This window comes from Oryctolagus cuniculus, chromosome 1 (genome assembly GCF_964237555.1).
Source record: "Oryctolagus cuniculus chromosome 1, mOryCun1.1, whole genome shotgun sequence".
Taxonomy (NCBI): Eukaryota; Metazoa; Chordata; class Mammalia; order Lagomorpha; family Leporidae; genus Oryctolagus; species Oryctolagus cuniculus.
Window position 1 is genome coordinate 49,540,303 of NC_091432.1, and position 72,089 is coordinate 49,612,391.

Here is a 72,089-nt window from a genome sequence, read left to right on the forward strand (position 1 = left end):
CTTACTTTCACATGAACTTAAAATAAAGTTATATCATAGAAAGCAACTTTTAGTGTTGTACAAGGTGCAACCTCTTTATTCTGTATTGACAGTGCAAGATATTTTTGGTCATTTAAACATGGAACACAATACAAATTTTCCAAATGATATTTTCTGACTAGAAATTGTGTTGAATAAATTGGTGAATGTTTTACCTAAAAATAATATCAATACATAAAGTTGTTTATTTATTAGTGTGGGGTTTATTTTTGTGAAAAAATATTCTAGAATAAAAAAGATAAAATTTTTCCAGAGCTGTTTAAAACTAATGAGTTGCTCTGTGATGTGTGTCCTAATTTACTGATTATCTACCCTGTACATGGCTCTGTGAGGATAACTAAAAAGTTTATAATTTAATGAGCTTCTTTGGTAGTCAGAGTTTTCTGATAATTTCTAATTTTAAAAGGGTATAGCCAAAAGGCAAAAGCTATTTATTAATGGCATCTCTTGCTGCCTAATAATATGAAATATTCCCTCAACTCAACATTTGAAAGCATAATATATATTACCTGGAAATGAGAGAATCCCATTTAAAAAAGTAGGTATATTTTTAAACTATACATTTTATTTTCTTTAAAAATACACTTTTATTTGACACCTAAACTCCTGAATTGGCAAACCATCTTGCTGGAGACTCATAAAGCCACTCCTGCAAAGTGGAAGGCGTATGGATGGACCAAGGAACCACTGCCTATATAGGTTGAATTTCTATTTTGTGCTGAGTTTATGCATCTAAGGCACATGCATTTCTTGACAAAAATCTTAATTTCCTGCTGAAAGACTTGGCATAGACAAATATAAGATCAGTGTTTTCCAAGGTTTCCTTAGGTTGTGGTACCTTAAGTATCCATATATGACTTCTTTTGCCATGATGCTTTCAAGGGAAATATGTTTTGTGTATTACTCTTTTCTCCTTTCCAAACTATAAAGTTGCTATATGGTGGTTTTAATAAACTACTATGCAATTGTTATTAATGGTTGCTATTGGAGATATCTTGGTCCCAGAGCAATAGCATGCATAAATTGAAAATCAACCCCAAAGACTTTCTTACGTGAATATTACAAACTGAAACTTAATTCTATTTCTCTCTGATCATTTTCTCTTTGTATTGATATTAAATTCAGTTCCCAGTTTAGTTGCCCATCCAATGATAGGGTTTGTAGGCATCCCTAAACCTGAAAAAGTGGCTTGAAATGAACTCAGGGGCATTCTTTTCTTTGCTGAAAGTAATTCTATATGGCTTACTTCAATTTATTTACTTTTTTCTCCAGAATTACTATAAAGGTTTTCTATTTCACTCATTATAGCACAGTGTTTTTCACATTTGAATAGACTGCATCAGCATGAATTCTTTATAAGGACCTTAAAAACAAACTTTGCCAAGTCCCAGAATACAGAAGTGAATTCACATCCCAATACTCAGCTGCCTCATGAATAAAGGAGAGCTTGTGCCTGACACTTTGAAGCTGTAGCTGTTAAACCATAAAGAATATTTACCTCAATAAATCATTATAAGAAACTAAGGTACAATTATACCCACAGAGAAAAAGAACCCAAAACACTGTTTTATGTGTTTCACTGCCTATTCCCTTTCCCACCTTGTTTTGAATTTTATGCATGTTTGTCATCTTTGGCTGCTCCTATGTATCTTTAAACTAATGGGTTCTACTTTTTTTTTTTTATAACATTCCTCATTAAATTTGTTATTTTTCTTTGACACACAGACATGATCTGCATAGTGTACTAAAGTTTTACACTTAAAATCAAGTATATCTCATTTCTTAGGGCTGAAACAAAAAATATAAACAGTGACTAATTTATTTTAAATGTAACACTGACTTCTTTGCTTAATATGTGAGGGTTTAAACTGAAATTCCATATTAAGAGTTTTTATTCAGCATTTATTTTGGAGTACTACTGGGAGAGAGTAAGGAACTGGGTTATAAATAGGAAGCAGGTGACTGCCTTTAAGCACTGACCTTTATTGAACTGTTTTGTTTATCTAAAGTGATAATAGTAATATGGAAAGAAACATTAGTTCACCAATGTGTATTTTATCCTTTTAAAAGTAAAAATCCAAAAGCAAGAGCAAACTGTAATATAGAGAAAGAATGACAGTGAACTTGACAAAGAATCAATGTGCAGATAGAAGAATTTTTCCTAGATTAAATTATTATGGCTATCTAGATAGGGTAGAAAAATATTTTAATGGTATTTTGTTGGATGAATATATGAAGTATTTTTTAAATAGCTAAATAATTTATCAATGATAATTTTGAAGTTTTACTGCATTGAATTAAAACAATTTTATTTCATGATGTTTTAAAAATCAAAATAAACACTATAAACCTTTTTTTAAAGAAACCTTTTTTTAATGAATGCATATTTCATAAGTACAACTTTAGGAATATAGTGGTTCTTCTCCCCATGCCTGCCCTCCCACGCCAACTCCCTTCCCACCTCCTCTTCCCTCTCCCATCCCATTCCTCATTAAGATTCATTTTTTTTAACTTTTATTTAATGAATATAAATTTCCAAAGTACAGAATATGGATTACAATGGCTTCCCCCCCCATAATGTCCCTCCCACCCGCAACCCTCCCCTTATCCACTCCCTCTCCCCTTCCATTCACATCAAGATTCATTTTCGATTCTCTTTATATACAGAAGATCAGTTTAGCATACATTAAGTAAAGATTTCAACAATTTGCTCCCACACAGAAACATAAAGTGAAAAATACTGTTTGAGTACTAGTTATAGCATTAAATCTCAATGTACAGCATACTAAGGACAAAGATCCTACATGAGGAGTAAGTGCACAGTGACTCCTGTTGTTGACTTAACAAATTGACACTCTTGTTTATGGCATCAGTAATCACCCTAGGCTCTTGTCATGAGCTGACAAGGCTATGGAAGCCCCCTGAGTTCACTGACTCTGATCATATTTAGACAAGGCATGGTCAAAGTGGAAGTTCTCTCCTTCCTTCAGAGAAAGGTACCTCTGTGGGGAACAACCCGGACTAGACTGTTACTGGAATTGGGACTTGTTCTGTGCATCTGCTCTCCCACAATATGGCGCTGGGAGAGAAGAAAACAGCTTCTACACAGCTGCCTCCAGTTCAGCCAATAAGCTGTAGGACTTGCTCCTGATTGGAGGAGAGCAGCGTACTCGGCATGTGGGCAGCCGAGTTGGGATTGGTAGAGGAGGACTATAAAGGAGGAGAGAGACGGCATGCACCAGGAACATCTAATGGGAACATCTAAGGGGAACACCTGTGCAGCCCCCGAGAGAGCCGGCCGGCGGTGTGCCGCTCCCCTGCGGAAGTGGGGAATGTGGCAGGGGGAACCGCCCTTCCACGGAGGTGGAGGGGACGGTAGCCAACCCGGGAAGAACCAGCAGCAAACCCGGGGAGGGCCGAGCAGACGAAAGAACAGCGCAGGGTTCAGTGTTGCTCCTCCACGAAGAGGGGGAGCGACATACCTCCTTCTTTGATGACCCGTTCTTTCCACTGGGATCTCACTCGTGGAGATCTTTCATTTAGGTTTTTTTTTTTTTTTTTCCCCCAGAGTGTCTTGGCTTTCCATGCCTGAAATACTCTCATGGGCATTTCAGCCGGATCCGCATGCCTTAAGGGCTGATTCTGAGGCCAGAGTGCTGTTAGGACATTTGCCATTCTATGGGTCTGCTGTGTATCTCACTTCCTATGTTGGATCATTCTCTCCCTTTTTTATTCTATCAGCTAGTATTTGCAGACACTATTCTTGTTTATGTGATCCCTTTGGTTCTTAGTCCTATCATTATGATCAATTGTGAACAGAAATTGGTCACTGGGACTAGTGAGATGGCATTGGTACATGCCACCTCACAAGATCAAAACAAACAACCCACTTAAGAGATGGGCCAAGGACCTCAATAGATATTTTTCAAAAGAGGAAATCCAAATGGCCAACAGACACATGAAAAAATGTTCAAGATCACTAGCAATCAGGGAAATGCAAATCAAAACCTCAATGAGGTTCCACCTCACCCCGGTTAGAATGGCTCACATTCAGAAATCTACCAACAATAGATGCTGGAGAGGATGTGGGGAAAAAGGGACACTAACCCACTGTTGGTGGGAATGCAAACTGGTTAAGCCACTATGGAAGTCAGTCTGGAGATTCCTCAGAAACCTGAATATAACCCTACCATTTGACCCAGCCATCCCACTCCTTGGAATTTACCCAAAGGAAATTAAATTGGCAAACAAAAAAAGCAGTCTGCACATTAATGTTTATTGCAGCTCAATTCACAATAGCTAAGACCTGGAACCAACCCAAATGCCCATCAACAGTAGACTGGATAAAGAAATTATGGGACATGTACTCTATTGAATACTATACAGCAGTCAAAAACAACGAAACCCAGTCATTTGCAACAAGATGGAGGAATTTGGAAAACATCATGCTGAGTGAATTAAGCCAGTCCCAAAGGGACAAATATCGTATGTTCTCCCTGATTGGCGACAACTGACTGAGCACCAAAGGGGAAACTTGTTGAAGTGAAATGGACCCTGTGAGAAACAGTGACTTGATCAGCTCTTGTCCTGACGGTTGATGTACAATGTAATACTTTATCCATTTTAGTATTTTTTTTTTTGTTCTAGTACCATTGGTTGAATTCTGTAATTAACACACAATTATTCTTAGGTGTTTAAATTTTAACTGAAAAGTGATCCCTTTTTGGAATTTGGAAAACATTATGTTGAGTGAAATAAGCCAATCCCAAAGGGACAAATACCACTTGTTCTCCTTGATAGGTGACAACTAACTGAGCACCAAAAAGGAAACCTGTTAAAGTGAAATGAACACTATGAGAAACGGTGACTTGATCAGCCCTCACCCTGACTGTTGATGAGCAGCTTAATATGTTATCCCTCTTAGTATTTTTTTTGTTTGTTCTACTTAATACTTTTGGTTGAATACTGTAATCAATACACAATTCTTCTTAAGTGCTGAAACTTAACTGAAAAGTGATCGCTGTTAAATATAAGAGTGGGAATAAGAGAGGGAAGAGATGTACAATTCGGGACATGCTCAAGCTGACTTGCCTCAAACGGTGGAGTTAGAAACATACCAGGGGATTCAAATTCAAGATTCATTTTTAATTAATTTTATATACAGAAGACCAACTCTATACTAAGTAAAGATTTCAACAGTTTGTACCCACATACACACACAGATATAAAGAACTGTTTGAGAACAAGAAGGTTTACAGTTAATTCTTTTTTTTTTTTTTTTGACAGGCAGAGTGGACAGTGAGAGAGAGAGAGAGACAGAGAGAAAGGTCTTCCTTTGCCGTTGGTTCACCCTCCAATGGCTGCCGCGGCCGGTGTACCGCGCTGATCCGATGGCAGGAGCCAGGTACTTCTCCTGGTCTTGGAGACCATTCCTTGGGCCATCCTCCACTGCACTGCCTGGCCACAGCAGAGAGCTTGCCTGGAATAGGGGCAACCGGGACAGAATCCGGCGCCCCGACCGGGACTAGAACCCTGTGTGCCGGCGCTGCAAGGTGGAGGATTAGCCTAGTGAGCTGCGACGCTGGCCACAGTTAATTCTTATAGTGCAACTCATTAAGGACAAAGGTCCTGCATGGGGAGTAAGTACACAGTGACTCCTGTTGTTAATTTAACAATTAACACTCATGTATGATGTCAGTGATCACCCGATATAAGCCTTATCTTTAGAAATCAGGGTCTGAATTTAGATTGATTGAATTTATATGATCATTTTGGATCAAAGAATTGTACTTTAAAACAATGTGATATTATCTAAATGTTACCTCCCTTATCAATCCATGTGAAATTGTGGATATTAGTTGAATTTGAGTCAGACTTTTAATGAATTCTTTATTATCTAAATATTAGTGCTTATAAGACTTCTTTTGTATCATGTTTTGTAGGTAGTATAAGGATATATATACATGATAGATTTTCTGGGATTCTGAGACCCTCCATTTCCCCAATTCTTTAATATTATGGTCTTTTTATTTCTTTCTAATCACTAATCATAGTCTAAAATGATTGCATTTATTGTGTACTTTGCTTATTACATGCCTTCTGTATTAGTCTGTTTTTGTGACTTTAATTAAAATACCTGAGAGGAATCACTTAGGAAGGTTTATTTTGGTTTACAGTTTGCAGGTTCACAGTCCAAGGTAGGTGACTCCATTAGTCTAGCTTCTGGTAGGGGCTGCCCATACCAGATTTTGTGCAGAGGAACAATCATATGGCAAACCAGGAAGGAAAGAGTCACAGGGAGTGCAGTCTTCTATCTTCTGTGGTCTCTGCTGATAACCCCATCGTGGCATTCCAGTTTGGTGACCTAATCCATTCCTATCACTTCTCAAAGGCCCCACCTTCAGACATTGTAATTGGATCAAGCCTCCACTCTAATCCATCAACCACTAGTATTATTCCATTAACCATTTTTTTAAAAAAGGATTTTATTTATCCATTTGAGAGGTAGAGTTAGAGAGGCAGAGGGAGCAACAGAGAAAAAAGGCCTTCCATCTGGTAGTTCACTCTCCAAATGGCCATAACAAGCCAGGGCTGGGCCAGACTGAAGCCAGGAGCCTCCTATGGGTATCCCACGCAGGTGCAGGGGCCCAGTTTCCTGGGCCATCCCCCATTGTTCTCCTAGGCCATAAGCAGAGAACTGGATTGGAAGAGGAGCATCTAGGATATGAATCAGTGCCCACATGGGATGATGGCACCACAGCTGGAGGCTTAGCCTACCATGGCACAGTGCTGGCCCTTCCATTAACCATTAACGTAAGACTTTGGAGTTTAAGAGTCTGCATGATTTGGGGAGCCAAATCCTGTTCAAACAATAGCACCTTCCCAAAAACAGCTCTTTGTGGCAAGGACCTTGTTTATTTTGTTTAATATTATATTATCACTGCCCAAACTGGTGTACTTGATGCACAGACTGTGCCTGATAAATATTTATAGAATGAAAGAATGAAGGGAACCAATCTGTTGTTTGTCTCAGGAGTTATTCACTATAAGAACAAGGTGGTTAAGATAAGTGAATCTTTGGGGTAATGAGCAAGTTTAAACAAGAATCAACATAAGACAATGGAGAATCCAAATAGAGAAAATAACAGAAAACTAGTAATCGAAGAATAGAAAAAAACATTCAAAATTTGTTAATCTATCATGTAAGATGATTCATAATAATAATAAAGGAATAATGAGATCAATGAGCTAGAAAGCAGAATGAGAAAAAATGACTATCATGAAAAAACTTACCTGTTTATTCATATTCAATATGTTTTTACCAAGCACTTGCTATAAGGGGCTTCATTAGGCATTGCAGGTGTTCTCAATGTGCTTCTGCCTTCAAAGAGCCTAAGTCTAGCAGAAAGATGAGATGTTTACATCAATAACAAGGAAGAAAAAATAAGTCATAAGAAAAGTACAAGCAAAATTCCATGAAAGTTCAAATTAGTCAGAAGACGACATATTATATGATTCCATTTATATGAAGTGTTCAGAATAGGTAAATCCATAGAGGGAAAGTTAATTAGTGCTGACTTCGACTGCTTCAGGGGTTTCTCTTCAGGGTGATAAAACTGTTCTATAACTGTAGTGATGGCTACACAACTATGTAAACTCTATTGAATTTCACACCTGAATGAGTGAATTGTAAATTCCATCTCTATTAAACTGCAATATATTCTGAGAGTTCTGGAAAGATGTGGGTAGTAGAATTGAGGAAAGGGGAATTAGAAGAGATTTTGTGGATAGGGAAGATGGAATGAAGAATTCATGGGTTGCCAGGTGTCAGGTAAGGCAATTTGGAAGTGTCTAAGATGGATTTTTTAAAATAGGAAACGTCTGGGAATGAGGGAGAGAAGTTAGGAATGGCAACAAGAGGACATCAGGTGTTTTAAGGAAGAGTGAAAAAATATGTAGTTAACATGCCTTTTGTGTGGGTGAGTGAAAGAAAGTGGGAATGAGAAAGAGTAAATAGAAGAAAACATCTGGATGTGTCGTAGCATGGGTGTCTGAGGGAAAAAAAGAAAAGTGGAAGAGAGTTAACTAGATGAGAATAATAGGATATGAAGGGGTAAATGGGAGAAAGTAATGTTAATCACCTATTCTTTTGAATTTAGTTGTACAGGCCCTCCCTCATGGTTTCTTTTTCGGTCCTTTTTCTTCCTTCAGCACTTCACCCCCTCAGGCACCCAGTGCTTTCCTTTGACATTAGTCATTCTAGATCCGATCAACTCATTTGCTTTAAGAGGTTAGGGATGTCAGGCCATTTTTGCCTTCAGGGGCTTTCATTTTTACAGAGAACTAAAGAAGAAAACATTTAACGCAAAAGTATCAATGTTTTAAACATCTGGTTGGAAAGTTCACTTTCTTCTCTTATTGGTAGAAGGGAATGTTTTCATCTTACCATATAAACCCGAGTGGTGGGGAATATTCCATTTGTGGGTTGTATAAGGACATATAAGGGCCTGGCCCTGCCAAGGCAACCACAGGTAGAGCTTGAAATTAAATAAATCTGGGGCCAGCGCCGTGGCGCAGCAGGTAAAGCTGCTGCCTGCAGTGTCCGCATGCCATATGGGCAATGGTTCAAGACCTGGCTGCTTCACTTCCAATCCAGCTCTCTGCTGTGGCCTCGGAAAGCAATAGAGGATGGCCCTCCTTGGGCCCCTGCAGCCACATAGGAGACCCAGAAGAAGCTCCTGGTCCCTGGCTCCGGGCTTTGGATCTGCCCAGCTCCACCCATTACAGCCATTTGGGGAGTGAACCAGTGGATAGAAGACCTCTCTCTCTCTCTCTCTCTCTGTACCTCTCAAATAAATAAATAAATCTTTAAAAAATCAATAAATCTATAGAAGGCTAATTTTTCAGTTGATAGTTTTGTATGACCCGTAATTGCTATTATGAGTATCTAAGTGGCTCTTGGAAGAAAAAAGTTCCCTCCACACACTGAAGGCAAATGCTACTTTATGAGTATGCACAGGGGCATGGAAGACTAGATGAACTCTATTTTCTTTTAGTTTGCTTCATGTCAAATAGTTTATAGCTGTTAAATAACGTTTTAAAAAGTTGCTAAGAGTATTTGCATACTGTTGCTGGAAAAACTAAAAGAAATTTTACTCTTTTTTCTTATTTAAAATTTTTTTGAGATAACAGTTTATATTTACATAATAAAGTCTTTTTTTTTTTTTTTACAAGGTGGACAGGATTATTTAATGACATAGGAAAATAATATGCTTTGAAACAAGATGGTCACAATAGGGAAAGGATGAATTCATTTTGACAAAAAAATTAAAAAGCTATGAACACACATACATAAATCTGGAAGGTCACAGACCAAAATCTCAAGAGTGCTTATGCTCACTCTTGTTTAGTTAATAAATCTTCCTTTTGCTTTTGTGTATTTTTTGAAACATGATTATTTACAAAGCAAGAAAAACCAGGTCCTGTTGAAATAGTTATTAAGCATCAGGAGTTAAGAAACCAGGAGCCTTGCAGCCAAGGTGTAACATCCCGGACAGGTCCAGCCAGGGAGACAGTAGTCAAGTGCAGAGGTGGAACACTGGGCTGTCCTTTCATCCTGGAATGCTACTTATCAATCTGTTTCCTCTGCAGCTCCTGGTCTCAGTGGACTTAACGTGACTTTAAATATTAGCTGGCCAAAAAGCAAAACTATGCTAGCTACTCTGGTTTTGAACCACAAAATATACTTATTTTGTATGTACATACTACACAAAACTGAAAGCAAGTGTTCCTGCCACAAAAAACCTCACTACAACACTGATTGCTATTTTATGACTTTGTTCATTTCCAGTTTTCACTGCCAACCTATTTTTTGTTTCAGACCTGGAAGAGGTGCTCTTTCTCACTAACAGTAATGCAGGCCAAGCCCTGTATACAGGCAGGTTGGCTTTCAGTCTCCAGATAGCTGTCTGGTCTTCCAAGTACTGGGCCAAATTGGAAAGCCTAACCAAAATCCAGTCCACTGCATGAGTGACACTGGAATGAGAATAACCACTGTTTCTCAGAAAGGTCTTTTTTGCTGAGTCACCACAATGTGAATAGCACAATATACCTGTATTTATGCAAATGAGGTCAGTCCTCTCAACCCTACACCCCCCACTCCCCTCCATATTTAAATAGTCTGTACCCCATGCTCTAATACTGAGAGAGGTTCAAAGGTTCATAGTTTTAAAATCAGGACTATGTAAAAGTTATACCACCTTTATCCTAAGGTGCTTCCTAGGTACTCCCCAGAACTCGCTCTTTGCTTTCATACTGCAGCATTCAGGAGGGGCCAGAAACTACGGGAAGGTCCAGCAAACAACTACTGCCAAAACAGTGAATTGAGACTATCTGTGCATCATCACCAGCTGTCAGTACCCGAGGTCACTTTAAAAGCACATTGGTATCTAGCAACTCATGCCACAAAAAACCTCACTTCTCAGGAGGGCAAGGTACAAAAAGTTACATTGAAACAATGACATAAAGAGGGAAATATATTTAAAATCAATACACCGTATCATCAGAAAAGAGAAAGATTCCTTGCTTTGCCCTTGGGCAACCAAGGAATTAATTAAAGTCTGCTTTATATGCCCCCAAATCTCAAAAATACAAGAGACTTGCTGGAAATCACAGCATCCATTGTTTGCAACCTGAGCCAATGAACACTCATTAGTTGAGTTCAAATTTAAAGGCTAAGAAAATTCTTTTGTTAGAAAAGGAAAAAAATTGATTCCAGGACCAAGTTACTCAAGATCAAAGGAAGATGTGTCTTCAGTGAGAGAACTGCCGGCGGTCAGTCGGTTTCTTGCTAATGTGCTTGAAAATTATGGACTTCTCAACTTTCTTGGTTTTCTGATAGCCGAACCCACCGCCGCCTCCTCTTTTTCTTTGCTTGCCTTCGTTGCTGTTCACATTCAGATCAACAAAGGGAGGCACCTTGAAACCAAAAGACAGTGCAACCTGAGGCAAATTTAAGCTATTAACATTAAAGATCTGTTTCAGAGAATGGGAATCATAAGCTCGGATGTACGACTGTATGCTTCCTGGGCTGACTTATGAAGAAAGTAATTCTTTTCAATCAACTTCTCAAGCTGAGACTGAATGTCAGAAATTTTAGACCAAGAAAAGTCAAATTCACTTAATGGAACCTTAGACTGCTTCAAGTAACGAAGGAAACCCAGTTCTGGGCGCAAAATGAGCAAGGCATGCCCTCGTCCATTTAGGTCCCTGGCTGTTCTACCTACGTGGTGAATATATTCCTTAGGGTCATCTGGAGGGTCATACTGAACAATCCAGTCAACTTCAAGAATATCCAGCCCTCTTGCTGCCACATCTGTACACAGCAATATCCCGGAGTCTGCGTTACAGAACTGGAAGAATGTGGTTGTACGTTTATTTTGCTTCTGCTTTCCGTGGATAGCTAAGACAGGCAAAGCAAAGTCTTAATGGGTCCACTAATTGAAGAGTTCAACAAATAAAAAGTAAAAGGAGGGATCAGCACTGTGGCATAGCAGGTTCCATATATAAGTTGTTGGCATTTCAAGTGTCAGCTTAATCCACTGCTCCCTACAATGCTGGCCTCCAGATTTGGGTGTTCTGTAGAAAACTCTGCAGGTAAGTAATGATCTACTACTTTGTATCTGTATAATCTGGGGACTTCACTAAACTTTATCAATTCAACAAATATTTATTAAGCATCACTATCTAATAAACTGTGTTAAGAACCTCAGTTTTCTCACATAGAAGGAAACACATTAATATCGACATTGTAGAATTGTTGGATTATTGTCTATGAAATGTCTACCAAAGTATCTGGTGCAAAGATATGCATTCAGTAAGTGGTTACTTATATCTTTTTAAAATTTTGTTATTTGTTTAACTTGTTGTCACTCTAGTACCCATTTGGCTTTTATTTTTCATTATAATTGCCCACAGAAATATAAGTAGGACAGTAGGGAATATGTCCATTTATTATAGTACTTTTTTCTAAAAAAAGATTATTTATTTATTTATTTGAAAATCAGAGTTACAGAGAGAGAGGAGAGGCAGAGAGAGAAGGGAGGTCTTCCATCCACTGGTTCACTCCCCAATGGCCGCAATGGCTGGAGCTGTGCCGATATGAAGCCAGGAACCAGGAGCTTCTTCTGGGTTTCCCATGTGGGTGCAGGGGCCCAAGGACTTGGGCCATCTTGTACTGCTTTCCCAGGCCATAGCAGAGACTGGATTGGAAGTGAAGCAGCTGGGTCTCGAACCGGCACCCACATAGGATGCCGGCACCTCAGGCCAGGGTGTTAACCCACTGGGCCACATGCCAGCCCTTATTATAATGCTTTGTACATGGTAAGTTTCTGTGTTTTTTCTGAAAAAGGAAATTCACTGTAGTTTTGAAACAAAGTATTTTTAAAAAAGATTTATTTATTTGAAAGTCAGTTACACAGAGAGAGGAGAGACACACAGAGAGAGAGAGAGAGAGAGAGAGAGAGGTTCTCCATCTGCTGATTCACCCCCCAGTTGACCACAACAGCCAGAGCTGCACTGATCTGAAGCCAGGAGCCAGAAGTTTCTTCCAGGTCCCATGTGGTTGCAGGGGCCCAAGCACTGGGCCATCCTCTACTGCTTTCCCAGGCCATAGCAGAGAGCCGAATCGGAAGTGGAGCAGCCGGGACTCTATCCCATATGCTCATATGGGATGCCGGCACTGCAGGAGGCGGCTTAACCCACTATGCCACAGCTCTGGCCCCAAGTAAATTGTTTTCAAGTAATGAAATGGAGATCATTTGAACTGAGTTGAGTATATTTGGTTTTAATCTTCCTGGCAATCCAGAATAAATGAAAAATCATAGTATTGTTATCTAATAAGAAAGGAAGAAACTTTTCTTCTAGTATTGGAAGAGTTTATTGAATTGATCTTTATGTAAATGATTCTAATTGACAGTGCATTCAGGAACAGATTAGAAGAGTTGATTTGATATAAGAACTTTCATAGGTAAGAAACAAGGTGGAATTTTTATTATTGGTAAGAGAAGTTAGGGCACTTCACTGTGGTTTATTCACTCATTTAGCAAGTGTTTAGTGACTAGCTACTGGGCAGAGAAAAATAGGAAAGTTATAGGAGTATGAATGATGTTTATAGGATGTATTGTGGAGTGATACTTTTCAAAGAAATACAAATCCCTCTATGTTGTGACTCACTAATGACGCTCCATAGGTACATTTTTAAGACATAAACAAACAAAAAAAAAGCTAATGAAGCCAAAAAAATTTTGTTTTAGATGAGAGAGAGGAGTAATCTCCATAAAGATATATTTATTTTTTAATACTGTAGACAGTGTCTTTCCACAGTGGCCTGTGGGAAGTGTCTACAGTGTCTATATTTCCAGTTTATGTTAGTATTAAATACTGAGAAACTCAAAAGTGAAAAATAATCTCTGTAATTTAAATAAGTCTTTGTAATTAAAAATTCCCTTTGGACTGGAACTTGACACAGAGATCTTTTTCTATATTGAATAGTCTTTTTTATTTTTTATTTTATTTGTATTTTTTTTTGACAGACAGAGTTAGTGAGAGAGAGAGAGAGAGACAGAGACAGAGAGAAAGGTCTTCCTTCTGTTGGTTCACCCCCCAAATAGCTGCTCCGGCTGGTGCGCTGTGGCTGGCGCACCATGCAGATCCGAAGCCAGAAGCTAGGTGCTTCCTCCTGGTCTCTCATGCGGGTGCAGAGCTCAAGCACTTGGGCCGTCCTCCACTTCCCTCCCAGGCCACAGCAGAGAGTTGGACTGGAAGAGGAGCAACCGGGAAAAGAACCCGGGGTGCTGGCGCCACAGGCGGAGGATTAGCCTAGTGAGCCGCGGCGCCGGCCGAATAGTCTTTTTCATAAAAAAAATTAACCAGCCATTTTTTAATTAAACAAAAATGTGAAAGACTATTTCTGGTAGTGGTGGGACATTATGCATTCATAAAAGTAAGCTGGGAACTCAATCCAGGTCTCCTATGTGGGTGAGCCATTACCACTTTCTCCCAAGGCCTGCATTAGTGGGAAGCTGGAATCAAAAACTGGAACTGGGAATTGAACCCAACTGTTCCTATTTGGGACGTGGACATCCTTACCAGTGGCTTAACTACTAGGCCAAATATCCGCCACAAAATCTAAATAACCAATTTACAAATTTAATTTGGTCATTTAGCATTAGCATGTGAAACATTTTGGGATACTGCATGGTGACCATTAATCCATATTTGTGAAGTATATATTTTCTATATAGTATATCAGTCTGGTAAGTGTGATTTGATCATATCATAAAATATATATTATACATATACTATTTAATTTATTGAAGTGCAAATATATAAGATACATTTTAAATGATTCAGTAAAGTCAAATTTCATATACCATTTGTGATCTTATAATAATTGTTTTTATTTATGTATTGTCTGGTTAGTTATTTGTCAAATGTTCAAGGAGAGCCTTGAACCTATTTCTTAAAGAGATGTGTGGGGAGGAAGATTTATATATATATATATACATATATATATATGTATATATGTATATACACACATATACGTATGTTTATGGCATAGGTAGCTTCTTTGACATGAACTATTTCATATGAGATGTAAAATACAATATTCAAGATTTTTCTTTCCTTGTTCATAAAATATTACAGTACAACACAGGCTTTCTGAAGGTGTCTGGGACATCAAACACCTTCAGAAGATTGGAAACTCAGGAAAACAAGAAGGCTAGCCAGTGGGCTTGGAATGGGGAGTTTTCCAATTTTTCTTCAAGCCCAGAAGGGTTGAAGGAGGATAATAATGGAGTAAAATGATTGAATTTCAGAGCTAGCCAGTATCCTTGGACTGCAAAACAGTTTTGAAAAGGAGAGTTCTGATATCTGCCAAGAGTCTTCTCGTGGTCTAAATCAAGAAATCACACACAGTAGAGTAAATTTAACAATTTATGTAGTTACCATGTTTTCTTCAAGTAGCATCCTCATTACTTGCTGGAACATGGATGCATGCTTTATTTCACAGTAGGGTTAAAGCAATTAAAACAATTACCTCTTCTAAAAAGAACCAATATAGAATTTAAAAAATACATGACAGCTTTTCTTTAAAATATAAAGTCAGAGATAACAATGGTTTGGGAGTTTGTTTTGAATATGAATAAGGCTGGAAAAGTTGAATGAACAGTAGTATGCATTATAGGTATTTTATGATAAAAATGTAATTAGATAAACTGTCCATTTTACCTTTAGTTGTGAATCATCATTTGTGACTTTTCTCAAATTATTAATAAAATATTTCCTTCAAGTTTCAAAAACACTTTAAAATAAGTAAAAGTTTTTAAAGATATAAATTTAGACAAACTCCAGGAATCAGATAATGAGGTATGTGTTATACTTTCTTCATGGAAAGAGAACTTTCAATTTGTATTTTTTTCCCCAGACATGAACTTTTGATCTTAAACTGCATGCTCATATTACTGAATTTTAATACTTCACTTGTTTTGCTGAACTAAGTTGCTGAGGTTTTCATTGGCCATAAGATCCTTGTTAAACTGGAATAAAAGTCAGTAATAAGAAAAAAATTAATATTGCATTTGTAAAGTTTATTTTCTGTTTAGAATTTATAACCTTGGAGGTGGTAATGTAGTATGATATAATTATATGCACTAGAATTGTTATAAGAGATGTTGGCTTTTAGTCTTTTCTTTACCTTGGGGAAGTATGGTTACTAAGTCTCAGTTTTAGTAAGTTAGTTTTTGAAGAGTGTTTTTTTTAAAGTAAAATTCAACATGAAAGGCCACAGCATACAACTAATTAATTATGAGTGAGCAATTATTTATAAAGTAGGAAAACTCACAATTTATTACATAATGAACATATATTTCAAGATAAACAAAACTGCTGTTTAATATGATTGCCACTCGCCACCAAATGGCTATTTAAATTTAGTTGGAGATTAACAAAACATTAAATAAAATTAAAAATTTAATTTTTTAATCTTAGTCACATTTCCAATTCTCAATTTACATTTAGTTAGTGGCCACATAGGTATAGAACATTTCCATCCTAGCAGAAAATTCTGTTGTACAGCATTGACTTAGTTGTTCAGTCAATGGTCTCAATTTCTGTAGTGGTCACAGGGGCATAATAAGTATAATCTATAATTCATATTTCCTGTGATGTATCAATCTATCATAAGCATGTAGATTGATATAGTCTTGGATAAAGTGGGTCATTTTTTTTCTTTTTTTTTTTTTTTCTTTTTTTGGACAGGCAGAGTTAGACAGTGAGAGAGAGAGAGAGAGAGAGAAAGGTCTTCCTTCCATTGGTTCACCCCCTAAATGGCCGCTACGGCCAGCGTGCTGTGCCAATCTGAAGCCAGGAGCCAGGCACTTCCTCCTGGTCTCCCAGGTGGGTACAGGGCCCAAGTACTTGGGCCATCCTCCACTGCCTTCCCGGGCCACAGCAGAGAGCTGGACTGGAAGAGGAGCAACCGGGGCAGAACCGGCGCCCCGACCGAAACTAGAACCCAGGGTGCCGGCACCGCAGGCAGAGGATTAGCCAAGTGAGCCACGTTGCCGGCCAGCAGTGGGTCATTTTTGACTTAGGGCTCATGTTGCTAGTCCAGTTAAACCCTAATATTTATTAGTTTTTGGAAAATTCTTGCATTCTCATTAGTTATGGTGAAAACTGTGGGTTGGTTGGTTCTGAGAAGTTCAGATCAAACTAAACTTTGTTTTAGAAGTATTACTCTATGTATTTTATTTTGTGTAATCTGTATGTATGGAGTCTATTTTTTTTGTTTGTTTATATACACTCCTACCTTGTAAAAATACTTTAGGGCATTTTCTCCTTGGAGGATTTTTCTGTTATTTTTCCCCAAAGTTACTCACTTGTCCTTTATACAGATACTTAATAAATACTAATGCTCAGGTAGATATAAAAATCCTGGGAAATAGGCAGATCTTTGAAGAACAATTGCTGCCATCAAGAAATTTATAAAGTGAGTGATAAGATATTTGCATATCAAAAGTTTAAATAAATATGATAATATGAGTTAAATGCTTAATAAATAATATAGCATTGTATGTATTATAGAAGTTCAGTGGAAGGAAAAATTTGTGAGCTTGGGTGGTTGGAAGAGTTAAGCAAGAAAGGGTCTTGATCTGAAATTCAGTATGTTAGAAAGAGCTTTCAATCAGGGAATTTTATTATTATTATTTTTTGAGGTTTCAAATTCTAAATTTATTATTTAAGAACCACTTCATATACCAGCTGTCCCTCAAGGATGTGCAGTCAACCCATGTGTTTTTTTTTTATAGAAAGCTTTTATTTAATAAATATAAACTTTGTAAATACAGCTTTTGGATTATAGAGGTTCTTCCCCCATACCCACCCTCCCAACTCCAAACCATCCCACCACCTACTCCCTCTCCCATCCCATTCTTCATTAAGATTCATTTTTAATTATCTTTATATACAGAAGATCAATGCTATACTAAGTAAAGATTTTAACAATTTTCACCCACATAGACATACAAAGTTTGAAGACTAGTTTTACCATTAATTCTCAAAGTACGACACATTAAGGACAGAGGTCCTACATGGGGGCAAGTGCACAGTGACTTCTGTTGTTGATTTAACAATTGAAACTCTTATTTATGATGTCAGTGATCACGTGAGGCTCTTGTCATGAGCTGCCAAGGCTATTGAAAGCCTCTTGAGTTCACAAACTTGGACATTATTTAGATAAGCCATAATCAAAGTGGAAGTTCTCTCTTCCCTTCAGAAAAAGGTGCCTCCTTCTTTCATGGTCCCTTCTTTCCACCAGGATCTCATTCACGGAGATCTTTCATTTAGATCATTTTTTGCCACAGTGTATTGGCTTTCCATGCCTGAAATGCTCTCCTGGGCTTTTGAGCCAGATATGAATGCCTTAAGGGGTGATTCTGAGGCCAGAGTGCTGTTTAGGGCATTTGTCATTCTATGAGTCTGCTGTGTGTCCTGCTTCCCATGTTGGATCGTTCTCTCCTTTTTAATTCTATTAATTATTGTAAACATCTGAAAATAATTCTGTGCTAAGAAGAGTTCAACCAATGGTATTAAGTAGAAAGTACTAAAAAGAATAAAATAATAAGCTGTTCCTCAATTGTCAGGACAAGGGCTGATCAAGTCATTGCTTCTCATAATGTCAGTTTCACTTCTTCTTCTTTTTTTTTTTTTTTTTTTTTTTTTTTTTTTTTTTGACAGGCAGAATGGACAGTGAGAGAGAGAGAGAAAGAAAGGTCTTCCTTTGCCGTTGGTTCACCCTCCAATGGCGCTGCGGCCAGCGCACCGCGCTGATCCGATGGCAGGAGCCAGGAGCCAGGTGCTTTTTCCTGGTCTCCCATGGGGTGCAGGGCCCAAGCACTTGGGCCATCCTCCACTGCACTCCCTGGCCACAGCAGAGAGCTGGCCTGGAAGAGGGGCAACCGGGACAGAATCCGGCGCCCCAACCGGGACTAGAACTCGGTGTGCCGGCGCCACTAGGCGGAGGATTAGCCTAGTGAGCCGCGGCGCCGGCCTGTCAGTTTCACTTCTACGGGTTTCCTTTTAGGTGCTCAGTTAGTTGTCACAGATCAGGGAGAACATATGATATTTGTCCCTTTGGGACTAGCTTATTTCACTCAGCATGATGTTTTCCAGATTCCTCCATTTTGTTGTAAATGACTGGATTTCATTTTTTTTTTACCACTGTGTAGTATTCCATAGAGTACATCTCCCATAATTTCTTTATCCAGTCTACTGTTGATGGGCATTTAGGTTGATTCCATGTCTTAGCTATTGTGAATTGAGCTGCAATAAGCATTGAGGTGCCGATAGATCTTTTGTTTGCCAATTTAATTTCTCTTGGTAAATTCTGAGGCGTGGGATGGCTGGGTTGTATTGTAGGGCTATACTGAGGTTTCTGAGGAATCTCCTGTCTTCCATACTGGCTTTACCAGTTTGCATTCCCACCAACAGTGAATTAGGGTCACTTTTCCCCCACATCCTCACCAGCATCTGTTGTTTGTTGATTTCTGTATGAAAGCCATTCTAACAGGGGTGAGGTGAAACCTCATTGTGGTTTTGATTCACATTTCCCTGATTGCTAGTGATCCTGAACATTTTTTCATGTGTCTGTTGGGCGTTTGGATTTCCTCTTTTGAAAAATGTCTGTTTAGGTCCTTGGATCATCTCTGAAGTGGGTTGTTTGTTTTGTTGTTGTGGAGTTTCTTTATCTCTTTGTAGATTCTGGTTATTATATATTATATTGATACTAGCCATGTGTTTGTCATAAATTGCCTTGATTATGTTGAGGAATGTTCCTTCTATACCCAGGTTGCTTAGAGTTTTCATCATGAAAGGGTGTTGTATTTTTATCAAATGCTTTCTCTTCATCTATTGATATAATAATACAGTTTTTCTTCTGCAGTTTGTTAATGTGGTGTATCACATTGATAGATTTTCCAATGTTGAACCATCCCTGCATACCAGGGATAAATCCCACTTGGTCTGGGTGGATGAACTTTCTGATGTGTTGTTGGATTCTATTGGCTAGAATTTTATTGAGGATTTTTGCATCTATGTTCATCAAGGAAATTAGTCTATAGTTCTGTTTCTCTGTTGTATCATTTTCAGGTTTAGAATTAAGGTGATGCTGGCTTCATCAAAAGGATTTAGGAGAATTCCCTCTCTTTCAGTTGTTTTGAATAGCTTGAGAAGAATTGGAGTTAGTTCTTCTTAAAATGTCTGGTAGAATTCAGCAGTGAATCTATCCAGTCCTGGACTTTTTGTTGTTGGGAGGGCCTTTATTACCAATTCAATTTCTGTCTAGGTTATAGGTCTGTTTAGGTTTTCTATGCCTTCATGGTTCCATTTAGGTAGGTTGTATGTGCCCAGGAATCTATCCCTTTCTGCTAGATTTCTCAGTTTGTTGGCATACAACTCTTTGTAGTAGTTTCTGATGACTCTTTTTTTCTGTGGTATATGTTGTTACATTCCCTTTTTCATCTCTAATTTGATTGATTGGGTCTTCTCTCTCCTTTTTTTGGTTAGTTGGGCCAATGGTATATACATTTTGTTTATTTTTTCAAAAAAAAAACTCTTCATTTTGCTAATCTTTTGTAATTTTTTATTCAATTTTGTTTATTTCTTCTCTAATTTTGATTATTTATTTTCTCTTACTAGTTTTGTGTTTGGTTTGCTGTAGTTTTTCTAGATCCTTGAGATGCATTGATAGCTTATTTATTGGTGCTTTCCCAATTTCTTGATGTAGGCATCTATTGATATAAACTTTCCTCTTTAGTACTGCTTTTGCTGTATCCCATAAGTTTTGATATGTTGTGTTGTTATTTTCAAAAAGTTTTTGATTTCTCCTTTGATTTCTTCTATGACCCACTGTTCATTCAGGAGCATGTTGTTCAGTCTCCATGCATCTGTATATGCTCTAGAGATTCCTGAGTTGCTGATTTCCAGCTTCATTCCATTGTGGTCAGAGAAGATGCATGGTATGATTTTGATTTTTTTTTAATTTGCTGAGACTTGCTTTATGGCCTAGTATGTGGTCAATCCTAGAGAAAGTTCCTTGCACTTTTGAGAAGAATGTGTATTCTGAAACACTAGGATGAAAAGTTCTGTAGATATCTGTTAGATCCATTTGGTCTACAGTGTCGATTAAATCTGCTGTTTCCTTGTTGATTTCCTATCTTGTTGATCTGTCCATTGCTGAAAGTGGAATATTGAAGTCCCCCAACATTATTGTATTGGAGTCTAAGTGTCCCTTTAAGTTCCTTAACATCTTTTAAATATCCAGGTGCTCTGTAATTAAGTGCATATATGTTTATAATAGTTATATCTTCCTGTTGAATTGATCCCTAAATCATTATATGTTGCTCTTCTTTGTCTCTTTTAACAGTTTTTGTATTAAAGTCTATTTTGTCTGATATTAGGATGGCTATGCCAGCTCTTTTTTGGTTTCTGTTGGCATGGAATATCTTTTTCAACCTTTCACTTTCAGTCTGCATGCACCTTTGTTGGAAAGATGTATTTCTTGTAAGCCGCAAATAGATGGGTTTTGTCTTTTAATCCATCCAGCCAGTCTGTGCCTTTTAACTGGAGAGTTGAGGCCTTTTACATTCAATGTGACTATTGATAAATGGTGACTTTGCCCTGTCATTTTTCCAAAGATATTGCTAATTTATACTTTGAACTTCCTTTGATCTTTTACTGAGAGATTTTCTTCCTTTTCCTTCTTTCATATTAATGACCATGTTTCTGTGTTTCTTTGAGCATCTTTAAGCATCATTTGCAGGGCTGGACGAGTGGTGACAAATTCATTCAATTTCTGTTTGTTATGAAAGGTCTTTATTTCACCTTCATTCATAAATAAGAGCTTTGCAGGGTATAATATTCTGGGATGACAATTTTTTTCTCTTAGGACTTAGGCTATATCTCACCATTCTCTCCTAGCCTGTAGGGTTTCTGATGAGAAGTCTGCTGTGATTCTAATTGGAGATCCTCTGAAATAATCTGGCATTTCTCTCTTGTACAGTTAGAATCTTCTCTTTATGTTTCACTGTGGTGAGTCTGATTACAATGTGTCATGGCGAGGATCTTTTCTGGTCATGTCTATTGGAAGTTCTGTGTGCTTCCTGTATTTGGACTTCTCATTCTTGCTCCAAATCCAGGAAGCTTTCTGCTAGTATTTCACTAAAAAGGCCTTCTAATATTTTCTCTCTCTCCATGCCTTCAGGAACTCCTAGAACCAAAATGTTTTTTATAGTTTCCTGTAGATTCCCAACGGTGTTTTTTAGATTTCTAATTTCCTCTTCTTGTCTTTGGTTTGAGTGTATACTTTCCTGTGCTCTGTCTTCTAGGTCCGATAGTCTCTCTTCTGCCTCACTGATTCTGTTTTTAAGGCTCTCAACTGTATTTTTTATTTGTTCTATTGAATTCTTCATTTCATTTTGATTTCTCTTCAATATCTCAATTTCCATGTTCCATTCAATTCTTCATTTCATTGTGATTCCTCCTTAAGATTTCAATTTCATGAGAGAGATTTTCTTTCATATCCTGCATGGATTTCAGTAGTTCGTGCATTTGCTTTTTACTACTTCTATGTAAACTTATGATCAATTTTTTGAGTTCCATTTCTTGCATTTCTTCTATCTCATCGTCTTCATAATCTAGTATTGAAGTGTCATGTTCTTTTGGGAGCATCTTGTTGTCTTCCTTATTCTTGTTTCTTGAATTGTTGTATTTGTTGTTTGGCATTTGTTGAGATACCCTTTGGTTTCTTCTTCTTCTTCTTCTGCTTCTGCTTCTGCTTCTGCTTCTTCTTCTTCTTCCTCTTCCTCCTCCTCTTCCTACTCTTCCTCCTCCTCCTCTTCTTCCTCCTCTTCCTCCTCCTCCTCTTCTTCCTCTTCCTCCTCTTCTTCCTCTTCTTCCTCTTCCTCCATCCTCTTCCTCCTCCTCCTTCCTCCTCCTCCTTCCTCTCCTCCTTCTCCTCCTTCTTCCTTCTTCTTCACTGTGGCAGCTTTTATTGTTGTACTGTGACTCAGTAGATTAGTGGACTGTCTGCTTTCTATCAATCTCTAGAGGCTTGTAGTGGATGTGGCCAGAGAGCTCTGTTCAGTTCTCCATGGTTAAGGGTGTTCCTAGGGTGACACACCCAAGTTTGGCATGGTATATCTTCTCTCTCTTTTTTTTAATCAGAAGGGAAGTAATTCTGCTCAGCTGAGGTCTTCTCCTCAATGGAGGCCAGTGCCTGAGCACTCACCTCAGTGGGTATAATATTCATCTGCTCTATCCCAAGGACTACACAAAGGTTCTGTGCAGTCCTCAGTGCAAGTTCAGATTCCCCATCAATGTCACTCACCAGGTAACTAGGACTGCCCGAGCTTGTGGTGTCTCCCACTGAGACTGCTCAAAGTCTCAGCCACACCGTGAGTCCTCCCACACATCCTCAGTTTTTTTTTTTTTTTTTGACAGGCAGAGTGGACAGTGTGAGAGAGAGAGATAGGGAGAAAGGTCTTCCTTTACCGTTGGTTCACCCTCCAATGGCTGCTGCAACCGGCGCGCTGCGGCCGGCGCACCACGCTGATCCGAAGCCAGGAGCCAGGTGCTTCTCCTGGTCTCCCATGTGGGTGCATGGCCCAAGGACTTGGGCCATCCTCCACTGCACTCACTGGCCACAGCAGAGAGCTGGACTGGAAGAGGGGCAACTGGGACAGAATCCAGTGCCCTGACTGGGACTAGAACCCAGGGTGCCGGTGCCACAGGCAGAGGATTAGCCTATTGAGCCATGGTGCCGGCCTTTTTTTTTTACAGTCCCAGTTCAGAAGCTTCATACAGCCACAAGCTCCTAGCCCCCTATTATTCCTACCCACCAGAGTCAGGAGTCCATGCTTGGCTGATTGTCTAGCAGACACGAGCTGGTACAGCTGTTATGTATATCCAAAATGGTGCCTGCTCTGTTCACTTGTACACCTTTGTGAGGTGATTGGAGAGAGAAACATGTCCGTACTGTCCCTTTTTTTTACTTTTTTTTTTTTTATTCTCTACTCTAGTTAGGCTGGTGCACCTTCCCCCACAGGACTTTAAACCTCGTTCCTTCTAGGATTTTCCTGATGCTTTTTTGCCAGTGTCTCAGGCTACTGTGGTCTTGTCTCACCTCACTTTCCAGCGCTGGTGCGTAGGCTCTCGGCTGTTAGAGTCCTGAGTCATGGGTGCCCACGCCCTCCACATATGTCCACCATGTCCCTCTAATTTCTGTAGAGTTTCCTCTGCTGTTTTTACCCTAAATCTTCCCTGAGACTACACTATCTCCACTTTTTTAAAAAACTATCTTCTCCTGGGCTAGAGCAGTAAACTCCCTTCCTACTTTGCCATCTTGGAACCCCCTCCAGGGAATTTTATGAGCCAAAGATTCTATGTGGAAATTAACAAAGTATATTTAGATATAGATACTATATTAATGAGGGCGAGCTACGCTTTGGTAACAAATAGTCTCTCCCCCCCCCTTTCCTTTCTCTCTCTCTTTCTTCTCTCTCTCTCTCTCTCACACACACACACCTCTGAAGTCCAGAGCAAAAAGAAGACTTCTATTAGAACTCTTTGTCTCCTTTTCTCCCTATTGCATGACATTTCCTTCTTTCTTACTCCCTTTAGCTAATTACTTTTGTATTTTATTGATTATTCCTTTTCAGAGAATCGTTTCCTTTATTTCCAAAAATGACTGATGTTGTTGCAGATGCAGTCCAACTTTCTTTATTTCTCAGGTAACAGTCCAAGATAGATGGTCCTGGTTATACATAGATTTCTTTTACAAAGTTATTGGGGAATCTAGACCTTTTTTTATGCATTGACCATTCACTATATCAGAAGGGATGAATGGGGAGATGGGGAGAGTCCATTTGGTGTTTTTTTTTTTTGTCCTAGAGGGGAAAACGTTATGCCACAGAGGGTTAAACAGCCACTTGGGATGCCTACATCCCATATTGGAGTGCCTGTGGTTGAGCCCCATCTGTGCGTCTTCCAATTCAGCTTCCTTCTCATGTACCTGGGAAGCAACATATGGTGGCCCGAGTACATGGGTTCCTGCCACCCACTTGGGAGACCTGGATGGAGTTCTTGGCTCCTGGCTTTAGCCTGGCTCAGCCCTCATTATTGTAGACATTGGGAGAGTCAACCATTAGATGGAAGATCTCTCTCTCTCTCTCTCTCTCTCTCTCTCTCTCTCTCTTCCCCCCAGGCTTTCAAATAATTAAGTACACAAACAAGTAAATAAAAATTTTGCCCTAGAAATGGCATTTATCACTTCTGTTTAACATTATATTGATTAGGAATCAACTACATGTTAATACCTGAAGGCTATGAAATGTAGTCTAACTTTGTGCTCAGGAAGGAAATGATACAGATATTTGGCAATCATCTAGCTGTCTTTGCCACAAGTAGCCAATAAAACTAAGTTGGCTAATATGGAATGTTAATATGGAAGAGTAATGAGAAATAAGACTTGGGAAATTTAGCTTGAGATCAAATTGTGGCAGACTTTGGCAGTCTAAAAATTGTGAGCTTTATTTTGTAGTCATCTGGGCACTATTTAAAGCTTTTGTACAAGGGAAATATATGTTAAGAGTGGTTTTTGAAGTATTTTTTATGTATCTGAGAGTCAGAGTTACAGAGAGAGGAGGGAGAAAGAGCGATCTTCCATCTACTGGTTCACCCCCCAAATGGCTGCAATGACTGGAGACAGGCCTAAGCCAGGAGCCGGGAGCTTCTTTCAGATCTTCCACATAGGTGCCAGGGGCCTAGGGACTTGGGCCATCTCCCGCTGCTTTCTTAGCAAGCTAGATTTGAAGTGGAGCATCCAGAACACAAATGGGTGCCCATATGGGATGCTAGTGCTGCAGGATGTGCCTTAAGGGCTATGCCACAGCCCCAGCCCCAGGAGTGGTATTTTGTGAACACTAATTCAGTGTGCAGAATAAATTGAAAGAGGCTGGCACCGTGGCTCACTTGGCTATTCTTAACACCTGCGGTGCCGGCACTCCAGGTTCTAGTACCGGTTGGGACGCCAGATTCTGTCCCGGTTGCTCCTCTTCCAGTCCAGCTCTCTGCTGTGGCCCGGGAAGGCAGTGGAGGATGGCCCAAGTGTTTGGGCCCTGCACCTGCTTGGGAGACCAGGAGGAAGCACCTGGCTCCTGGCTTTGGATCAGCGCAGCACGCCAGCCATAGTGGCCATTTGGGAGGTGAACCAATGGAAAAGGAAGACCTTTCTCTCTGTGTCTAACTGTGCCTGTCAAAAAAAAAAAAAAAAAAAAAAAAAAGAATGAATTGAAAGAAAGAAAGCTTACTGTAGTAATTCAAGTTTGAGGTGACAAGGATATGGTAGTAGGAATGGAAGTGAAGGCACTGATTTATGACATATTAGAAATAAAGTAAAAAGTATGATTTTTATTAGTTTGGGTTCTAGGGAAGAGGGAGAAATTAAAGTGGTGGCCAGGGCCAGCGCTGCGGCTCAATAGGCTAATCCTCCACCTAGCGGCACCGGCACACCAGGTTTTAGTTCCGGTCGGGGCGCCGGATTCTTTCCCGGTTGCCCCTCTTCCTGTCCAGCTCTCTGCTGTGGCCCGGGAAGGCAGTGGAGGGTGGCCCAAGTGCTTGGGCCCTGCACCCCATGGGAGACCAGGAGAAGCACCTGGCTCCTGGCTTCTGATCACCGCGGTGCGCCAGCCACAGCGCGCCAGCCGTGGTGGCCATTGGAGGGTGAACCAACGGCAAAAGGAAGACCTTTCTCTCTGTCTCTCTCTCTCACTGTCCACTCTGCCTGTCAAAAAAAAAAAAAAAAAAAAAAAAAAAAAAGTGGTGGCCAGAAGATGTGAAATTGTTTTTTTCTTCTCTAAACATTCAAAATAGTATATATTATGTGGTGAGTGCTAGACCCCTACTATTTTCTCTTTACCTTAAAGAACTTATTATCACTCTTTTAGATTGCTTGACCATCTCCTAGTATACAAGTCAAAAGGGTAAATCCTTGGGCCTTCTCTCCAGGGATTTTGATTTAGAGGTCTGGGTTGGAGCCCAGGAATGTGGCCTTTTACAAGCATGTTTTATGATTATGATACTGGAGGTCTGCAGACTATGAAAGCATTATTTTAAATATACAGACTCATGGTAAGTCGATCCTTTACCTGTTCTTTGGTAGGTGATTAGAAATTACTTATTTCTATAAGTTCTATAAGATACTTGAGTCTAGTCTTTAGGTTCTGAGTAAAATAAATAAACTGTTATGACAGTGTACATTTTCCCCTTTGTCCCAGTACTTCTAGCCTCCCAGGGCCTTAAGTGGAGAATAGGTCTGAAAAGTGGGGCTATTCAGCTTTATTTCCTCTCTTAAATTCCATAAACTGTTGGTTTTAATGATCAGAGATATTTATCAACCTGTCCTAAATTGGTTCAAATGACTATCCAGCCAGAGATATAGAAATTAAAATATATTCATTCACTCTGTTTTCAAAATTATACTTTTTTATGAGGTGCATTAATACTAGGGTGATGTCTGAATTTTGAAGGATTGTTGTAATGCACATACTCTTATGAATATCTTAATCAGAAAGAAAAACAGGAGTATTGAGCCTTTTCCTCCCTATAATGTGTTGTTTCATCTTCTTCATTTTCCAAAAGCAGTATAGTGTATAGAAAACATCTATAAAGGTATGTATTCACATTTTAATGGCAGGACTCTGAGGAATGGAATTGGGAGGTGAAGGAGAGAAATGAAGACTTTCACTTTTTATTTTATATTCTTCCATACTGTTATTTTTAAAAAATGAACATATCCATGCCAATTTTAAGAACTTGCCATTTTTTATCCTAGATTAAATAGATATGATAATAACAATAGTATTACTTATAAAGTGCTTTCTGTGTACCAGCCCATTAACATAATTTTATTTAATATTCAGAAAAATTCTGCAAAAGAGTTAACTTTGCTGTTTTACATATGAAACACATCAAGAGAGTCAGAGCAAAGAACTGTGTTGTGTTCTATCTGATCCAAGATCTTTTTTTTTTTTTTAAGATTGATTTTTTTGAAAGGCAGAGTTAGAGAGAGAGAGAAAGAGGGGGAGAGAGAGAGAGAGAGAGAGAGAGAGAGAGAATTTTCCATCTGCTAGTTCACTCCCCAAATGGCTGTAATGGCTAGAGCTGGCTAGTCTGAAGCCAGGAGCCAGGAGCTTCTTCCAGTTCTCCCACATGAAATAAGGGGCCCAAGTCCTTGGACCATCCTCTACTGCTTTCCCAGGCACATTAACAGGGAGCTAGATTGGAAGTGGAGCAGCCAGGACTTGAACTGGCACCCATATGGGATGCTGGTGTCACAGGCAGTGGCTTTACCTGCTACACTACAACACCAGCCCCAGTTCATCATTTTTATATCTACAGCATGAGGGCCTTATTCTCCTTAATTCCTTTGGATGACAAGAAAACTATTTGTGTGAGTGGTAATGGTTATAGTCCTCCAAGAATCTTTTAGTAGTTAAGGAGAACAACCACTAAGAATAAAGTAGTAAGTGTAAATAAGAGGCAATAGAAAATTACATGGAGTGTTCTATGACTAGAATAAGTCAATCTGGTTATTGGTTATCAGAAATTTTTGGGTGTCACTTTGTACAGACATTTTTACTAGGACCTAGCAATAGAATGTCACATTTCCTATGGTCCTAGAAAGAAACAGTTCCACTCAGATGAAAGGACTTTAATGAAGGGAAAATACTTTCAAAGATGTGGACAAGGTTAAGATCAACAAGAAATGATGGGGTACCCATAAGCCAACAACAGCAGAAAGCTGTGACCATCCTTAGATATGAAGGAACAAGAGGATTATATAGTGTTACTAGAGCCTAAACCATACAGGAGGACTTAATTGGGCAGTAACCATACTTGTTCAGGTATGTAACCAGTGCTAGAACTGACACCCTAAAGCAGAGTGTGTATGGACAGGAAATACTCTTCCTTTTCTTTCTTCCCACCAGTCTTCTGCAAGTGCTTCCCACTGGCCAGTCCAAACAAAGGCACTCCAGTGATCCATGGGTCAATCTCCTAGGGCTCTAAGTGGAGAATGGGTAAGAGGGTGGGGCACAGCAAATAGAGAATAACCAGTACATTATATCCCTCCACTGCTTTGCCTCTGTTTCCAGGATCAAGACAGAATTCTTTGCGTGGCCTGCAAGATCTTAGACTGTTTAAACCCAGTGACTTCCTTAGTTCTTTTTCATTCATTCTAATTTTACTGGCTGTTTATCAGTCCTTTGTTCTACTAATCTGTCACAAATGCCTCTCCATTTCCTGTACTCTTTTTCTTAAATACTTCCCTCTCTGTCTTCCAATTTCACCTAAGTGCTTACATATCTTTCAGTTCTTAATTCAAAAATCATTTTTTTATGAAAGACTTCTCTGATTTCTCTGGCCAACCCAAATCTATTTCAATAAGTTCTTTCAGCAAAGCACACTTTTTCTTTGTATTATAACATAGTAGCATGGTATATTTATCGCATTTGTCTGATTATTTGTGCTATTTAGATTTTTCAGATTATTTAACTAAAGGCTTTTCTCACCCTAGTCCAAAAGTTCTGGAAGGGGTCTGAGTCTGTTTTTGCTAACCAATATAGTTCTGGTGTCTGGATAATATTTGGAACTCAGTGTATACTTAAATATTTTTGAAAGAACAAATGAAAATAAAAGATGACTAGAAGCCCCAAGTATTCATATTCTGTATAGCAGAGATAATGCATGCATAAGTAAATATAAGCAATTACAGAGCATCAGTTATAGCAGTCTAGGTGGGATCTCACAGATTCCAAGAATGTTCCATGCTGTAGGTATTTGTCTTATTGTCTATTCTCTTGCTTGTTATCAGACACAAAATGTCTCATATAACAGTGTATTCAGCCGGCGCCGCGGCTCACTAGACTAATCCTCCGCCTTGTGGCACCAGCACACTGGGTTCTAGTCCCGGTCGGGGTGCCGGATTCTGTCCCGGTTGCCCCTCTTCCAGGCCAGCTCTCTGCTGTGGCCAGGGAGTGCAGTGGAGGATGGCCCAAGTACTTGGGCCCTGCACCCCATGGGAGACCAGGAGAAGCACCTGGCTCCTGGCTTCAGATCAGCGCGGTGGGCCAGCCGCAGCGTGCCAGCCGCAGCGTGCCAGCCGCGGCGGCCATTGGAGGGTGAACCAACGGCAAAAAGGAAGACCTTTCTCTCTGTCTCTCTCTCTCGCTGTCCACTCTGCCTGTCAAAAAAAAAAACAAAACAAAACACAGTGTATTTAACAGTATCTAGTGAATCTAGTGTGACTTGTACATGGTGTGCATTGATTAAATATTTAATTAATAAATGTAGAAAATTTTTATAAAATTAGGCTTCAAAATTAGTGTGCATAAGAATCATGTGAGCAAATCACTTGTTTAAAATATTAGCTGCACTCCAGAGAGAGCAATTTCACTAAAACTTGAGTAGATCCTGAAAATCTCCTAAGTTAAGACATGAATAATTTTGGTGCCGTTGATTTGAGGACTACATTTTGAGAAATATTGGACCATAAACTCCTTGATAGCATCACACTGTTCAGATTAAACAAATGAGTTGTTAGCCAGAAACTCTTGGGTTTGAATCTTGGCTCTGGTACTAACTGATTATTATTTAAACTCTCTAATTTGGATTTCCCTTGACTATAAATGGGTGTTTACAACATCCGTTTCCTAAAACTATTGTGGAGGCTAAAATAAATGAGAAAATATGTGGCAAAGCATTTACAACAGTGTCTTCATGTGAATAAATGATAAAATGGTCAATGAATAATAGAATTTTTTTAAAAAAATTTATTTCTTTGTTTGAGAGGCATAGAGAGAGTGCTGATGTACTGCTGGTTCATCCCTAAATGACCACAATGGTAGAGTCTGGGCCAGGGCAGGAGGCAGGAGCCAAGAACTCAATCCATGTCTCCCACATGGGTGTCATGAACCCAATTACTTGAATTGTCATCACTGCCTCCCAGGGTGCATATAAATAGGAATTTGAAATCAGGAGCTGAAAATCAGATATCAGACCTAGGTACTCCAATGTGGAATAAGAAAAGACAGGGTTACAGACAGAGGTAGAGAGGTCTTCCATCTCCTGATTCACTCCACAAATGGCTGCAACGCCCAGTGCTGAGCTGGTCTGAAGCCAGGAGCCTGGAGCTTCTTCCAGGTCTCCTACGTGGGTGCAGGGGCTCAAGGACTTGGGCCATCCTCCGCTGCTTTCCCAGGGAGCTGGATTGGAAGTAGAGCAGTGCCCATATGGGATGCCGGTGCTGCAGGCTGGTCTTTTCAGGAGCCTGGAACTCCATTCTGGTCTCCCATATAGGTGGCTGAGGCTGAAGAAGTTGTGCCATGTTCCACTGCCTTCTCAAAGGCATTAGCAGGGGCTGGGTTGATAGCTGCATGGTACCCTGATATGGGATACTTTCATTGCAAGCTGCAGCTTAGCTCATTGTGCCACAATGCTGGCCCAATAGTGATTTATTTTGAGGTTGAAATATTGTTTATGATTCTCATTACTTCACTTTTTTTGCATTTTATTCTGCTATATAAACTTGTACTTTAATTTTGGTTAAATTCTGTATTTAGGAGTCTTATTTACTAGATTTTAAGATTTAAAGAAAATTTTGCTTGTTTCTGTGTGGGATAGAGTTTTAGCTTCATTTCTATATTTAATTATATATAAAGTACAGAATTCACCTTTGTAAAACCTGTCTTGGTACAGAGGCAAACGGGAGCTGTGGAAATAATGTCTCTTGGTGTCTTCCTTTTGTCTCTATCCATTTTTATCCTCCAGAGATCTTACTGCTTTGTTGAATTATATATAGGGAACTGATTTCTTTTGCTGGAACTATATTACATTAGAGTGTTATATGAACTTTGGTAGGTGCTAGACTTGGTTGTCTTTTTTTTTTTTTTTTAAAAGGATTTATTTATTTATTTGAAAGTCAGCGTTACACAGAGAGAAGAGAGGCAGAGGGAGAGAGAGAGAGAGAGGTATTTGATTTTTTTTTTTGCAGTTATTGTGAATGGGATTGATTTTTTTTTTTTTTTGATAGGCAGAGTGGACAGTGAGAGAGAGAGAGACAGAGAGAAAGGTCTTCCTTTTGCTGTTGGTTCACCCTCCAATGGCCGCCGCGGCCGGTACGCTGCAGCCGGTGCACCGCGCTGATCTGAAGCCAGGAGCCAGGTGCTTCTCCTGGTCTTCCATGGGGTGCAGGGCCCAGGGACTTGGGCCATCCTCCACTGTACTCCCTGGCCACAGCAGAGAGCTGGCCTGGAAGAGGGGCAACCGGGACAGAATCCGGCGCCCCGACCGGGACTAGAACCCGGTGTGCTGGTGCCGCAAGGCGGAGGATTAGCCTAGTGAGCCGTAGCACCGGCCAATGGGATTGATCTTAAAAGTTCTTTCTCAGCTGTGGCATTGTCTGTATATACAAAGGCTGTTGATTCTTATGTGTCGATTGTATATCCTGCCACTTTGCCAAACTCTTTTATGAGTTCCAATAGTCTCTTAGTGGAGTCTATTGGATCCCTATATATAGAATCATGTCATCTGTAAATAAGAATAGTTTGACTTCTTCCTTCCCAATTTATATCTGTTTGATTCCTTTTTTCTTGCCTAATGGCTCTGGCTAAAATTTCCAGTACTTTATTGAATAGCAATGGTGAGAGTGGGCATCCTTGTTTGGTTTCAGATCTCAGTGAGAATGCTTCCAACTTTTCCCTATTCAGTAGTACTCTGGCCATGGGTTTGTCATAAATTGCCTTTATTGTGTTGAGGAATGTTCCTTCTATATCCAATTTGCTTAGAGTTTTCATCATGAAAGGGTGTTGTATTTTTTCAGGTGTTTTCTCTGCCTCTATTGAGATAATCATATTGTTTTTGTTTTTACTTTATTAATATGATGTGTCATATTTATTGATTTGCAAATGTTGAACCATCCCTGCATACCAGGGATAAATCCTGCTTGGACTGGGTGAATTTTCTTTATAATGTGTTGTTGGAATCAATTGGCTAGAATTTTATTGAGGTTTTCCTGTCTATGTTCATCAAGGAAATTAGTCTGTAGTTCTTTTCTCTGCTGTATCATTTTCAGGTTTAGGAATTATGGTGATGCTGGCTTCATAGCAAGAGTTTGGCAGGATTCCCTCCTTATCAATTATTTTGAATGGCTTGAGAAGAATTGGAGTTAGTTCTTTAAATTTCTGGTAGAATTCAGCAGTGAAGCCATCTGGTCCTGGGCTTTTGTTTGTTGGGAGGGTCTTAATTACTGATTCAATTTCCATCTTGGTTATTGGTTTGTTTATGTTCTCTATGTCTTCATGGCTCAATCTATGTAGGTTGTATTTGTCTAGGAATCTATCCATTTCTTCTAGGTTTCCCAATTTATTGACATACAGTTCTTTATAATAGTTTCTGTGATTATTTTTATTTCTATCTGTTATCTGTTTTATTTCTGTCTGATATTTGTTGTTACATTTCCTTTTTCATCTCTAATTTATTGATTTGGGTCTTCTCCCTCTTTTTTGGTTAGTTAGGCAATGAGTGTATCAACTTTATTTTTTCAAAAAGCCAGCTCTTTGTTTCACTGATCTGTTGAATTGTTTTTTTTTTTGTTGTTTCATTTTTATTTATTTCTTCTCTAATTTTAATTATTTCTTTCCTCCTACAAATTTGGGGTTTGGTTTGTTGGTTATCCAGGTCCTTGAGATTCATTGATAGCTCATTTATTTGGTGCCTTTCCAATTTGTTGATGTAGGCACCAATTACTATAAAACTTCCCTCTTTAACACTGTTTTTGCTGTATCCTGTAAGTTTTGATATGTTGTATTATCTTCATTTGTTTCTAGAAATTTTTTGATTTCTCTTTTGATTTCTTCAATGAACACTGTTCATTTAGGAGCATGTTGTTCAGTCTCCATATGTTTCATATGTTCTAGAGATTCTTTATTGTTGATTTTCATCTTCATTTCATTGTGGCCAGAGAAGATGGTATGATTTGGATCCTTTTGAATTTGCTGAGATGTGCTTTATGGCCTAGCATGTGGTCAATCTTAGAGAAAGTTGCATGCACCAGTGAGAAGAATGTGTATTCTGTAACTGTAGGATGGAAAGTTTGTAGCTGTCTGTTAGGTCCATTTGGTCTATAGCATCAATTGATTCTTTTTAAAAATTTTTTAAAAAATTTATTTGACAGGTAGAGTTATAGACAGTGAGAGAGAGAGACAGAGAGATAGGTCTTCCTTCCATTGGTTCACTCCCCAAATGGCCACTACAGCCGGCGCTGCGCCGATCTGAAGCCAGGAGCCAGGAGCTTCTTCCTGGTCTCCCATGTGAGTGCAGGGGCCCAAACACTTGGGCCATCCTCCACTGCCCTCCTGGGCCACAGCAGAGAGCTGGACTGGAAGAGGAGCAACCGGGACTAGAACCTGGTGCCTATATGGGATGCCGGCACTGCAGGTGGAGGATTAACCAAGTGAGCCACGGCGCTGGCCCCAGTGTCAATTGATTCTGTTTACTGCTGATTTTCTGTCTGGTTGAGCTGTCCATTGCTGAAAGTGGGGTGTTTAAGTCCCCCATTAATATTGTATTGGAGTCTAGGTTTCCCTTTTGATCCATTAACATTTCTTTTAAATAGCAAGAAGCCCTGTAATTAGGTGCATATACATTTATAATAGTCACATCTTCTTGTTGAATTGGTCCCTTAATGATTACATAGTATCATTCTTTGTCTTTTTTAACAGTTTTTGTGTTACAGTCTATTTTGTCTGATATTAGGATGGCTACACCAGCTCTTTTTTGGTTTTTGTTGGCATGGACTATCTTTTTCCATCCTCTCATTTTTAGTTTGAATGTATCTTTATTGATGAGATGTGTTTATTATAGGCAGCAAATAGATGGGTTTTGTTTTTTATTCATTCAGCCAGTCTATATCTTTTTTAAAAATATTTGTTTATTTGTTTGAAAGGCAGAGTTACAGAGAGCAGATACAGAGAGAGAAAGAGAGAGAGAGAGAGAGAGAGAGAGATTTTCCATCTGCTGGTTCACTCCCCTGATGACCACAATAGCCAGAACTGCGCCAATCCAAAACCAGGGGCTGGAAGCTTCCTCTGGGTCTCCCATGCTGGCAGGGGCACAAGGACTTTGGCCATCTTTCACTGTTTTCCCAGGCCAAAGCAGAGAGCTAGATGGGAGGTGGAGCAACCAGGACTTGAACTGGCACCCATATGGGATGCCAGCACTGCAGGCGGCAGCTTTTTCAGCTATGTCACAGCAGTAGCCCCCAATCTATATCTTTTTTTATTTTTTTAACTTTTATTTAATGAAATATAAATTTCCAAAGTACAGAATATGGATTACAATGGCTTCCCCCCCATAACGTCCCTCCCACCCACAACCCTCCCCTTATCCACTCCCTCTCCCCTTCCATTCACATCAAGATTCATTTTCTATTCTCTTTATATACAGAAGATCAGTTTAGCATACATTAAGTAAAGATTTCAACAATTTGCTCCCACACAGAAACATAAAGTGAAAAATACTGTTTGAGTACTAGTTATAGCATTAAATCTCAATGTACAGCACACTAAGGACAAAGATCCTACATGAGGAGTAAGTGCACAGTGACTCCTGTTGTTGACTTAACAAATTGACACTCTTGTTTATGGCATCAGTAATCACCCTAGGCTCTTGTCATGAGCTGCCAAGGCTATGGAAGCCCCCTGAGTTCACTGACTCTGATCATATTTAGACAAGGCCAAGGTCAAAGTGGAAGTTCTCTCCTTCCTTCAGAGAAAGGTACCTCCTTCTTTGATGACCCGTTCTTTCCACTGGGATCTCACTCGTGGAGATCTTTCATTTAGTTTTTTTTTTTTCCCCCAGAGTGTCTTGGCTTTCCATGCCTGAAATACTCTCATGGGCTTTTCAGCTGGATCCGCATGCCTTAAGGGCTGATTCTGAGGCCAGAGTGCTGTCTAGGACATCTGCCATTCTATGGGTCTGCTGCGTATCTCACTTCCCATGTTGGATCATTCTCTCCCTTTTTTATTCTATCAGCTAGTATTTGCAGACACTATTCTTGTTTATGTGATCCCTTTGGTTCTTAGTCCTATCATTATGATCAATTGTGAACAGAAATTGGTCACTGGGACTAGTGAGATGGCATTGGTACATGCCACCTTGATGGGATTGAATTGGAATCCCCTGGTATGTTTCTAACTCTACCGTTTGAGGTAAGTCAGCTTGAGCATGTCCCGAATTGCACATCTCTTTCCTCTCTTATTCCCACTCTTATATTTAACAGCGATCACTTTTCAGTTAAGTTTCAGCACTTAAGAAGAATTGTGTATTGATTACAGTATTCAACCAAAAGTATTAAGTAGAACAAACAAAAAAAATACTAAGAGGGATAACATATTAAGCTGCTCATCAACAGTCAGGGTGAGGGCTGATCAAGTCACCGTTTCTCATAGTGTTCATTTCACTTTAACAGGTTTCCTTTTTGGTGCTCAGTTAGTTGTCACCTATCAAGGAGAACAAGTGGTATTTGTCCCTTTGGGATTGGCTTATTTCACTCAGCATAATGTCTTCCAAATTCCTAACAGGGATCACCCAATCTATATCTTATAACTGGAGAGTTGAGGCCATTTACATTCAAGGTGACTATTGATAAGTAAGGAGTTGGTCCTTCCATTTTTCCATAAACATTCCTATTGTTTATGGGAAGATTATACTGGGAGATTTTCTGCCTTCACCTTCTTTTTGTAGTGATACCATGTTTCTATGTGTGGTACATTCTTTTTTTTTTTTTTTTTAAAGATTTTTAAGATTTATTTATTTTACTTGAAAGTCAGAGTTACACATAGAGAGGAGAGGCAGAGAGAGAGAGAGGTCTTCTATCCGATGGTTCACTCCCCAACTGGCCGCAATGGCCGGTACTGTGCTGATCCAAAGCCAGGAACCAGGAGTTTCCTCAAGGTCTCCCACATGGGTACAGGGGCGCAAGGACTTGGGCCATCTTCTACTGCTTTCCCAGGCCACAGCAGAGAGCTTTACAGGAAGTGGAGCAGCCAGGTCTCGAACCGGCATGCATATGGGATGCCGGTGCTTCACGCCAGGGCATTCACCCACTGCACCACAGCGCCAGCCCCTGTGTAGTACATTCTTAAGCATATTTTGTAAGGCTCGATGAGTGGTGACAAATTCTTTCAATTTCTCTGTGTTATGGAAGGTCTTTATTTCACCTTCATTCATAAATGATAGCTTTGTAGGGTATAGTATTCTGGGTTGACATTTTTTTTCTCTTAAGACTTGGACTATATCTCGCCATTCTCTCCTAGCCTGTAGGGTTTCTGATGAAAAGTCAGCTGTGAGTCTAATTGGAGATCCTTTCGAAGTAATCTGGTGTTTATATCATGCACATTTTAGAATCTTTATGTTTTACTGTGAGAGTCTGACTACAATATCTTATGGTGAAGATCTTTTCTAGTCATGTCTTTTAGGAGTTCTGTGTGTTTCCAGTACTTGGATGTTCCTTTCTTTCTCCAAATTAGGGAATTTTTCTGTAATTGTTTCATTAAAAAGGCCTTCCATTCCATTCTGTCTTTCCATGCACTCAGGAACTCCTAAAAGTTGTATTTTGGATTGTTTGATAACATCCCATAGATCTCCAACACTGTTTTTTAGTTTTCTTCTTTCTTCTTCTTTTTTTTGGTCTGAATGTAAAATTTTCAGAGATTTGGCTTCTAACTCAGATATTCTTTCTTCTGTTTCACTGAGTTTCTTGTTAAGGCTTTCACCATAGTTTTTATTTATTCTATTGAATTTTTAATTTCTAATATTCATTTTGATTTCTCTTTAAGATATCAATTTCATGGGGGAAATTTTCTTTCATGTGATGTATGGATTTCAATGGTTCATGGATTTGCTTCTGATTACTTCTAAGTAATCCTATGATCAATTTTTTGTATTCCATTTTTTTCAATCTCTTCATCTCCACATTCTAGTATTGAAATCGGGCATCATGTTGTCTTCCTTATTCTTGTTTCTTGAATTGCTGCATTTATTATTAGGTATTTGTGGAGTTACTTGTTGGTTTCTTTTTTGTTTTGTTTTGTTTTTTCCTTGTGATGGCTTTTATCCTTGGACTGTGTCTCTGTGGCTTAGTGGAGTGTCTGCTTTCAGTGAATACTACCTAGAGGCATGTGCTGAGTGTGGCCAGGGAGCTCTGTTCTGTCCTCCAGGGTGAAGGGAGTATTCAAGGTGATACCCAGCTTGGGAGTGGTAAATCTCCTTTTTTTTTTTTTTTTTTTTTTTTTTAGTCAGAAGAGAAGTTTGTTCTGCTTTGTTGGGTAGTCTTATGCTCACCTTTTCTCCTCAAAGGAGACCAGTACCTGAGTGCTAGTCCCAATGTATACAATATTCATCCATGTGGCCACAAGAACAACACAAAGGATCTGTATAGTCCTTGGTGTAAGCACAGATCCCACAGCAATGACTGTCACCATGGAATCAGGGAGCCTCAAGCATGTGGAGCTGCCCACAGAGACTGCCCACCATCCCAGCCACACTCTGCACCCTTCCATGCAGCCACAGAATTTTCACAGTCCTGGCATACAAGTCTACCACAGCCATGAGCATCCAGCCTCCTGTCAATTCTCCCAGAACCCTGATTCTCCCAATCAGACTTAGGCGTCTCTGCTTGGCTGATTACTGGACACGCAGACATGAGCTGGTATAGCTGTTACATTTGTCCAAAATGGCACCTTCCCTCTCGGCTAGTTACAAGATGCTGAAGCAGGCTGGTCAGGGAGAGAGAAATGTGCCCCCTTTTTTTCTCTTCTAAGTTGGCAGGTATACTGTCCCCCACAGGGCTCCAGGCTTGACTTGTGCCAGGTTCTTCCTGCAGCTTTATCTCCAGTGGCTTGGGCTTGCAGTGTGGTCTCACTCCTTCTCCAGAGCTGGTGCTGAGGCTCTCGGCTGCTGTGGTCCTGAGTTGTGCGAGTCCATACCCTCCATGTAGGTTCACAGTGTCCCTTTAATTTGCATGGAGTTTCCTCTGCTGTTTTCTCCCTAGCTCTTCTCCAAGATTTTATTCTCACAAAGAAAACTCCAGAACTGATGGTTTTATTGGTGAATTCTATCAAACATTTATGGGATATTTATACCTATTTGACACAAACACTTCCAGAAAATTCTATGCGGCTAGCATTACTCTGACATCAAAATCACACAAGATAATACAAGAAAGAAAATCACTGATCAATACTCCTAAAAAACATAGTTTCAAAAAGCTATGAAGTCAGGGGCTGGCACTGTGGCATAGTGGATAAAGTCACCACCTGTAGTGCTGGCATCCCATTTGGGCACCGATTCAAGTCCTGACTGCTCCACTACTGATTCAGTTCTCTGGTATGGCTTGGAATAGCAGCAGAAGATGGCCCATGCCCTTGGGCCCCTATATGTGCATGGGAGACCTGGAAGTAGTTCCTGGCTCCTGGCTTCAGGTCAGCCCAGTTCTGACCGTTGTGGCCATCTGGGGAGTGAACCAGCTGATGGAAGACTTTCTCTCTCTCTCTCTCCCTCTCTCTCTCTCTCTCTCTCTCTGCCTCTCTGTAATTCTCTGCCTTTCAATTTATTTATTTATTTGAAAGTCAGAGTTACACAGAGAGAGGAGAGGCAGAGAGAGAGAGAGAGAGAGAAAGTGAGGTCTTTTATCTGATGGTTCACTCCCCAATTGGCTGCAATGGCCAGAGCTGTGCCGATCTGAAGCCAGGAGCCAGGAGCTTCTTTCAGGTCTCTCACGTGGGTGCAGGGGCCCAAGGGCCTGGGCCATCTTCTACTGCTTTTCCAGACTACAGCAGAGAGCTGACTTGGAAGTGGAGCAGCCAGGTCTTGAACAGGTGCCCATATGGGATGCCGGCGCTTCAGGCCAGGATGTTAACCTGCTGTGCCACAGCACCGGCCCCGAGTAAATAAATCGTAAAGAAAAATCTGTGAAGTCTGACAAATTAAATGTAACAATACATAAAAAAAGATATTTTGTTATAACCAAGTAAATTTTCCTTCTAGGAATGCAAGTTTGGTTTAACAGTACCTATCAATTCATGCTGAATACCACAAGTGAAAATGGCAGAATAAATCAAATAAATACCACAGTGATAAACTGGCAGAATAAATCAAGAATGAGGAGTTTCATGATGGCCAAGTAGTGGTGACCAGCATTCACCTCCTTTTCCACAGAGAACAAACAAAACAGCAAGTAAATAATTTTATTTTCAGGGGAATGCCCAAGGAAGGACATTGTAACTATACAAAGGAGACACAGGAACCCCATAGGACATGGAGAACCGAGTTGTCAGCACAGAGAGAGGAACAAAGCCAACTGGCAATTTTAACAGGAACTCTGTGGGTGAGGGAGGATCCCCATTGCAGGGAAAAGGATTAATTCAGTGGAGCAAATCTCCATGGACAATTTATGCTGGCACTCGTAGCTACAGGAGGGATCTACACTTGTCCTAGTCTTGGACCCTGATAAAGGAAGCTACCTGCTGTATGCTTGATAACTTTGCTTTAGAGAAGGAATTCTGATTGATTGTCTCCCCATATCCCCCAGAGAACATGCTGTGGCAGTGTGACTTCCATCTTGAAATATGAACCAGTGCTGAAATTCATACTCCCTTAGGGGACAGAAGCCTCTGCATATGTACATTCCTGGGGCCCCCTAAACATTCCACCACACTAGGAAAAAATTCCTACAGCCTCACAATCCCAGTTAGACCCAGGAGAGCAACTATGACCCACACAACGCTTTGCATCACAAGGGACAGGGATTGAGAGCAGATGAATGTTTCTGCCCTCAGGACACTAGAAGTAGAGGCATTTCTCCCCTCAGATTTGGGGCCTGTGAAAAGTCCCCTACCTTCCTTTTCACCACCAGCTGGAGCAGTGCTTGCTACTGCTGGAACCTGTATGCAACAGGACTGCTGGCCAGGGCTCCCTGGTCCTTAGCCCTACCCCTGCAGGCCATCACCTGACCTGTGGGATCATGCCAAATGGCTAGAAATACATTTGCAGCCCTACTGCCATCCATGAAGGCCACTTCAGGGACTGTGGACTCATGCCTGATGCCTTTGGGCACTGGTAATACCTAGCACACCACCAGTCCTGTGGGTTGGTGCTCCTGTGGCACCATGCCTGCCTTCACCCCCACAGGCCACTGCTGGCACTCACACTGCCCTGCAGACTGCTCCTGTGACTCTAGCCCTGCCCCTGCTGCTGTGGGCCACAGACTCTACCAGGCCTTGGGTCAGTGCTCATGGGACCCTGGTCCTGCTCCCAAATTTGCAGGTCACCACCAGGATCACAAAACTTGCTATGACCCTGGTCCCATGCCTGCCAACACAGGGATTGCCAGGACCCACAAGACATTGCCAGGACTTTTTGCCTGTGCTCTTTTTGAGTTTGGCCCCAGACCTCTGCTGCCACTGCCACCAATTACAGCAGAAAATATAAGGAGATTATACTGTAACAACCAATTGGAACTAAAGCCAAATAGTTTCCAGACTGACACCTAAAGTTTGGAAATAGCCTTTTACCACAAAAGTCAAACTTTAAGGAACTGATCCAGCATATGTGGAGATAACAGTGTAGGGACACAGGAAGTATGAAAAAGGAGGGCAACATGATGCCTCCAAAGGAACACAGTAACTCTTTAGCAACAGAATCCAAAGAAAAGTAGATTAATGAAATGCCTGATTAAGAACTCCAAAGATTCAATTTTTTTAAAGATTTTATATATTTATTTGAGAGGTAGAGTTACAGACAGAGAGAATAAGAGACAAAGAAAGGTCTTCCATCCATTGGTTCACTCCCCAGATGGCTGCTATGTTCAGAGCTGGATTGATCTGAAGCCAGGAACCAGGAGCTTCTTCCGGGTCTCCCACGTGGGTGCAGGAGCCCAAGCACTTGGGCCATCTTTCACTGCTTTCCCAGGCCAAAACCAGAGAGCTGGATTAGAAGAGGAGCAGCTGGGACACTAACTGGTGCCCATATGGGATGCTGGCACCACAGGCGGAGGCTTAGCCTACTACACCACGTTGCCAGCCCCATCATGATTGTTTTAGATCTATTTATTTATTTGAAAGGCAGAGTTAGAGGAAGAGACACACAGAGATATTTTCTGTCTGTTAGTTCTCTCCCTATATGACTGTGGGGTGGGCCAGGCTGAAGCCAAGAGCCAAGAACCAGGGAATCCACCCTGGTCTCCTACATGGGTAGCAGGGATCCAAACACTTGGGCTATCTTCCATTGCTTTCCCAGGCATATTAGCAGGGAGCTGGATTGGAAGTGGAGCAGCTGGGACTTGAACTGGCACTCATATGGGATGCTGGCATTGCAGGCAATAGCTTAACCTGCTGTGACACAGTGGTGAACACAATGGTGATTATAAGGAAACTCAATGAGTTGTAAGAAAACACTGAATGTTTAATGAAGTTAGGAGGGGCTGCTGTGGTGCAGTGGGTTAAAGCCCTGGCCTGAAGCACTGGCATCCCATATCAGCGCCGGTTTTAGTCCCGGCTGCTCCTTTTCTTATCCAGCTCTCTGTTATGGCCTGGAAAAGCAGTAGAAGATGGCTCAAGTCCTTGGGCCCCTGCACTCATGTGGGAGACCTGGAAGAAGCTCCTGGCTCCTGGCTTTGGATTGGGGCAGCTCCAGCTGTTGTGGCCATCTGGGGAGTGAACTAGCAGATGGAAGACCTCTTTTTCTGTCTCTACCTCTCTCTGTAACTCTTTCAAATAAAATAAATCATTTTTAAAAAAAGCTACATAAGTTTAGAAAAAAAATGAGGCTGTCGCTGTGGCTCACTTGGTTAATCCTCTGCCTGCAGCGCTGGCATCCCATATGGGCACTGGGTTCTAGTCCCTGTTGCTCCTTTTCCAGTCCAGCTCTCTGCTGTGGCCTGGGAAGGCAGTGGAGGATGGCCCAGGTGCTTGGGCTCCTGCATCTGCTTGGGAGAACAGAAGGAGACACCTAGCTCCTGGCTTCGGATCAGCTCAGTGCCAGCTGTAGCGGCCATTTGGGGAGTAAGCCAATGGAAGGAAGACCTTTTTCTCTGTCTCTCTCACTGTGTACTCTACCTGTCAAATAAAAAAAATGAAGTTAGAAAAACAGTGTATTATATGAATGAGAAATTCAGCAAAGAAAGAGATCTTGAAAAAGAAGCAGCTAGAAATACTGGAAATGAAGAACACAGTAAATGAAGTAAAAAATAACATTTGAAAGCCTCAACAACAGGCCAGATCAAGCAGAAGAGAGAGTATCTGAACTTAAAGATAGATATTTTGAAATATCCCAGTCTGACCAACCAACAAACAAACCAACCAAAAAACAGCCTCTGAAACTTTTGTTGTTGAACAAAAATATTCAAATTTTGGAGATTCCAGAAGAGGAAGAAAAGGGCAAACACAATATAGAAAATTCATTCAAGGAGATAATAGCTAAAAAGTTTCATGATCCTGGGAATGATTTGGATATCCAGGTACAGAAGGCCCATAGAATCCCAAATAATGACCAGAAAAATTCACACTGTGACCTTTTATAGTCAAAAGGACAATGTAGAGAGAAAGAGAGTTCTAAAAACTGCAAAGAAAACACCATGTCACATTTAAGAGAACCCCCATTATTAACAGATTTTTTTCAGTAGAAACCTTACAGAAATGGAGGGAATGGAAAGATATAGTCCACATTCTGAAAGAAAGAAACCCTGCAAGACAAGCATATCATTTCCAGCAAAGCTATCCTTCATGAATGAAAGAGAAATAAAGACTTTCCAAGACGTGCAAAATTGAGGGAACTCATCACCACCAGACTAGCCTTACAAAAGATGCTTAAGATGGCCCTGCATTCAGAAACAAAGCAAAGATCAGCATCACAAAATCACTGAACTATAAAACCCATCAAAAGAGCAGACACCAAAAAAATAGAAAAGATTCAAATCTCATCAAAACTAAACCAAAAAGAGGAGTGATAAGAGAGGAAGAACAACCAAGGTATTCAAAATAAAGAGAAGAGAAATTTTAAAGTGGCAAGATGAGTTCACTACTTACCAGTCATAACCTTAAATGTAAATATACCAACTCCTCCAGTTAAAAGATAAAGATCAGCTGAATGGATAAAAAACAAGACTGAACTATATGCTGCATACAAAGCACTTAACTTTTTGACACACACAAACTAAAAGAGAAGTGATGGGAAAATATATTCCACTAAAACGGAAACCAAAAACAATCAGGACTAACTATACTTAGACAAATTAGACCTTAAAGCAAAAACTGTAAAAAAGACACAAAGAAGGTCACTATATAATTATCAAAGGACTAAAGCATCAGAAAAACTTAAAAATTCACTTTGAATACTGAACAGAATAAATAAAAATAAAGGACAGGTTCAGGGCTCTTGAATTGGAGAAATCAGGCTAAACTCTTGTTAATCTTGCTTCTTAATGTGTCAACTTTCCACTTATTTCTTTTACCTTTTATGTCACTTTGCCTATTTTTTTCCCCTTAAACCATGTCTAGATTCAGATATGACTCATCTTTTCAGCCTCACCATCACTTTCTAATTTCATTAAATGAAGTTGTAACTGTCCCTTCTGGGTGGAATACGTAAAAGGCTGACTTAAGGGGGATCAAATATGGATACTCATTTCTCTTGCCCCTTGCTTTTTTTTAGCCCCTCTGCATCTTCCAGGGGACAAAGGACTTGTATTTTCACTACCATTTCAGAAAACTGCATCCTATAATCAGAAAATTCATGCTTCTGGAAGAATAGATGCTGTCTTATGAGTTTTTGAGTGAATCCTTCCTCCACTTAGTCCCTGTATTTGACAGAAAAGTATTTTTCCTCCTCTGCCCCTTCTGCTCTGTCTACCTATCCCCAGAGGTTACAACTTTCAAACCGTATATCAGAAAGACTTCTGGTCATCTCATGCCTGTTTATGGAGATTACTTGTTATTGGGAAGGGGAAAGAGTGGCTTAGAATATCTGCAGATACAAGTAAGATTCTTTCAGCAGAGTCTTGTGATCAGATATTTCCTTCATGGTAAACTTTTCTCCTAACAGTTTCATCATAATACAGTTAAAGAATATCAATAATGATGTGAGTATAATTAATTTTATAGTAATGGTAGGCTTCTGCTCAGCAATAATAGATGCTGGAAGACAGTGAAACAGTATCTTTAAAATGATGAGGGAAACAACTACCAATCTAGAATTCTGTCCTTAGTTTTATGATATCATTCAAGAATACTGACAACATATAGTACTGCTAGATATACTGAATGCCTTTGTATGTTTTTAGTAAAGTATGTTAAAATATTTAGAGCAATCACTAAATAAATGGACATACTATCTGTATCTTCCAAATTATCATAACATGGAAGGTGGGGAAAGGTATAAAAAGCATTTTAATCTCAAGAAGATATGAAAAGTATAAAAAGCCAGAATGATGATAAGCATAAAACACAAAATGATACAGTTATATGTATCTGAATAATCAGATAGAAATGGAATATACAGAACAAATTCTGTTACATTAGTTGTTACTTATTCCCTCCTCACCTTCCCATACTAACCTGTAGACTAATACTTTTCTTCCTTGTTGACTTTAGACTTGCCTATGTGTCTTGCTTTGTCAGTGGAATATAAGGGGATGTACCCTTTGCCACAGCTGAAGAGAGGCTTTTACTATGTTTGTGTGATTTGTCTTGGCCTCTTGTGCTTTTCTCTTTGTCATGAAAACATCTGTTGTCTAGAGGCTGCCATTTAATCTGGAACCCAGAACAAGAAGACACGTGGAGAAGATCTGAACCTGACCACTTTCCCTCCTTTCTGATAACAAGTCATCTCCCTACACAGGAATATGATGACCACAAAGAAGTGTTCCTGATGTAAGGGTTGACACTTTAATTTTGGGGGATAGGCAGAAGTCAGAAGCCGAGTCCAATCATATCCAACAAAGTCCAACAGAGTCACAGTCAAAACACAGATCTGTGAGCCAAGCATCCTTCCTTTCCTCTCCTAGGTTTTGATTATTTGCTGGAAATCTTTGGTGCTCCATGGATTATAGCTGAATTACTCCAATATCTGCCTTCATTGTCACATGGCATTCTCTCTGGGTGCCTCCATCATCATATAGTCATATTCTTAAGAGGACACTAGTCATATTGGATTAGAGACCCATCATAAAATGATCTTACTTACAAATAAGGTCACATTCTGTGATAGCAGGAGTTTGTACTTCAGCATATCTTTTTGGTGGAGGGACAACAATTCAACCCATAATACTGTTATAAATTTGTGTCTAGAAGTTGGACGTGGGGTGGGCCTTTGGTGTAGCAGTGAAGACACTGTTTGAGATGCCAGCATCTTACATTGGAGAGCCTGGGTTCTGGCTCTGACTTCCCTCTTGATTCCAATTTCCTGCCAATGCTTACTGTGGGAGGCGGTGGTGATGGTTCAAATAGTTGAATCCCTGCCACTCATGTGGGAAACCTGGATGAGTTCCCAGCTTTTGGCTTTGGCCTGGTCCAGCCCCAGTTGTTGCAGGCATTTGGGGAGTAAATTAGCAGATGGGAAATCTCTGTTGTCTGTTTCTCTATCTCTCTGCCTTTCAAATAAATAAAATGAATAAAAATTAAAAAATAAAAATGAAATTGCACTTAGGTTCTTGTTACAGAAACCTAAAGTATGTGGTAATTCATTATAGCAAACATAGGAAATGAGCACAGTTGGTCCTCTGTATCTGTGGCTTCTGCGTCCATAGATTCAACTTACCATGGATTGAAAATATTTTCTTTCAAAATAACACCTGTACTGAATGCATGCAGACTTGTTTATATTTCCCCAAACAATACAGTATAGCAAGTATTTACATAGTATTTAGATTGTGCTGGGTATTGTGGCATTGCCTTTGAGACCAAACTGTAGGTAGTGAGAAGCTGTTGTTGGACAGTAATGGTAAAACATTGGAAAAACTGTTACCTGTGTGTTGTTATCAGTGAAGAGAGTAAATGCACCACATAAACTTGTGGTTTGTGCAAAGAAATTTTGACACAGCATGCTAGAATTTTGAACTGGTTGTTATTAGCTATATTTGAAAAAATAAAGAAGTCAACATATTTGGAAGCAGGGGTGTAAAGGAAAAGAGACTCCAGAAATTATGGGATTACCAGATTGACAAATGAAACTATTTCTCATCTCCAACCAAGTAAACTGATAAATATTTTTTGATACATGCAGGCTGAGTGAGCCTCAAATGAAGATATAGCCTTAAGGAACAGACATAGTTGCATATTTACCTTTTTTAAATACCTCTGATTGGATGAAAGTGATCTCAAGTAAACCAATTCAACTAGATTAAATTGACCTGCCTCATTAACTTTATACTAGATCATGAGACATAATTTTGCCATTGCAATGACAGAAAACATACCGTGGACATATAGGCCAAGCAAATGAAATTTAGTTGGCATATCTAAGATTTGAATAATATAATTAGCAAGTTTGATCCATGGATATTAAAGATTCTTACATTCAACAGAATGAGAATGTGTATCTTCAAGTATATACAGAGTTTTTATGACAGTTGGTAACATACTATTACATAAATTTAAGAAAATCCACATTATACAGAGTAGAATTAATAGTGTAATTAACTTACAAATGAACAAAGATTATTTTTAAATAAAAAAAATCCTTGAAAAGAAATGAATGCACTTCTCAGTAATTCGAGACAAATAAGAAATTTTGATAGTAATTGCAAATATGAACATCAGTGAAAATTTATGTTTCAGAATTTCTGCAAAAGCTTTTCTTTTACTGTAGTAGGGTTATAACAGGGTTGCCTCATCAGGGATTGAATTTTCAGCCCACTTTGCTCATCACTGTGACCATATGACTATGTAGAATCACTCCAAAAGAACTTGACTATAAGTTATTCTCTTGTTTCCACGTCCATCTTGTAAAACTTTACACACATGTTCCTCCATACACTTTACCTTTCCCTGCTTGCTGGAATAAGACTGATCAAAGCAACCTTAATGGATAGGTGTTACAAATGGCAAGGCTACTGTCAGCTTAGAATTCAGAGATTTCTGTGAACTTGGAGTGATCCACTGATTAAGATAAAGTATCCTATTTAAACCATTGTGTCTGTTTCATGATTACAGTAGTTCAGTCATTTACTCTAATTCACATCCAATATCTTTGAGACCAAACTGAAGTACTTCTTAGAGATAAATTTATGATTTAATACATTTATTCTTAAAATATTGAAAATAAATGTTTGATTAAAGAAACTTGGATTAAAAAGTGTAAGTCTAATAAAAACTAGAAAAGAATTATAAAGAATGTAATGAGGAGCCAATGCTGTGGCATAGTGGGTAAAACCACTGCCTGTGATGCTGGCATCCCATATAGGTGCTGGTTTGAGACCTGGCTGCTTCACTTCCAATCCAGCTACCCGCTAATGCACCTGAGAAAGTAGCAGAAGGTGGTCTGAGTTCTTGGGCTCCTACACCTACATGGGAGACCTGGAAGAAAATCCTGGCTTCAGTTCAGCCTAGCTCCAGCTGTTGCGGCCATTTGGGGGAGTGAACCAGAAGATGGAAGTCTCTCTCTCTCTCTCTCTCTCTCTCTCTCTCTCTCTCTCTCTGCCTCTCTGTAACTCTGCCTTTCAAGCAAATAAATAAATCTTTAAAAATAAAATATCCCCAGAAATCTACCATATTGATCAATGAAGAAGCAGCAACATCATTTCCCAATTCAGAATCACAAAAGAAAAAGAGAAAAAATTGTGAATGTTGATGGGTCTGGCACAAGAAAGAAAAAATTGAAGAAGATTCAGAGACCTCTGAAAGAAGCAGAGAACAGTGTGAAGACATCAGACAGTGAAGATGACAAATGAAATACTCTGCCTCTGGGACTAATAGGAACTTTTGAGGATATTTCCTTTACTTCTCTAATTAATCTTGTCAATGAAAGCACTGTGAAGGCCATGAAAGAAATGGGCTTTGCAAACATGACTGAAATTCTACATAAAATTGTTAGACCACTTCTGGAAGGCAGGGATCTTCTAGCAGCTGCAAAAACAGGCAGTGGCAAAACCCTGGCTTTTCTGATCCCTGAGGTTGAACTTACTGTTTAGTTGAAGTTCATGCCCAGAAATGGAACAGGAGTCTTTATTCTTTCACCTACTAGAGATCTTGCCATGCAAGCGTTCAGTGTTCTTAAGGAACACATATGGTTTTATAATGGATGGTAATAACAGATATTCTGAAGCACAGAAAATAGCTAATGGGATCAACATTATTGTGGCCACACCAGCCTGCCTCCTGGATCATATGTAGAATATTCCAGAATTTATGATGAGGCTGAGTGTACCTTGAATGTTGATTTTGAAGACAAATTAAAACAAAGTTTTAAGTTTTTGTCAACATACAGACAGACCATATCCTTTTCTGCCACTCTAACATGAAAATTTGGAGACCTAGAAAGAATTTTCTGAAAAAGGAACTACTGTGTGTTGTTACTGCTGCTGATAAAACTAATGCAATAGTAGATGATATTGAATAGTGATATTATTTGTCCCTCAGAAAAGAGACTCCTTCTGCACATCATATTCCTTAAGAAGAACACAAAGAAACTGATGGTCTTCTTTTCATCCTGTAAGTCATGAAATACCGGTATGAGTTGCTGAACTACATTGATTTTTCTCTCTTGACCATTGAAGGAAGGCAGAAGCCAAATAATGGTTCAACCTCATTCTTTCAGTTCTGCAGTGCATACTCAGGGATATTGTTGTATATAGCCGAACAACAAGAGGGCTGGATTTTCCTATAGTTGTCTTGATTGTTCAGTGTGATCCTCTAGAGGACCCTAAGGAATATATTCATTGTATGAGTAGAATAGCCAAGGGTCTAAACACAAGAGGGCATATCTTGCTCATTTTGGGCCCATAATAATTGGGTTTCCTTTATTCCTTGAAGCAATGCAATGTTTCATTTAGTGAATTTGACTTTACCTGGTGTAAAATTTCTGATATTCATTCTCAGCTTGAAAACTGATTAAAAGGAGCCACAGGAAACATACAAGTCATACATACATCCAAGCACGGTATTCCCATTCTCTGAAAAAGATCTGTAATGTTAATAACCTGAATTTGCCTGAAGTTGCTCTATCTTTTAGTCTCAAGGTGCCTACTTCTATGGATCTGAATGTGAACAGCAATGAAAGCCAGTGGAAAAAGAGAGGAGGTGGTGGATTTGGCTACCAAGAAACTAAGAAAGTGGAGTAGTCCAAAAAATCTTGAAAAACGTTAGCAAGAAATCATCTGACAGCAGGCAGTTCTCTCACTGAAGACACAGTTTCTTTTATCTTCAATAACTTTGTCCTGAAATGAACTTTTTTTCCCTTGCTCTAACAAAGAAGTTTTGTAGCCTTTAGAATTTGGACTGATTAAGACGAATATAGATTGACTCAGGTCTCAAGCACTGTAATTTCCATCAAGTATATTTTTTATTTTGGGGATATAAGACAGACTTTAATTTTTCTTGGTTTTCCAAGGGCAAAGCAAGTTATCTTTTGGTCTTTTGTGATGGTACAATATTTTAATTTTGCCCACTTCCCCACCACCAATTCATGTTATTGTTATTTATTTATTTTATTTTATTTTTGACAGGCAGAGTGGACAGTGAGAAAGAGAGACAGAGAGAAAGGTCTTCCTTTTTTTGCCGTTGGTTCACCCTCCAATGGCCGCCGCGGCCGGTGCGCTGTGGCCGGTGCACCCCTCTGATCCGTAGCCAGGAGCCAGGTGCTTCTCCTGGTCTCCCATGGGGTGCAGGGTCCAAGCACCTGGGCCATCCTCCACTGCTTCCTGGGCCACAGCAGAGAGCTGGACTGGAAGAGGGGTAACCGGGACAGAATCCAGCGCCCCGACCGGGACTAGAACCTGGTGTGCCGGCGCTGCAAGGCGGAGGATTAGCCTATTGAGCCGCGGCGCCGGCCTTCATGTCATTGTTATAATATAACTCTTCTTATACTTTTCCCTCTTGGTGTGTGAAGACTTTTTTTGTGTGGATTATTGCTATATTAACTCGCTTTTATGATGACCTAGTATATTGGCAGGTGGCAGTAATGCAGCAAATAGTGTCAATTTGCTTTCATCTTCAGTTGTTGTATCTTAACAGTAGTTTTTAAACCCTGCTGAATGCTGCAGTATAAAAAGACAGGGAGCTCTCAGAAATCCTAAGAAGCATCTTAGGATAAAGTTGGCATCACTTTTAGATATTCTAGATTTTAAAACCATGGGCCTTTGGGCAAGAATTTGGGCACGTGTTTGGGCACAGCGTTAAGCTGCTGCATGAGATGACTACATTCCATATTGTAGTGCCTTGTTGGAGTCCTGGCTATTCCACTTTCCATGTAGCATACTGCTAATGTGCAACCTAAGCTGCAGCAGATTATTTATTTATTTCTTCTCTAATGTTTATTATTTCTTTCCCGCTAGTAATTTTTGGTTTTTATTCTTGTGTTTCTAGTTCCTTGAGATGCATTGTTAGATATTTATTTGATACCTTTCCAAATTTCTTGATATAGGCATTTACTGCTATAAACTTTTCTCTTAACACTGCTTTTGCTTTATCCCATAAGTTTCGATATGTTGTGTTTTCATTTGTTTCACGGAATTTTTTATTTCCATTTTTATTTCTTTTATGAGACACTGTTCATTCAGGAAGATGTTGTTCAGTTTCCATTTATTTGTGTATTTCCTAGAGTTTTTAAAATTATTTTGTTGTTAATTTTCAGCTTCATGCTATTGTGGTCAGAAAAGATACATGATATGATTTCAATTTTTTTGAACTCATTGAAACTCATTTTATGGCTTAGTGTATGGTCTATCCTAGAGAATGTTCCATGCACTGATGAAACAAATGTGTCTTCTATAGTTGTGGGATGAAATGTTCTATAGATAGAAGGTACATCCATTTGGTTTATAGTGTAGATTAGCTGTGTTGTTTCTTTGTTGACTTTTTTGGTCTGATTGACCTGTCCATTGATGACAGTAAGGTGCTGAACCCTCCTCCCCATCATTATGGTATTGGAGCGGATGTTTCCCTTTATATCCATTAACATTTGTTTTATGAAACTAGGTACCCTTGCATGGATGCATTATACATTTACTATAGTCACATCTTCTTATTGGATTGATTCCTTAATCATTATATATTGATCTTCTTTGTCTCTTTTTCCCCCCAGAAACCTTTTATTTATGGTATACAAACTTTATTTATGGTATACAAACTTTAGAAACATAGTGATTCTTCCCACTGTACCTGCCCTCCCACCCACACTCCCACCATTCTTTCTCCTCCCTCTCCCGTTCCCGTTCTTATTTTTTACTAAGATCTTTTTTTTTTTTTTTTTGGACAGGCAGAGTGGACAGTGAGAGAGAGAGACAGAGAGAAAGGTCTTCCTTTGCCGTTGGTTCACCCTCCAATGGCTGCCGCGGCCGGTGCGCTGCGGCCAGCGCACCGCGCTGATCCAATGGCAGGAGCCAGGAGCCAGGTGCTTTTTCCTGGTCTCCCATGGGGTGCAGGGCCCAAGCACTTGGGCCATCCTCCACTGCACTCCCTGGCCACAGCAGAGAGCTGGCCTGGAAGAGGGGCAACCGGGACAGAATCCGGTGCCCCGACCGGGACTAGAACCCCGTGTGCTGGCGCCACTAGGCGGAGGATTAGCCTAGTGAGCCGCGGCGCCGGCCACTAAGATCTATTTTCAGTTAATTTCATGCACATAAGATTGACTCTATACTAAGTAAAGATTTCAACAAATAGTATGAAAAAAAATTTCCTCAACAGTCAAGTCAAGGGCTGTTCAAAGTCATTGCTTCTCAAAATGTCAATTTCACTTCTATGGAGTACCTTTTAAGTGCCCTATTAGTTGTCACAGATCAGGGAGAATATATGATATTTGCCCTTTTGGGACTGACTTATTTCATGAAGTATGATGTTTTCCAGTTTCATCCATTTTGTTGCAAATGACAGGATTTCATTTTTTTTTTACCACTGTGTAGTAGTCCAAGGTGTACATATCCCATAATGTATTTTTTCCCAAAGATATATTTATTAACTTGAAAGTCAGGGTTAGAGAGAGAGAAGGAGAGACAGAGGCAGAGAGAGAGAGAGAGAGAGAGAGAAAGAGAGAGACGTCTTCTATCCACTTGTTCATGCCCTAATTGGCCACAATGGCCAGAGCTGTGCTGATCTAAAGCCAGGAGCCAGGAACTTCTTCTGGGTCTCCCACGTGGGTGCAGGGGCCCAAAGATATGGGCCATCTTCTATTGCTTTCCCAGGCCATAACAGAGAGCTGGATCAAAGGTGGAGCAGCTGGGACTCAAACTGGCACCCATATGGGATGCCGACACTGCAGGCTTTACTGGCTATGCCACAGCACCAGCCCCATATTCTGTAATTTCTTTATCCAGTCTTCAGTTGATGGACATTTGGGTTGACTCCATATCTTAGTTATTGTGAATTGAGCTGCAATAAACATGGGGGTACAGATAACTCTTTCAAATGATTTCATTTCCCTTGGGTAAATCCCTAGGAGTGGGATGGCTGGGTCATATGATAGGTCTGTTCAGATTTCTGAGGCATCTCTCTACTGTCTTCCACAGTGACTGTACCAGTTTATATTCCCACTATGTATCTTTTAAAAGCTTTTTATTAAAGTCTATTCTGTCTGATATGAGTCTAGCTATTCCAGATCATTTTTATTTCTATTTGCATGGAATATCTTTTCTTATCCTTTTATTTTCAATCTGTGTGTATTTTTATTGGTGAAGTGTGTTTTTGTATACAGCATGCAGATGAGTCTATTTTTTCATCCTTTTAGCCAATCTGTATCTTTTAATTGGAGAATTTAGTCTATTAACATTCAAGGTTATTATTGATAAATAATGATTTGGTCCTGCCATTTTCCCATAAATTTTCCTATTTTTTGTTTTGAACTCATTGTTCTTTTACTGGGAAGTTTTTCTGCCTTCACTTTCTTTCATGATACTGATTATCTTTCTCTGTTTTTGTGTGTAGTGCATTCTTAAGTATCATTTGAGGGGCTGGATGGATGATGGCAAATTCTTTTAATTTTTGCTAATCTTGGAAGGTCTTTATTGCACCTTCATTTATGAATGAAAGCTTTGCTGGGTAAAGTATTACCGATTACCTTTGGCTTTTTTTTTTTTTTTTTTTTCACTATATCTCTCAACTCTCTCCTGGGCTGTAGGATTCCTACTGAGAAATCTGCTGTCAATCTGGAGTTCCTCTGAAAGTCATCTGGCATTCTCTTTATGTTTTACTTCTACTTTTGAAAGTTTGACTATAATGCATTGTGATGAGGATCTTCTCTGGTCATGCCTATTTGGAGTTCTGTGCACTTTCAGTATTTGGATGTCCATATCTTTCTCTACATTGGGGATTTTCTGCTATTATTTTACTGAATAGGTTTTTCTAAGCCTTTCTCCACACCCACCCACCCCACCCCTGCATAACTTCAGGAACTCCTAAGACTCATATTTGTTTGTCTGATGGTATTCCGTAGATCCCAAACACTGTTTTGTTTTTTTCTAATTTCTTCTTTTCCTGCTCTTCTCCTTCTCCTTCTTCTTCCTTGTCCTCCTCCTCTTCTTCTATCTTCTCCTCCCCTTCTCCTCATCCTTTTTCTTTCTTCTTTGGTGTTTGAAATATTTCAAAAGACCTGTCTTCTGGATCAGATAGTCTTTTTTTAAAAAAAATTTAATTTATTTATTTGAAAGAGTTACAGAGAGAGACAGAGAGAGACAGAGAGAGAGAGAGAGAGAGAGAGAGAGGTCTTCTATCTGCTGGTGCACTCCCTAAATGGCTGCAATGGCCAGAGCTGAGCTGATCCAAAGTCAGGGCCAGAAGCTTCTTCTGGGACTCCCATGTAGGTGCACAGGCCCAAGGACTTGGGCCATTCTCCACTGCTTTCCCAGGTGCATTAATAAGGAGCTAGATTGGAAGTGGAGCAGCCAGGACTCGAACCAATGCCCATATGGGATTCCAGCACTGCAGGCTGGGGCTTTTGCCTGCTGCGCCATGGCACTGGTCCCTGGATCAGTTAATCTTTCTTCTGCCTCATAAAGTCTGTTGTTAAGGCTTTCCAATGTATTTTTAATTTAACTATTGAATACTTCCTTTAAAATATGCCTTTTAAAAAATCTCTCTGTCTCTTTGCAGAATTTCTTGTTCATGTTATGTATTGATTTCCTGATTTAACTGTTTCTCTGTGTTCTTGAGTAACCTTACAATCATTCTTCTGAATTCTTTTTCAGGCATTTCATCAACCTCTCCTTATTCACAGATCAATAGTAATTAATTATTGTGTTCCTCTTGGGTAGACATATTGCCTTCTTTATTCATGTTTTTTTGTTTGTTTGTTTCTGTGTTGATTTTTGCACATCTGAGGGAGTCTCTTTTTACTATCTGGTGTGGAGATAATTCTTTATTTATTTTACTGAAAGATATACTCCCTGGAAATGTGCCTCTTAGGCTTGGTGGAGTGCCTAAGACCTATATTTCAGTTCAAAGGCTATGTGCTAAGTGGGGTCACGTAGCTCTGGCCAACATTTATAAGTAGAGCAGGAGCCAGAATGACACCCAAGTTGGATATGGTAGAGTGCTTTTGGCTAGTCAGTGGGGGAAGGGAATGTTGGAGTCAGCTAGTGTGTTCACAGTTTCAGCCCTTCTATGTGCCAAGGTGAACCAGCTGATTGATTCATAGCCTAGAATGAACTCACTGTGCCATCATACCTTACCCACCCAGGCATGCACATAATGTAGAGTACTGATCTGCTCCACAGTGTGTCCCCTGACCCCCTCCACAAGATCCGTCCTCAGCATGCAGAGATCCCAGTTGCTGCCCATGACCTTCTCAGCTCCATGGCCTATGCCCATAACTCCCACAGTCACAGGGTGCAAGGGTCTGCTCTTCACCTTGCAAGCTGCCTCATCTTCATCACCAGTGGCCTTTGGCAGTGGCAGGACTTCCCAATGTTGCCTGACTCAGGGCAGAGTTCAGCAGCAGCTCTACCTCAGCATATTGAGTCTAGTGCTTTGGTTGTGGGAGGGGGAGTAGGCAATATGGTCTGATTTAATGGAGCAAAGTAGTCATCCAGACCCCCAGAAGCTCCTCTGGCTGGACTTGAAGCCAGTGGAGACCCTGGCATTCTCCCTTAGTCAAAGTTGCTGGTGGTGGAGGCTGTGGCAGCTTCCTCTCACCTTGCTATGGGATAATGGTGCTTCATAGCTGGGAGCCGACAATGTCGATGCAAGAGTGGCTGGTGGGGGCATGGCTGTCCTCTCTTCACTGCTCCAGGAAGTCTGTTCTGTCCTGTCTGTTCTCCACTGAAAAGCCCTCATCAGCCCCTGAGAACATGGTCCTCCTTTTTTTTTTTTTTTTGTTTTGTTTTGTTTTGTTTTGTTTCTTTCTGTGACTGAGGTCAGTATGGCTTCTTACTGTTGAGCCAACTTGGATCTTTTTCTGGTTTGATCTTTATAGTGACCAGCTCCCATCCAGGAACCTACCAAGAGTCACCTCATTAGAATAGAAGATGCTCCTATTATCCATGAAATTCCAAGGGATTATGTAGCTTTCTTAGGAACTAGAGTAAAAAACCAAATATTAGAATAAAAGATGCTCCTAGGAGAGCCTATAATTTAGGAAATTACAAGTGTTTTAAGAGCTCTGGATCATGCGCTGGGGGCAGGGACCAATATCCATATTTCTAATTTTATATCCATACTTCACATTATACATAAAAATTTATTTAAGGTGATTATGGGTTTAAATGTATGAGCCAAAACCATAAAAATTTTAGATGAAAACAGAGAATGATATCTGTAGTCTTGCAGCATCAATAAAAAAGTATTATTTTTAGACAGAACAGAAAGTACCTATGATAAAGGAAAAAATAATGTGGACTTAATCAAATTTAAAAACTTGTATTTGTCAAAAGAAATTGTTCAGGTATTAGAAAAGTCATAACCATGAAGAAAATATTTGCAAAACATATCTTTAAAAAGGACTTGTATTCAGAATATGTAAGAAACTTTTACAACTCAATAAAATTAGACAAACAACCCTCCCCTTACCAAAAAATTGAAGAATGTGAAAAATCATCTCGTAAAGGATTTTACCCTAATGGCCAATAAATACATGAAAAAGTGCTGAATGTCATTAGCCAACTGGAGAATTCGGTCTTAAGCTAAAAGATACACCACTACACATTCTCTAGAATGGCTAATGTTAAAAAAATTAAAAAAAAAAAAACGGTAATTCCAAATGTTGGTAACAATGTAGAATAATTACAATTCAGGTATAGGGCCGGCGCCGTGGCTCACTTGGTTAATCCTCTGCCTGCAGCACAGGCATCCCATATGGGCACTGGGTTCTAGTCCTGGTTGCTTCTCTTCCAGTCCAGCTCTCTGCTGTGTCCTGGGAGTGCAGTGGAGGATGGCCCAAGTGCTTGGGCCCCTGTACCGGCATGGGAGACCAGGAAGAGGCACCTGGCTCCTGGCTTCCGATCAGCTCAGCACTAGCTGTAGTGGCCATTTGGGGAGTGAACCAACGGAAGGCAGATCTTTCTGTCCCTCTCTTTCTCACTGTCTAAAAACTCTGTCAAATAAATTAAAAAAATTCAGGTACATTGCTGTGTAAAATTATATAACCACTTTGGAAATTGTTTTGGTAACTTTTTATAAGGTTTAACATAAGCCTAACTAAAATTGAGCAATTTCACTTAATATTTTTAAAAAGAGAAATGAAAACATATGCTCACAAAAACATTTGTACAAGGATGTTTATAGCTGTTTTACGCAATAGCACAAACTAGAAATAGTCAATTATCCAATAGTGGAGGCTGGATTAATAAAATGTCATATATGCATGGAATGGAATACTACCCAGTAATAAAAATGAATCTCTTACTGAAATATACAACAAGAAGAATGGACTTCAAAGAGATTTTGTTGGGTAAAATCAGATGCAAGAGTATATACTGTACTGCATGTATATGAAGAACAAGAATTTATGTGATGAACAGAAATAGGCAAAACTAATCTATGGTAATAGCAATCATATAGTGCTTGCTCTGGAGGAGTTGGTATAGGAGCAAAAGCTATCTTTTTGGGATCAGGGAAATCTTACATATTTTAATAACAGAGTGGATTTATACAGGCATATGGATTCATCACAGTAATAGAATAGGATCTAAAACCAAGAAACAAACCAATATAGACATGGAGACTTGATATAGGTAGAGGTGGCATTGTAAATCATTGACGAAAGAGCAGTGTTATCAACAAAAGATAATGGACAGTTTATTACATGTGTGGAAAAAAAGCACATCCTTGTCTTTTACTGTATTTAAAAATACATGTAATTACTGATTCCAGTGTGAAATGCAAGACATTGAAACTTAGAAAAAATATAGAAGAATGTCTTTATCATATCAAGTTAGAGAAAAAAATTTCATCATTGACCCAAAACATGAAGGAAAGATTGGTAAACTTCACTACATTAAAATATAAAATTTGACCGGCGCCGCAGCTCAGTAGGCTAATCCTCCACCTAGCAGCGCCGGCACACCGGGTTCTAGTCCCGGTAGGGGCAACGGATTCTTTCCCGGTTGCCCCTCTTCCAGGCCAGCTCTCTGCTGTGGCCCAGGAAGCAGTGGAGGATGGCCCAAGTGCTAGGGCCCTGCACCCCACGGGAGACCAGGATAAGTACCTGGCTCCTGCCATTGGATCAGCGCGGTGCGCCGGCCTCAGCACACCGGCCGCGGCGGCCATTGGAGGGTGAACCAACGGCAAAAAAAGGAAGACCTTTCTCTCTGTCTCTCTCTCTCACTGTCCACTCTGCCTGTCAAATATATATATATATAAAAAATTTATGTATATTGAAAGACCACCTTTTTTTTTATCTTTTATTTAATGAATATAAATTTCCAAAGTACGACTCATGGGTTACAATGGCTTCCCCCCCATACTGTCCCTCCCACCCACAACCCTCCCCTTTCCCACTCCCTCTCCCCTTCCATTCACATCAAGATTCATTTTCGATTATCTTAATATACAGAAGATCAGCTTAGTATACCTTAAGTAAGGATTTCAACAGTTTGCTCCCACACAGAAACATAAAGTGAAAAATAGATGATTTTTTTAAAATGATGATGAAATCAGATCAGACCTATTGTCATGTTTAATCCCAGTGAGAGTCAAGTTGGGAATTGATAATTTCTTTTTTTTTTTTCTTTTTTTTTTTTTATAGAAGATCAGTTTAGTGTACATTAAGTAAAGATTTCAATCGTTTGCACCCCCATAGAAACACAAAGTGAAATATACTGTTTGAGTACTCGTTATAGCATTAAGCCTCAGTGTACAGCACATTAAGGACAGAGATCCTACATAAGGAGTAAGTGCACAGTGACTCCTGTTGTTGACTTTACAAATTGACACTCCTGTTTATGGCATCAGTAATCTCCCTATGCACCAGTCATGAGTTTCCAAGGCTATGGAAGCCCCTTGAGTTCTCCGACTCTTATCTTGTTTAGACACGGTCATAGTCAAAGTGGAGGTTCTCTCCTCCCTTCAGAGAAAGGCACCTCCCTCTTTGAAGACCTGTTCTTTCCACTGGGATCTCACTCACAGAGATCTTTTTGCCAGAGTGTCTTGGCTTTCCATGCCTGAAATACTCTCATGGGCTTTTCAGCCAGATCCGAGTGCCTTTAGGGCTGATTCTGAGGCCAGAGTGCTATTTAGGACATCTGCCATTCTATGAGTCTGCTGAGTATCTCACTTCCCATGTTGGATCACTCTCCCCTTTATTTATTCTATCGGTTAGTGTTAGCAGATATTAGACTTGTTTATGTGCTCCCTTTGACTCTTAGTCCTTTCATTATGATCAATTGTGAACTGAAATTGATCACTTGGAATAGTGAGATGGCATTGGCACATGCCACCTTGATGGGATTGAATTGGAATCCCCTGGTATGTTTCCAACTCTACCAATTGGGGCAAGTCAGCCCGAGCATGCCCCAAATTATACATCTCTTCCCTCTCTTATTCCCACTCTTATGTTTAACAGGGATCACATTTCAGTTAATTTTCAACACTTAAGAATAACTGTGTGATAATTACAGAATTAAACCAGTTGAAAGACCACCATTAAGACTGATAATCACAGACAGACTGGGACTAGAAATTTTCAGCCTATATAACCAAGGTAGATCTAATACCCAGAATTTATAATTCTACAAACCAATGTGGGAAAAAAGAAGCATGCCAGAAGAGACCAATGTTTATAAACTGGAAGAGAAAACTCAAATGGGTAATAAACATACAAAAAGATGCTCAACATTATTATTTGGGAAAGTACATTAAAACAATACAACCTGGGGCTGGCACTGTGGCATAGTAGGTTAAGCATCTGCCTGCAGTGCTTGCATCCCAGATGCTGGTTCACGTCCCAGCTACTCCACTTCTGATCCAGTTCCCTACTGATGACCTGGGAAAGCAGTGGAAGATGGCCCAAGTGATTGGGCCCCTGCACCCACATGGGAGACCTGGAAGAAGCTCCTGGCTCCTGGCTTTGGATTGGCTCAGCTCTGGCTATTGCAGCCATTTGGGAAGTGACCCAGCGGATGGAAGACCTCTCTTTCTTTCCTGCTTTCTGTGGGTTACTATGCCTCTCAAGTAAATAAAGAAATCTTTTGAAAAACAATACAATTAAAACAATAAGTAAAACAATAATTAACATAACGAAAAGTGCATTATTATCCAACAATACCACATATAAGGATATGGAAAAATAAGGAGATTGGAGAACAAATGTCAAAAAAAGAAAAAAATATGAATAATCTTCTCAGATATTAGAGCTTTTTGCAAAGCTACTTGTGTTGGTTAGAAGAGCTAATAACAGATACTGTAAAATGTGGTGGCTTATCCCATGTTTATTGCAGCTAAATTCACAATAACACATGGAGTCAACCTAAATGCCTGTCAACTGAAGACTGTATAAAGAAATTATAGGATATGTACTCTTTGGAATACTACACAGTGGTTAAAAAAATAAAATCCAGTCATTTGCAACAAAATGGATGAATCTGGAAAACATCATACTTAGTGAAATAAGCCAGTCCCAAAAGGTCTGATACCATATGTTCTCCCTGATCTGTGATAACTAACAGAGCACCTAAAAGGAAACCTGTAGAAGTGAAATTGACTTGAACAGCCCTTGTCTTGACAGTTGAGGAACAAGGCCGGCGCCGTGGCTCAATAGGCTAATCCTCCACCATGCGGCGCCGGCACACCGGGTTCTAGTCCCGGTTGGGGCGCCGGATTCTGTCCCGGTTGCCCCTCTTCCTGGCCAGCTCTCTGCTATGGCCAGGGAGTGCAGTGGAGGATGGCCCAGGTGCTTGGGCCCTGCACCCCATGGGAGACCAGGAAAAGCACCTGGCTCCTGGCTCCTGCCATCGGATCAGCGCGGTGCGCCGGCTGCAGCGGCGGCCATTGGAGGGTGAACCAACGGCAAAAGGAAGACCTTCTCTCTCTGTCTCTCTATCTCACTGTCCACTCTGCCTGTCAAAAAAAAAAAAAAAAAAAAGACAGTTGAGGAACAGTTTTACTTTTTTTTTCCTTCTTAATATCATTGGTTGAACTTTTTACCTAACATAGAATTTTTTATTTATTTTTTAATTTTTGACAGGTAGAGCTATAGACAGGGAGACAGAGAGAAAGGTCTTCCTTCCGTTGGTTCACTCCCCAAATGGCTGCTATGGCTGGCGCTGCACCGATCCGAAGCCAGGAGCCAGGTGCCACTTCCCGGTCTCCCATGCAGGTGAGGGGCTCAAACACTTGGGCCATCCTCCACTGCCCTCCTGGGCCACAGCAGACAGCTAGACTGGAAGAGGAGCAACTGGAACTAGAACGCGGTGCCCATATGGGATGCCTGTGCCGCAGGCAGAGGATTAACTAAGTGAGCCATGGTGCCGGCCTCCCTAACATAGAATTAATCATATGTGTATAAAGTCAATTGAAAATAGATCCCAGTAAAAAAATCAGTGGTAATAAGAGAGGGAGGAAGGAAGTTTGTAACTGTAAAGCTGTATAGTTCTGCATCCATTCCTACGGACTTCTTTTATTTTTTTTTTTTTTTAACAATTTGTTTATTTATTTGAATGTCAGAGTTACACAGAGGAGAAGGAGAGGCAGAGAGAGAGAGGTCTTTCATTCGTTGGTTCACTCCCCAGTTGGCTGCAATGTTGGTTCACTCCCCAATTCGCTGCAATGGCCAGAACTGTGCCGATCCAAAGCTAGGAGCCAGAAGCTTTTTTCAGGTCTTCCATATGGGGTGCAGGGGCCCAAGGCTTTGGGCCATCTTCTACTGCTTTTCCAGGCCATAGCAGAGAGCTGGGTCAGAAGAGGAGCAGCCAGGACTCCAGCTGGTGCCCATGTGGGATGCCAGCACTGCAGGTGGCGCTTTACCTGCTACACCACAGTGCCGGCCCCCGGATTCACTTCTAAGGGTACAGCTAAAAACTTGCCATGAGACCCCAAATCCCATTAAGCCAGGTGGTAATAATGCCATCTTTTTTAAAAAATTTATTTTATTTATTTGAAAGACAGAGTTACAGAGAGAGGTAGAGACAGAGAGAGAGGTCTTCCATCTGCTGGTTCACTCCACAGATGGCTGAAATGGCCAGAGCTGCACCAATCTGAAGCCAGGAGCCAGAAGCGTCTTCCAGGTCTCCCATGTGTGTGCAGGGGCCCAAAGACTTGGGCCATCTTCTACTGCTTTCCCAGGCCATAGCAGAGAGCTGGATTGGAAGAGGAGCAGCCAGCCAGGACTAGATCTGGTGCCCATATGGGATGCTGGCGCTTCAGGCCAGGGCTTTAAACAGCTGCGCCACAGCACCAGCCCCAATAAGAATGCCATCTTAAGTGTTAAAGTGTTCATATTAAGTGTTGAATTGTTCATATAGATAAGATTAAATGTTAAAGGAATCATATAAATAAGACCGAGTGCCTGGTAATAACAATAGATAAAATTAAAAAGGAGAGAATGTTCCAATATGGGAAACAGTTCATACAGCAAACTCAGAATGACAATTGCTCTAAATAGCACTCTGACCTCAGAATCAGCCCTTAAGGCATTTGGTCTGACTGAAGAGCCCAGGAGAGCATTTCAGACATGGAAAGTCAAGACACTGTGGCAAAAAAAAAAAAAAAAAAAAAAAAAATCCTACATGAAGGATCTCTGAGTGAGACCCCAGTGGAAAGAAGGGGCCATCAAAGAAGGATGTGCTTTTCTCTGAAGGGAGGAGAGAACTTCTACTTTGATTATGGCCTTATCTAAATAAAGTTAATTGAAAACGAATCTTAATGGAGAATGGGATTGGGAATGGGAGAGAGAGGAGAAAATGGGGTGGGAGTGTGGGTAGAAGGGTGGGTGTGGTGGGAAGAATCACTATATTCCTAAAGTTGTACTTATGAAATTTGTACTCATTAAATAAAAAGTTTCGAAAAATGTAGTGGTTTAAACAAGATAGTTGTTGTGTCTCTCATATATCCATTCAGTCATAAACAGTTCATAGTATGTAGTATACTTCTGTCATCCTCCCCAGTAACCTATCTCTGGATTTGGGATGCCTATCCATCAGGAAGGGAAAAGGGAGTCATGGGAATAACATTTTGGTGTTTCACTTTTTTTTAAAAAAAGATTTATTTTATTTATTTGAAAGAGTTACAGAGAGAGGTAGAGACAGAGAGAGAGGTCTTCCATCCGCTGGTTCACTCCCCAGATGGCTGCAACGGCCAGAGCTGTGCTGATCCAAAGCCAGGAACTAGGAGCTTTTTCCAGGTCTCCCACATGGGTCAGGGACCCAAGGACTTGGGCCATCTTCTACTGCTTTCCTAGGCCACAGCAGAGAGCTGAATCGGAAGAGGGGCAGCCGGGGACTAGAACCAGCGTCCATATGGAATGCCACGCTTCAGGCCAGGGCTTTAACCCGCTGCACCACAGTGCTGGCCCCAGGTGTTTTACTCTTAAAGGCTCAGGAACACAGTAGACATTAGACTAATTTCTGAGCATTGATATATGAGAGGCCATACCTAACCACAATAGAGTCTGGGAAATATGGCCTTTAATAGATACCTTATACCCACCTAAAACTAATACTTTAGAAAAAATAATAAACAGTTATTTGGGTATAACATGTAGTCTATTACATGACACAATTTTGGTAATTAATAAATAGATCACTGGTATGGAAGAATTATTTAATTAATTAATTCAGAAGTAGATCTAATTTTTTCCAGTTTTGCAGGAAAAGGGTAGTTTGTGTAATAAATGGTTCTGGAATCACTGTGTATCTGGAAGAAAATAATTCTAGAGTTTCATATCATATATAAAATTGAAAAGAAATTATAGATTGATTAAAATTGAAAATGTAATGGCCCAAGTGCTTGGGCCCTGCACCCCACGGGAGACCAGGATAAGTACCTGCCATCGGATCAGCGTGGTGCGCCGGCCGCAGCGCGCTGGCCGCGGCGGCCATTGGAGGGTGAACCAACGGCAAAGGAAGACCTTTCTCTCTGTCTCTCTCTCACTGTCCACTCTGCCTGTCAAAAAAAAAATTGAAAATGTAAAACAGCTAATTATAAAAATTTAGGAAAAACATGAACTTTGGGAATAGGAGAGTTTTTAAGGAAGCAAAAAAGATGATGAACATTTAACTATATAAAATGAAATAATTATGTCAAAATGATTAATAAACAAGAAGAAAAGACAGAAAGTCATTGGGAAAAATATATGCAACATATGTACAGATTGAGCATTCCTAATCTGAATTCCAAAATCCAGAATATTCCAAAATCTGAAACTTTTTGACTGCTGATATTATGTCACATATGGGAAACTCCACCCCGATCTCATGTAACAAGTCACAGTCAAAATATATACATATTGGAAATAATGCATTAAAATTACCTTCAGGCTATGTGTACAAGGTATATATGAAAAAATGAATTCTGTGTTTAGATGAGTCCAATCTCCAACATAACTTATTATGTATATAAACAAATTCTAAAATTTGAAAAAAATCCCAAATACTTTTGGTCACAAGCATTTTGGATAGGGGTGCTTAAACTATAATAGGAAACCTATGAATGGCCCTTATATAACAACCACAATCTTAATGATAATAACGATACCAAACATAATTGAATGCTTACTATGTATAATGCACTATTTTTTGTGTGTGCTAAATCATTTTTTAAAAAATATTTATTTATTTATTTGAAAGGCAGAGTTTGAGAGGCAGAGGCAAAGAGGGCAGTGGGGAGGTCTTGCATCCACTGGTTCACTCCCCAAATGGCCACAACAACCGAGCTGGACCGATCCAAAGCCAGGAGCCAGGAGCTTCCTCCAGTCTTCCCCCATGGGTGCAGGGGCCCAAGCACTTGGGCCATCATCCACTGCTTTCCCAGGCCATAGCAGGGAGCTGGATTGGAAGTGGAGCAGCACTCCAGAGTGTCCACAAATTATTCAGATGCCATCAAGTGTCTATGAGGCAATTTCCAATGCAGAAAAAAATAATGCTTATACTGATTCTCAGTCTTTCAGCAATGGCTGGAATTGTATCCTATGCCTAAATCAAGTACTACCAAGCGGAAATGGATCTATCTGGTTTTCCTCATTTTCCTACTGTAAATATTACAGAATCCCAGAATCCAAAACAAGTTCTTAATATTCCTCCAAAATTTATTCTTGCAGCCTTCCATACCTCAGTAAATGGACACTGCAGTTTTCAATTTCTTAGGCAATAATTATTGGTATCTTTTTTAAGTCCTCTTTTCATTTGGGACAGTCTACCCATGGGAAAATCCTGGTACATCTCCCTTCAAATTTTATCTGAAATCTGACAATTTCTCATCACCTCCACAACAATTATACACTTACAGACCTCATCTCTGTCACCTGAGGTTATTGCAGTAGGTTTTTTGTTTTTGTTTTTGTTTTTGTTTTTTTGACAGGCAGAGTTAGACAGAGAGAGAGAGAGAGAGAGAGAGAGAGAGAAAGGTCTTCCTTCCAGTGGTTCATCCCCAAGATGGCTGCTACAGCCGGCGCGCTGCGCCAATCCGAAGCCAGGAGCCAGGTGCTTCCTCCTGGTCTCCCATGCAGGTGCAGGGCCCAAACACTTGGGCCATCCTCCACTGCCTTCCTGGGCCACAGCAGAGAGCTGGACTGGAAGAGGAGCAACCGGGACAGAATCTGGCACCCCAACCGGGACTAGAACCCGGTGTGCCGGCGCCGCAGGCGGAGGATTAGCCAAGAGATTCGTGGCGCTGGCCTGCAGTAGCTTTCTTACTGATTTCCCAGCTTCTTGCTTCTGTATAATCCACAGTAGCCAGACTGATCATTTGAAAAACTAAGTCATCTCTTGTCATTCCTCTGTAGTGAGGATTTCCAATGAATTCCTATCTCATTTAGGGTGAAAGCCAATCTGTCTCATTGGTCTTCATCATTTGCCCCCTGTTCTCTTTCTATCCCATGTCCTGGCATGTTTCACTTTGTATAATTTATCATACCACAGCCGCACTGTTATAATGCTGTTCTATGAACAAGTTCCAAATTAGTGCTTTCAAAAGCTCTCTTTTTAGTTACTTGGATATCCCATTTTTAACTTTCTCTCTATCTCTAACAACCTCTGTTCTTATTCCTGGCCTGTTTCCATTCACTCTTACCCTGCTTTGTTTCCTGTGTATAGCTTTTAGCACCTCTTGACCTGTTATATATTTATTTGTAGGTTGGTATCTTTCCACTTGAGAATTTAAACTCTATGAAGGCAAGGAGAGACTTTGCTCACTTTGGTCTGCAGTAGATGCTCAGCAAACGTTTAATGGATGAATAAATGAACGCGTTATCTTATACTGATCAGTATTCACCTATTGGGGCTGAAGATATATGTATGAATTACATAGATTACAAGTACTGGAAAATATTTGTCTCTTTTACAAAGTGAGGGTGGCTAATGAGCAGACAATTGGTAGTGTCTGCCACAGGATATAAGTAGTTTACAGAAAAGAAAATATAAATAGCTAATAACATATGAAAAGATTTGCAGAGAAATGAAGTTAAACATCAATGATTATCTCTGTCATTTGATTGACAGACATAGAAAAGAGTGATAATATTCAGGGCTGAAGAGAATGAGGAGACCATGTACATTCTTGCATTTTATTGTGGGGAGAGTGAATTGCTATATTTTTTATAAGTAATCAGGTAGTATCTATAAATTAAAATACATGACTCCCCCCTTACCTGCAAATGCTCACTTTTGGAAATCAAACTTAGGGCAACAAAAACAAAGGATATTTATTGCAGCATTTTATGGTAATAAAAATTGCAAATAGTTTATATAAGGTAGGGTTATAAATATAGCGCATCCAACTATAGTATAGTTAGCTATTAGTAGCATTTGGTCTAAATCTGAAGATATGACTACTAGATCCTCATCTAGTGACTACTAGATCCTCCTCTGGGAAATGGAAAAGTAACTGATGAAGTGCAGAAGGAGTACGTATGTGGGCAAGGAGACAAGAGACTACAGAGAGACCCGACTTGTTCTTTTTAATAACACCCTGCCTTCTCAGGAACCAATCTACTCCTGCCATACTTAACCAATCTCTCAAGACAGTGGGAGTCCATTTGTGAGGGCAGAGCCCCCAGGTCCTAATTACCTTCCATTATGCTCCATTTCCTAAAAGTTTTACCACCTTAACACCTCCACATTGGAGAGTAAGCTTCCAACATGTGAACCTTTGGGGGACAACAAACACACACACAAAACCAAGTATGATTAAACATAAATAAGAATATTGTATGAAAAAGAACCAGTGACCAAAGAATCAGTGATAAATCATATCCAAAACCATAGCACTAATAGTAGACATAGAATATGACATCTTGATATTAATCATATACCACTAGTTGAACACTTAGTGTAAACCATGATAATAAGGACTATTTTTGGCTACAATTTCTTTTTAAAAAATATTTACTTATTTATTTGAAAGGGAGAGTTACAGAGGAGAGATTGAGGGAGAAAAAGAGAGATCTGCCATCAGCTGGTTCACTCCCCAAATGGCTGCAATATTAGGGTTGGACCAGGCCAAATTCTGGAGCCAGGAACTTTACCTCAGTATTCCACGTGGGTGCATGGGCACAAGGACTTGGCCATCTTCCACTGTTTTCCCAGGTGTATTTGCAGGGAGCTGGACTGGAAGTGAAGCATCCAGGGCTCAAAGTGGTGCCCAAAAGGGATGCTGGCCCTGCAGGCTGAGGCTTAACCTGTTGTGCCACAGCACCAGCACCTGGCTGCGATTTCTTTCTTTTTCTTTTCCTTCCTTCTTTCCTTCCTTCCTCCCTCCCCCAGTCCCTCCCTCCCTTTCTTCCTTCCTCCAATCCCCTCCCTCCCTCCCTCCCTCCTTCTCTGCTTCCCTCCCTTTTTGTATAAGCAGAGTTGTCCAGAGAAACTGAAACAACAGGATGAGTATATACAGAAAGGGATTATTATAAGCATTTAGCAATTTTGAAGGATGACAAGAACAAAATTCACATGGCTGGCCAGCCAGCCAAAGACCTAGAAAGGCCTAGAAGACTGCTGGAGGGGGCTTAGTCTTTTTGTTCTATTCATGTTTTCAGCTGACTGAATGAGGTCCATGAACATTATGGAGATTCTTTTTTATTTTCTCAACAAAAAGAAGCAACAGTAACTAGGAAGTAGGAATTACTTAGAATTCAGGGTTATTCATTTTATTTATTTATTTATTTGAAAGGCAGATTTACAGAGAAAGGGAGAGATAGAGATCTTCCATCTGCTGGTTTGCTCCCAAAATTGCCACAGTGGCCAGGCCAATGCCAGGAGCCAGGAGCTTCTTCTGAGTTCCCACATGGGTCCAGGGGTCCAGGGACTTGGGCCATCATCCCACTACTTTCCAAGGTGCATTAGCAGGGGCCTGGAACAGAAGTGGAACAGCCGGGACTTGAACCGGTACCCATGTAGGATGCCAGCACTGCAGGCCACAGCTTAACCTGTTATGCCAGAGCGCTAGCTCCAAATGTGGGGTTATTAATGGTTGTATTACAGGACACAACACATATGGCTACCTGGAAAATTCTTGCATTCAATGATTTGTGTAAATTATTTTAAAAGCTGATTTACAAGCAGATGTTTGTCCTTGATGGTTAAGGTACCAGTTGAGACTTTCATGTCATGTATCAGATTGCCTGGCTTTGATTCTGGCTCTGGCTTCTATTTCCAGTTTCCTGCTAATGGAGACCCAGGTAGGCAGGGGATGGTGGCTCAGGTAATTGGATTTCTGCCACCCATGTGGGAGACCTGGACTGGTTCCTGGCTCTCAGCTTCCACCCAGGGCCAAGGGCCAAAGGCCAGTCCATTGTGGGCATTTGAGGACTGAATAAGTAAATGGGAGCTCTGTCTGCCTCAGCCTCTTGAGCAAACAAATAAAAATGAAAGCTAATTTATTAAACTATGTGCTGGTCTTTTGTTCAGAGTAATACCTACACATACATAGGCAATGAAAACAAACTATATTAAGGCAATGTAAGGTTCTAAGCCACCTGTATGTATAACCCCATTCTCTTAGCAAGGTTGAGATATTACTCTAATTATTTCTATGTTATATCTGCCTCTTGTGACATTTGAATGACCATGCCTTTCAGTGCATCCATTGGAATGACTTGTTACTACTGTAAACCGTTGGCTGATGGAATCCAGATATCATGACTTTTTTCCTTACTTTTCAACAAATTGTTTGTGGTTCTCTCATTTTAGATTTTTTAGTTTACATAAGGACACCAAAAAAAGAATTTTAAGTAGTACATGAGCACTCCTTGTGTAACTTTAGAGCAGTAGAATATTAGCTACTGTATGTATCACTTTGCTTGTGAAATACTAGAGATGCCCCTCAACTTCTAATAGGGTTATGTCCTAATCAGCTCATGATAAATGGAAAATGTGAGTCAAAAATACATTTAAAATACCTAACATATCTAACCATAGCTTTGCAGTGTGCTACACCATTGGTTGTTTACCCTCAGAATCACAAGACTCACTGCCACTGTCCATCTTTTTTTTTTTTTTTTTTTTTTTTTTTTTTTTTTGACAGGCAGAGTGGACAGTGAGAGAGAGAGACAGAGAGAGAAAGGTCTTCCTTTTTGCCGCTGGTTCACCCTCCAATGGCCGCCGCTGCAGCCGGCGCACCGCGCTGATCCGATGGCAGGAGCCAGGATCCAGGTGCTTTTCCTGGTCTCCCATGGGGTGCAGGGCCCAAGCACCTGGGCCATCCTCCACTGCACTCCCTGGCCATAGCAGAGAGCTGGCCTGGAAGAGGGGCAACCGGGACAGAATCCGGCGCCCCGACCGGGACTAGAACCCGGTGTGCCGGCGCCGCAAGGTGGAGGATTAGCCTATTGAGCCACGGCGCCGGCCCGCCACTGTCCATCTTTAATGAACATCTTTAGCCCAAGAAAAGATCAAAATTCAAAATTCACAGTATGATTTCTATTGAGTGCATATTGCTTTTGCACCACAAAGTTGAAAAATCCTGAGTCAAACAATCATAAGTTGAGGACCGTCTATAATTACAAACAGACCAGAAACACAATTGCTAATTACAAGACACCTCTTATGTAAGTTTATAAATATTGTTCATCTTGGTAGAAAAAAATAGATTTGCATGCTCTTCCAAATACAGACATAAAGATGAAAGCAAGATAAGAAAGTTCATATTTCAAGTGCTCAGATTTGTTACATGATAAAAAGAGACAAAGTGTGTTTAATTACCATCCAAAAGGCATTTGTTTAACAGTAGGGCATATATTAAAAATAAGAGCAAGCCAATTCAAATGGTATTGCTGAGCAGCTGAAATGGCTCAAATAAGATTATGGGAAAAAAGTTCATGAATTAAAGAAAAGAGTAGATCCTGTACATATTCTCCCTTATCCTATCAATGTGTTCCTATTTTAGGAAAGGTGGGTTAGTTAATTTTCCTACTCCTATATTTAGAAAAAATCACAAAATTGCTGAAATTTTGTGTCAAAAGACTAAAAACTAAAATTAAAACAATTTTATGTAATTACCTATCACATATACATATATAGTTTTATTAATATTAAATATAATTTGTTGATTTTGATGAAAACATTAACTATATCTTATACCTAAGTTTTCTAGTGCTAAAGATTTAATGTGTCTCATTTCCTGCAATCCAGGAAATACTTGTGATGTTCTCCATTGTCATGTCCAGATGGATAATGTATAATCAAAAGAAAATACCAGTGATGAAATTAAATCTCTACTGACTTTGTGAAAGTATTTCCTAAACATTAATGAATGTAATGTTATTCTAAGAAAAACTATTTTAAAAACAGAATGTGAACAAAAACTTTAGAATTTCACTCATAATATTTAGAAGAAACTTTTACATGTGTATTGATTTTGAAAACCATAATAATTTTACAAATTTCCAGCTGTTATGTACATTAAGCCTGAGCTGTGCTAATGGGATAATAGAAAAGTCTATTGGTTATTTTAATAATCCTTTAGCTGACAAAATAATATAAAATAAGAAAACATTGATGGTTCAAAATGGATTCTTTGTTTTTCATGTTTGAGTATCATGGTCTTGATATAAGCTATAATGCTCATGTAAATAGTCAACTTAAATTGTTAGAACTCTGTTAATTGAATGAAGTCAAATACATGAAAGTATTTCATACTTTATTATAATTTGGAAGATAATTGAAGCTTCATATTGAAATACATTCAATTCCAATAATATTCACATAAATAAATATGCCTGTGGGTTAGTGAATATTTAATAAAATTATAATTATAAGTAATTATCTAATGTTACATTTTTTTCATAGTAAGCAAAATTTTAATTTTAAAAATGTAAACGTTCTAGTATATTCAGGAATTTTTCCTAACTAGATATTTTTGCTCGGTTGTGCTAATTCAGGTACTGTTACATTTGTACCTTTTGCTCATTTGTTCTCTTTTTCTTACAAAAAATATATTTTCCATTTAACTAATATAGAAAGTAAAAAGTAAATTTAGAAAACAACTCATCCCAACAATAGAAGCATCATATTTTTGTTTTTTATTAGGATCTTTTTGTTCTCTGCTGAATAAAAATAAGAGACACAATGGAAAATAACCAAAATTAGAGTTTACTTG

General features: G+C 39.9%; 1 pseudogene; it reads left to right on the forward strand.

The window, feature by feature from the left end:
• The first annotated feature begins 24,339 nt into the window (after positions 1 to 24,339).
• On the forward strand, positions 24,340 to 52,123 carry LOC100344440 (ATP-dependent RNA helicase DDX18 pseudogene; annotated as a pseudogene).
• The last annotated feature ends 19,966 nt before the right edge of the window (positions 52,124 to 72,089 follow it).